At 42.1% G+C, this 53,755-nt stretch overlaps 1 protein-coding gene across 1 annotated transcript; it reads left to right on the top strand.

Moving 5' to 3' along the window:
• Nucleotides 1-23,335: 23,335 nt before the first annotated feature.
• On the top strand, nucleotides 23,336-36,037 carry valopa (vertebrate ancient long opsin a). Its single transcript, XM_030070641.1, has 5 exons — nucleotides 23,336-23,699; nucleotides 26,665-26,875; nucleotides 29,148-29,265; nucleotides 30,050-30,283; nucleotides 35,636-36,037. The coding sequence occupies exons 1-5, from the start codon at nucleotides 23,336-23,338 to the stop codon at nucleotides 35,870-35,872; spliced, it is 1,164 nt and encodes a 387-aa protein (XP_029926501.1). The 3' UTR covers nucleotides 35,873-36,037.
• The last annotated feature ends 17,718 nt before the right edge of the window (nucleotides 36,038-53,755 follow it).

Raw genomic sequence — 53,755 nt, 5'->3', positions numbered from 1 at the left:
TCCAGGCGCTCCTGTGGGCCGCTCTGCAGCTCATTGGCTCGCTAACAGAGATGAAGTGGTGGGGACAGTTGAGGAGAGAGAGAGAGAAATAGGTCCTCGTTTGTGTGGATGCTGCCTTTTCCACACCGTGAAGGAGACGGAGGAGGAAGGGGAGTGGCCACAGGTTGCTTCACATCACCACTGCAGCTGATTACGTCCATCACATCAGGCTTCACATGAATACAAACTCTTCCATCTGTGTCTGGTTCCTCTCTGGCTAAAGGTCGCGGTGCTTTGTAAACCAGAGAAACAACAACATAACAATCCATATCATGCTGCTATTGATTATTGCTTTGCTCGGCAGAAGCGATGAAGCTTTCACACGCTAATGTCATGGCTGAAGCCGATCTGAGAGAGGTCGGTGCAGTTACAGGAGGAAAGCTGACAGATGATGGCGACCCGTCACATGTTTTTTTTTTTTCTTTTGACGTCCACGCTGCCTTTCAGCCAATACTTAATTGTAGGATTTGACCATAAATGCAGCTTCAGACTATCATTACACCATGACCGTGTCTTTTTGTTTGTGACAAGTTAATATGCAGCCAAACAGAGGAGGGAACAAATGAAGCTATTGACCCACAGATGCTGACTGCAGGACCATTCACACCGATTAATAGCCTCAGCTCTGCTCCAGTCGTAATTCAAGGGAGTAAATCAGCTTTAAAGTCAAAACCACAGTGTGATCTGCCTCTTTTCAGCCCCTGGTGCTTCAGCGAAACTATTAGATTTCATTTAGTTTTGCACAAAATGTCCTAAATTTCCAATATCTGCCTGTACGCAGACTGACCAGACCTGACGTGCACCGGCAACGAAACTTCAAATCCCTGGTTGACCGTACCTATGAGCATGTTGCGACTCATTTTGCATGCAGAATACATTTATCCTATTATAATATTACAGGGAAACAAAGGGGAAAAAGAAAAGAGAAGAGAAGAAAAACAGCCGATCTGACAACACACTGTCACACCTCAAAGTTCTGTTGATCCTTTTATTTTGCTCACTGAGTAATGCTTAACCTCCACTTCCCCGGAAAGGCAGGAATCAGATTCATATATTGATTTATGCCAGTCGCTATTCAAGTTCAAGGGCTTTGCAGGCAAGTAAACAGCCAGCTGAAACACCAGCCAATATCGCAGATTACTCTATTTTGATGCACTTTGATGCAGTGGGCAGACGAAGATTATAAATCATATCTCCTGACAGAAAGAAGTGGCTGTGGAAACCTGTGGCTTCAGTTTTGGAGTTTGAGCTTCTACTGAGATCCTAAAATGTTTTATATCTGCATATTTCATCTGTTTCTGTGATATGTAGGCAGCCAAGGTGGCGTCAATGTACAAATCTATGTCTTTTCCATGACATTAAAAGAGACCGAAACAAAAACTTGCAAATACAGCTGTGCAACCATGAGGACAAACAAACCCTCCTCCTCATCCACAGGGATTAGGATGGTCAAACAGCAAAAAAATAATAATACAACAAAAAGAAACATAAGTGCACAATGCATAAACGTAAGAAAGAAGGGAAAAAGAGTTTCTCCAAAGTCTAGTTTCCACTGCAGTTTGATAGAAAAACATCATCCATTGCTTTAAACGTGGGAAAGAAATTGCCAATTACATTCTGGTTTGGTCCTGTCAAATGACCCATTTGTGAAAATTCCCTGATATTCCCTGACTTCCCCGGAGAAATGTATCAATTTCCTGGACTGAAATCACGCCTGTGACCGCGGCTACAGAGGAAGAAATCCCATCCTCACTTTCTGTTTCTCGTGGCTGAGTCGACATCTTGAGAATGCAAATCAGAGGCGCTGACCTCATTTGAATTTAAAACATCCATCCATGTGCTCCAGCATGTCTCTCCACCAAGGCCTGAGAGAGAGACAGAGGGAGAGAGAGCTTAACTTGAGTGAATGGGTCTTTGAATGAGATGATGATGATGACGATGATGGTGATGATGATGGTGATGATGGTGGTGTTGAAGTGCTTCACCTCTCTGGGTCGCCACAGCTCTGCACTCTCAGTCAGAGCTCAGCTTTGGATCAATACGAGTGAATTACCTGTGCGCATACATGGACTCCTGAGTAAATCACACTGGTGTTGAGCGCATCACTGCCCCGGCCTCGGCCACAGGGATGTATCAGTTAAGTGAGAGAGAATTTATTGATTTTCATGTGGCGATCTGCAGTATTGTCACTGCATGCTGCCCGCGGAGCTGCTTTGTTTGGTGGGAAAAAAAAAAAAAAATCTGTGCTCTGGTTTTTAGCCACTCGGTCAGTCTCCTTTCTGCATGGAGCTGGAAATAAAAGCAGGATTCGGTCAGTGGGAGCGCATAAATCTGGTGTTTGTGCGTCCGTGTGCAGACTCACATCATTGTGTTAGTGTTTAATATTCATCTGATGCCACAAGTGCACTCAGAGAAAGTGCTTAAAGGGGACCGAGCGTGCATGACCCCCGATGTAGTCGCTCTGTAAATCCCCTTCCCAACGTATCAAGCCGAGTTCCAGGGTGGAAATTTATTCTGACACAGTGTTTAGAAGTTAAAACACTCCTGCCTCTTTTAAATAAAAAATGAAAGATTTTACACATCTGCATTTAAGCAACTGTTGTAACTATGAACATGTCCAAGTAACTTCGCACCTAAAATTTAGTCTTTATGTGAATAATCCATACCCCTTATCGCCCAAAATAATCAATAATAACAACAAATTTCTATAGCACCTCTCAAAATCAGAGTTACAAGGTGCATCACAAAATACAGTAATATACACTATAGATGCAAATGATAAAAGACATAAAAAAAATTAAAAGATCACATGCAATGCAATAAAAAGGGATTTCAAAAAGTGGTCAAACACACACACACACACACACACACACACACACACATAAAAAAAATTAATGAAAAATATAAAAGAACAACATTAAAACATTTGGATATGCAGTATGAAAAATATTACACAAATGCCAGTCTGCACAGGTGGGTTTTTAAAAGCTGAGAGGTCACATATGGTGACCCCTCAACAGTTTATATCCACTTTTATTGATAAATAATTTTTATTTTATTTTCATTCTCATACTTGATTTGTCTTTCCCCTCTGCTGAATCCTGCGACTTTTTTTTTTTTTTTTTTAATTTACTTTTAATTTTCCCATTGACTTCATCAAGATTTTGTAAAACTTTTTCAAATGATGAAACTGTCAGAGATACAATATGAGCAAGTTGGAAAATGATTATGACACAAATGAGCTCACTTGGCTTGTGCATGCATTAAAAGTTTTTGGGGTGCAGTGGATTTGCCAAGACAATCAGTGTTTGGATCTTTTGGGTGTTGAATATCAATTTAATACGGTCCGCTCCCTCTTAGATAACTAAGCTCTGTTGCCTCTGTGTCGTGTGCAGGAGTATGAGAAACCATGTTGACACGTCTCTGAAAAAACGCTAAGAAAGACTCCTGCACATCTATAACACTTGGAGAAAAAAACGATTAAGATTCTGAATTTGTTTTGGGGGGAAAGATGTGGAAAAAAGTGCTGGAAATGAGAGAGGTGTGCGTCAAACTACATGCACACCATCGATTGTTCGGCTCCATTGTTCAGGAATGATTAACACGCTCCTCTGCCAGACTCATCTGATGCCTGCTGATGCTCGCTTCCTGCTCAGCCGGGCGCTCACACCACCACCGCCACCGCCACCGCCACTCCATGACGCTTTAAAATTACAGTTGCAGTCCTCATCTGGGCCTCCATGGCTGATACACAGGGACGGCCCTTGCAAAGTAATCATGGCAAAGACTCCGGGAAGGTGTGTGACGTTAGCAACAGCTCATCTTTAACGGTGTGTGTTTGCTTCCTGCTGCACCGCCGACTTCACATCCGCAAAGCCACTTTCACGATTTCTGCAAGTACTAATCCTGCTGCACCCTTTACTGCTAGTACGAGCTAGTGGTAACAAATTAAAGGAATACGCCAACATTTTGGGCGAAATCCGCTTTTTCCCATCTCACTCAGACTGAGACATGATGCTCGATACCATTTTGACCTCAGTGCATCCCGTGGTGCAGTTCTTCTGGTTAGCATTTTATGTTAGCTTAGCATAAACACTTGACGTCTATAGGAGTCGTTAGCCTGGCTTTGTCAACGTGAAAAAATAAACTTTACCGCACCTCTGCAGCTGTTTAATTTACACAGTGCATCATGTGGATTTGAAATACACGCCTTGGGATTTAAAATAAATAAATAAATAAATAAATAAATAAATAAAATGATAATTGACTCAAGAGAAATTCGATGGTGGGACTGTAGGAGGATCCAACACAAATTAACTCCTAAAATGACTCTTTTTGGTAAATATAGATCCAAGATGCATATTTCAAATCCACATGATACACTGTGTAAATCAGACAGCTTTGGAGTTGCTGTAAGGTTTATTTTTTCTCCTTGACAGAACTATGCTAACAATTCCCATAGATTACAAGTCATTATACTAAGTTAAAAAAAAATGCCAAACAACAAGAACCAGAGGTGAAAATGGTGTTGAACATCTTGTCTCAGTCTGAGGAAGTCAGAAAACGGCTATTTTGCCAAAAACATTGACGTATTCCTGTAAAGCAAATCCACCTGTAACTATGTCCTGTGGAGCTGCATTGCATCCAGAATGACGCATCCTCAGGTATATAGGAGGAATATAAGAGCAAACACACAGGCATTCAGCACATCACGGCTCCTTGACAGGTCTTTCACAGTACAGAAAAAAAAAAAAAATGAGGTAATGTCTGTGACTCGGCCAGATCCAGACGAAGGAACATTTAAAAGGCTGCCGCTTGCGAGCAACATCAAGACATGCCCTTTTAAACCTCAGATAAAACACAGCAGCGCTTGATGGAAATTGCTGAAAATAGCCATATGGAAAAATAACAGAGCCTCATGTTGCTTCAGATTATCAGGGCAATAAAGTGGAATTTAGATTAAGCCTTTAGAAGTCAAACGGTGTAGACATAGGTCGGCCGTATATGAGAGACTGAGCACATAACATGACTCACTGTTATGTTTTTGCTCCTCCTCAGGCCAAGAGCTGTTATACAACAAAGCATAAAGTGACGATAAAGGAAGGCGATGGTGGAGTAAGACGACACCAGAGATGTGCATCTGATGGGAAAATGATGAATCACATCTCCAGATTACACAAGTGCTTCTCAAGTTAGTGTTATTACAGCAAGTGTAATAAGTTTTAGTCCTTAACCCTCCTGTTATGTTCACATTTTTGAACATCTTTCATGTTTGGGGTCACTTTGACCCCAGCAGTTTAAACCTCCACAAAATTATTATAACTAAAATTGTTATCAAAGTTTATGTGTCAAGTACTTTATGTTTCTTTGTTGATTACCTAAATAGCCCTTTAAATAAAACATAACTCACCCCCACCCCCAATTATACATCCAGTATTCCTATTACACGACTATGGAAAAATATGCAAACCACCATAAAATCTCACTGATCGATCTAAAATTGGAAAGAAATATTAATTTTTTGGTGTTTTAATGGCTTTATATTATTTCTAAGTACAGATTTTTGTTATTTATAACCGATGCGTTACAAAGTGTGTACAGGACATTTAAAACATATCATTATGTGAATTTCATCTTTACCCGGTATTACCCATTAAATTAGGAAAACTCATTAAACATGAAGCAAAAAAAATGATGTTAATCATTTATTTAGAGACGTTAAACATTGGCTGGGGTTAAATTGACCCCAAACATAATAGGAGGGTTAAGTACAGATTCAATGTGTCCTGGTTCCCACGTTATGACCTGATCCGTCCAAACACCTTCAGAGGAGACCAGGGACACACCTGGCCGCGGAGCATTCGCAGTGTGAACGCTGATGCAGCCTGATGCAGACGTGACAACATCAGACGACTGCCCGGGCGATTTGTGGAAGGGAAGGAGCGTTTGATAGACAGAACAGCTGACAGTGAGATACACATTTGAATGGAGTTTTTTCGAGGTGAGATGGTGGCATCTTTGTTGGGTAAACACACACACACACACACACAAAAAATAGAGCAGTTTGGGACAGCAGCTTTGCGAGGAGGAGGAAGGAGTGGGAAGACGTTGGAGTTAGGAACAGAATAATCAAAATAAGACAAGAAAGGAAAGGCGCGATTTGATCAGAAATTCGATCACAAATCCGACCACAAGTCATCGGAGACACGTTTGAGATGCGTGATGATGCCACGTTTTAAACAGCGATCTATCTCAGCTGTGCCACTGATTTTGGACCTCATAATTAATTTGGACCCTGGAAAAAATTAAGAAATGGATTAAGAAAATGGATTAAGAAATGCTTAGGTGCTGAACCATGTTTTCTGCTAATTAACAAAAGCAGTTTGCTCGACAGTATACCTTAAGTTGGGTTTTGAAATTCAGGGGTTTATCAGAGGTCAACAGCTGTAAAAAATGAAGGGGGATTTGTGCATGGATTAAGAAGTTTTGAGCTGCATTGTCTCTTTTTTTTCTACTGACTTTTATGTGTGGAAATGCACCTTAAAATTAAGGACATGGTAGGGTTTTGCACTTGCCCTTGATATGATGAGATGCACAAAATAGTAAATGAAACTCATGGACAAAAACCTCCCTTTCTCACCCCTCCCTGCCTCTGTGAGTGAATTTCCTCACCAGATGACCTCTCAATTTACCTGGGAAAAAAAATGTTGTTGTGTAATCTTAAACAAACATGGAGAGATACTACAAACCGGGGTTGTCACTATGAGTTATTACATCGTGGCTTGTATTGCTGGTGAGATTTGCATGTGGACGCAGTGGAGGAGAACAAATTACAGCCCGCGGCAGAAAACTCAGAGTCATAAAGATTTTCGATGTAGGACCCCTATTAATCCCTGCAGTTTCCTCTAGCCTGCAGCCCCCTTGAGGTTTTCATTATAAATATAGCCATCTGGGGATATAGTGAGATGCTGCCTGTTATCTTCGCTTTCCTATGAAACAATGTCAGGATTTAGATTGAATTTCCTCGTGCAGGTGACCCTCTGTTGGGACCTATAAATGTATTTTACAGGCTCCCCAGCAAGTGTTTTCCTCAGGGAACGGTGCTCATGGCCCATTTGGTGTTTCACTCCAGAGGAGCTGTCACCATGAGAGGAATGTCACTCCCACTCCTCTGCCCTCATGAATTCACATGAGGCTCTACATGCCTGACTCTGTTTAAGGGAAAGTTCCTGCATTCGTCAGACAGGCACCAATCTGACTCCCTCCAGGTCTTAGCTCAGTTTTCAGTTCAGTTTTTTTTTTTGGACTATTTCAACAAAATTAACAAGGCAGCAGTAAATGTCGCTCCATGAGAATGATGCAGTCCTCATTGTTGCTAATCAGTGAGATATGTTATGTGATTATTAAATCAAAAAATAGCAAGACGTCCATGTGGAAAATGTTCCTCCGAAATTGTCTTAGGGAGAATGAACTTTGCAAGGAAGTGAGAAGAGAAAAGCATCACGCTATCAAGGACTGCGTGCTTCATATTGTACATGCACTCAATTAAAACGTGAGCTGTTTATCTTGCGAGATGCTTCTACTTGTTCGTTACTGTGGTTTTGTTGGCCAAGAGACTGTCCAGGGCATCTTTGGCCGATACGAAAGATGCACTTCTCTGTATCAGTCGGGAATCTCTACTCCAGTTATGCAAAAATCACCTGTGGTGTTCCTCAAAGCTCTTTTCTGGGCCTTTTGCTGTTCTCCACCTACATGTTACCACTGGGTCAAGGTTTCTGCAACTCGAATAGCCCTTTCCTTTTTTATCTGGATGATATTCAAATCTATTTATCCATGAATCCATCAGACTTTACCTCAGTTACTTCACTCACAGCCTGTCTTGTTGACATAAGGTCCTGGATGTTCAGTAACTTCTTATCGCTGAGCAAAGACAAAACTGAAGAGTTGGTGTTTGGTCTTAAAGCACAGTGGGATTGCATAAGCCAGACTTAAGTTTCTTAAGGTTTGCAGCACAATCATGAGACTAGAAACCGGGGAGTAATCTATGTTTCAGACCTGAGCTTTTCTGAACATTTTAGCAATATCAAATCAGATATTGAATCAACGATTACTGTAACTCATTATTTGCAAAGTTGGTCCAGACACCCACCCACCGCCTCCAACTTGTACAAAATGCCGCAGCTATGGGATCCTTACAAGAAATTGAAATTGGGCACATTTTCCTGTTTCACGCCTCGTTGCACTGGTTACCCGTATTGATTTTAAAATGATGTTGCTCATTTTTAAATCACGGAGTGGCTGTGCCCCCTCTCACTCCTTACACCCCTGCTTGTACTGTCAGATCTGCAGAGCAGCTGCTGCTCTCGGGCCCCGGGGCAGGACTGGAGATGGAGGGTAGTAGGACATTTGCCGTAAGGGCTCCACAACTGCTGAATAACCTCCCATTGAGAATCAGACAAGCTACCTCACTGTCCTCCTCCAAAACTCTTATAAAAACATTTTTTTCTCAATAAAATCGCTTTGAATTAGAGTTTTTCTTCCTGTTGCATGCCTTCATTCATTTATTTATTCATAAAATGTTCATGTTATTGTCTTTTATCTGTTTCTATACCTTGATTGCATTGTGTAAGTTCCTCTTCTTATCATTAATGTTATTATCCGTAGTAATAGTATAGGGAAGAAGAATTAAGCCCTCTTTCTGTTGGGAACATTACCAAGATGAGAGCAGCTCCTGGCATTTTTTTTTTTTTTTTTTAGAGGATATCCACTTCACTGGCTCATTAGCCTTCAAGTTGTTCTCTTCAGCTCCCAACTCGGGCACTCATCCATCCGGCCAATCTGCCAGGCTTCTCAGCGGTGACATATATGTGTTTCCTCACAGTGTTTGGGAGGAAGAAAAACACAGGTTACCTATTTCCTCTAAAAAGTACCTGCTGCGTCCCGCTGAGCCAGTAGGTGAGATTGTTTTCCGAACCGGGCCGAGTTCAGTGGGGAATTTTGGTTGAAGATAATCTAGATAATCTGGTGAACGGCATAGGGCAGACAGATCTCTACTGAATCTATTAATGAAGCTTTGACCTTCACAACTTGTGTCACTTCTGGGAAAGATTAGTTAAAAATCCTGCAAACGCTAAATGACAGGAGTAATGACTTCAGAGCAAGGCTGGCTGCCAGATAACAAATTGCTCCATCATTTATTTTTTTTATTTAAAAGCAACGGAAATGTGACAGATCTTTTCATTTTACATTCAGAACATCCATCCGGCTCAGTGTGACCTCATCTCGACCAAGACGTGCTGCGACCCTCCTTGAACAAAGTGGGTCACGTTGCGTAAGGTGGAGGAAGGATCTGAGGAGCATCGTGTCCCTCTGGTCCCCATGTGGCGACAGTGTGGTGACTGGGGAGGGAGGCTGTGTTTCTGAGGTGACACGTGGTTTTTCCAACAGAGACACATCAACATCTCCCTGGACTTCTCGAGTCCCCGGGCGAACAGCTGAGACTGGCCTTGTTTTCGGAGCTGCGTCTGGCCTGCCTTGCCCCTTCCTCTGCCCTTTTGACACGACTCATGTTTCGAACTCAGATTTGCAATACGCCTCATTCAAGGGACGGAGGGACCTGTGACCTTGGAATCACAAGGTTGTGTCTCAAGAAAATGGAAGGAAATATTAAAGAGTCGACCTGGTCTTTGTCAGAACTGTGCCTGTGTAACTGCAACAAACAGTAAGAGGCCATCACATGACCCAAAGAAACACCATGGCAAGTAAACAAATCATGAAATCATGAAAAAACAAAACAGAACAGTTATCCCTCTTTTAGATCCCACCTTGCCCTGCTATTGAACACATGTGGAGGGTCACCTGCTTCAGAGAGAAGCAGGAAACAGATTTTCAGTGATTTTCAGGGTTTCAGTGGAGACTTTTTGTGTCCCACGATGGTCTAAAGTTTGCTTCAGAAGCTCTTCAATGGTGACAAAAATAAATTCGGGGGGAAACACTGATTCCTAGTATCTTTTTTTTTTTTTTTTTTTTTTTACATGGAAGTAGTATGATTAAAAGATGCTGAGTATCAGCATAAACTGATCTGCTATTGGATCAAAATCAGCATTTAAGTATTAAAAAGTATTAAAAAGTTGCAGGATTTTCATGAAACCATCTCACACACACGTTATGTATATATAAATATATATATATATATATATATATATATATATATATATATGACAGACGTAATGACTTAAATATATATGACAGACGTAATGACCTAAAAAGGGACCTAAAAATATCAGTCCAAGCAAAAATAAACAACATATAATATAATATATAATATACCATATGCTTACACTGGGAATATGACATTCATATCCATCTTCTTGCACATAAACATGAGCAAGCGCTCACACACACACACACACACACACACACATACACACGTCCACACACACACACACACACACACACACACACACACACACACACACACGTACACACATGCCCACACACACACACACACACACACACATACACACACACGTAGCAAGAGGGGGCGGATAAATCTGGGTGACTTTCTTAGAAGTGTCTCTGGGCAGAGGGCTGGCATCAGGGGGCATCCAGCCTGGGTTTCCAGCGGCGCTGAAGGTCCTATCAGACAGCCAGCTGCTCCATCACACTCCTCACCCAAGGCCACGCTCATTTAGCAACACTGAGCTACCAAACACCGCCACATGGGGAGCTAACGCTGACACACTTTACCTGCCCGGCTCTCCACTGGGCACGATGTTCAACCACACCTGGCAAAGACACTTTAGACATCAGTGAAGATTTACTGAGTTTTGATTTTCCCTTAAATTCCCCCTTAAAAAGCTTCAAAGTTAAATCAATATTTTATACACATTTTGATTTAATGCTGCAGGACATATTTGGTATCTTTAGAAACCTTGGGATCTCCACTATGATTTAAAATAAAGTTCTTTGGATTTGAATAAAAATCAGCTGTGCAGCCTGTATTTGGGATGACAGATTCACAGATAGGACAACCGTGATTCAACAGATTAACAATTTTGCAATGCTGAAGTGTGTAACATACCTCTGTTGTCTGTTGTATTATTTAACATTTTTATTTATCTTTGTGCACAAAAATGCCAAAAAACAGGGAAAATGAGGCAGAAAAGATGAGTGAGTAACTTTTTCCTCACAATAGGAAGGGATCCGACATTTACAGGCGTGCCGCGGCAGAGTTGTTTTGAAAGGTCAAGCCACTGCACCACCAGTGAAGGGCCGGCCGTGTGACTGTCATATTACACCAGATGAACACTATAATGTGCTGGACTCTGATTCGGCATGGTTGTGAAAGGTTACTAAAAAATGAACAGTTGCACACCAGTGCCATTTCTCCGCGTGATCATAAAGGTTACTACAGCTTCGTGGGACTGTTGCGCATTATTACCACGTGTAGGAACGTCTGCTTTGTGTACAGTTACAAAACAGCAATTAGCATTTATATGGGTTTCAAGGGCGGCGGCGGCGGCGGAGTGCGATCAAGATAACCGAGGGAGGGGTAAAGGCTGAGGTCTGATTACTACTGACGTGCGAGTTAATGAGAGCGTTCATTTACGCTCCATTTTCCCTGTTGTTGCCCCCTCCCCCCTTTGACCAATTAACATATGTGAACGTGCCATCGAAGAGTCGTGAACGAAAATGAGACACTTTGAACTTTCACAGCTTTCCGTTTCTTATTCATGAGAGAACTTTAGTTGCTGAGGTGATGATTTACACTCCCACGGTCGGCAAGGTACCGTCGCGCTTCCTGCCCTTGTTCCCACCAGCCCGTGGCCTTGCTTCCATCTTCCCTGGCTTGACCAGTAAACTAATGGGGGATAAATGCCAGTCCATTTCCCTCACCTGCGTCTCCCCGAGAGGCGCCGACAATTATCGCTCGTCTCATGACAGGGGGTTGTCTGGGCCTCTCATGTGGCAAGATAAGAGAGTGTGCAAATAAACCGGCTGCCCAGGGAGAGAGAAATGTTTAATGCCAATCGGAGGAGCTGGCATATGAAAAAAGGTCCCGGGATGAGCGTCATCAAAACAAGTCGCCAAAAACCTCATTCGCTCCCTTCCCCTTTGCCAGAACAGACGCACACAGTCAGGTCCCCGAGCTGTTTGATCTCTAAAAGGTCCGCCGAGTGGGAGGAAATTAGCTGAGGTTGAAGGTGCAGAAATGATATTGACACTCTGCCATAGGTCATCTCTGCCTCACATACCTGAGGGCAGCAACGTCAATAGGTGCTCATTCAAAGGGAGGGAAATCAGACGGCTTTGGCTCGGTACAAAGCAGATTTCATTTGAACTGCTCCCCCCTGATTGATTTGCAAAGGCTAAGCGAAGTCAAAGTTCCCTCTAAGTCTGGTGAAACCGTCGGCGTCGAGAGTAAATGTTGAGGCAAATGCGTGCCCTTTGGCAAATTGTTAAAAAATCACAGGAGTTTTTGGAGGAATTCGTTTTGAGGGAGTGGTGTTCGTCAGGGTTCACTCCTCTCTCTGTGTGTGTGTGTGTGTGTGTTAAAGATTTGAACTGTAAAGCCCTGTGGGGTTAAATAAAGCTGCGGTTTATTATAAATCTTTTCTTCCTGTGTCCATCACTCTTTCTCTCACATACACACACACACAGCTCACATACATGTATAAGAATGCATATATCCACACTCATCGAGATGGAAGTATCTCTATGACGGTATTTACACACACTCACACACAAATACACACTCTGAGGAAGATAAAAGCAGGAAACTTGCTTGTGAATATTTCGGGTTGTGTGATAAGTTAGGTTATAATAAATCAAGAAGTATTCATATTACTATTGTCCTTCTAAACACTTTTCTTCCTTTTGTTCCTTTTGCTGTTTCATCATGTATCATTAATCTTGTGGTAACAGCAATTTGATGTGGTGCCGGTATCTTCTGGTCATCCTTTTCTTTTTGGCAAAAATGATCACTTTTCAAAATTCGAGGGCGCTGAGTAGAAACGTAGCAGAGCGTTATCGTCTGTGTGTTTTTTCACACTCGCTGACACTTTCCCAGCTCTTTGTCTGCCTCTCCAAACGTTTTGACCTGAACTACATTCTTCTTGAAAACAAACAGGAATAATCTGACTCCTGGATATTTCCTCCAGTTTCCGTTTGAGAGGTAAAATGTATCTCAGAAGTGACACTTCCTTCCCTCTGCGCCTGAGCTGATCTCCGCTGGAGAGTCGTGCACCGCTGTTTCAGCTCAGGCTGATTATAGAGTGGATATTGGGCCGGTAGCACATCGTGGTGCGGTCTCAAAAGACACATTCCGCTCACAGCAGCTGACTATCAGATTGATCGTCACTCATTTCAGATCAGTAAGATGTAATCTAAAAATCAATATCAAGGTGACTTGTAATTTCGCAAACCTTTTCTGACCGGCCCAGCCTTTCATCGCAGGCATGTAATTTATTTTTTATTGTTGCATCAAACATCTTTCAAAGCAAACACATATTTCTCAAGGTCAAACTTACACATAAACACAGGGACGTCGGAGTAAATTTTGTGGTATCTGCTGTGTGCGTCTCATTCCCCCGCCACATCTCAGTCTAAAGGAAAAAGGTTTCCCAGGAGGGGCTGCTTAAGGGACTTGTGCGTGTAACAAACGTGTTTTGTTATGTCCTGGGGGGGTGAAGCAATTCTCCGGTGAGCCCTGCAGATCATCTGCTGGAGGCTCAAGAGTAATCAACACAAGACCCTGCCCTACAGTAAGTCATTACTCAAACCCCAGGCTCGGAGCTGCGTGCATAGAAGAGCACAGCGCTGCAGAGAGGGACCAGGGTCATCTCACAGAGCCTGGTGGGAACGATCGATCCGCCTGATTCTGATTTCACATTGAGTGAATCAGCATGACCTCCACTTGACAGGCGCGGGCCACAGATCAGGGAACAGTGCAAGGATAAGATTTCTCTGCTTCTAAAGAAACAGGAAAGGCAAAAGGTTGACACATCGTAATCACGTGTACAACTTTAAAAAGCTGTATATCTTCATCGCAATATTGGATAGAGCTATGGATGGGATCTGCACATTGTTTTGAAGGCCCAAGTTAAGGCAGGGGTTTGGTTAGGTTCAGGTTAGGGTAAACGGGGGCGGATGCCTTTCTTGGCAGGCCTGCAAAACTCAGCATAACACCGGCAGTCACTGAACCCCGACAACTCCAGAGTGTGAATTTTTAGAACAATGGGCATTTCTTTTGGGATAACAGAGGGTCAGACTAATGGACTTTTTTAAGACAATTTGCGTTTTGGAATAATAGACCGTCTGATGGATTGGGCTCTTTCCCTCCGTCCGTCACACCTGATTTCTGAGCCCCTGCTGGCCTGTTTTGGATGAAACTTGGGTGAATTATGGATTCTGACACTGAGGTTTGGCATCTTGATCGTGCACCTAATTGATCCACCACAGCGCCACCACCAGGCCAACATGACCCTAAGCCTCATGTTCAATATCTCAAACACTGCTGGGGAATATTTTTATTTATTTATTTATTTATTCTTTATTTCATTCATTCATAAAAGAAAAGAACAATTTAATATAAATACAAACGTTCCCAGATCTTGAATGAAAGGGAGCAGAAAGAAGAATAATCTTATTTAATCTGCCCCTTTATCCGAAGAAATCCATTTACAAAAAACATAATTTAAAAAACAACAACAAAATAAACTAGAAATAACATAAAATAGCTGCCAGCCAACCCTGACAGTCAGATTCCTTTTTAGTTCCCAAGTTACAATTCAGTTAATACCATTCAAACAACAACAACAACAAAAAAGATATTTATACCTTTTATGACAATGGGTATGGGTATGACAATCAAACATAATTAACATATTTCATTATATTTCCCTAACAAACTGGCTTTAATTGTTCTTTTAAATGCAATGTTTGATTTGGATTCTTTAGTTTCTGTGTTCAGATTGTTCCACAAACTGATTCCTTTCACAGAAACACAACATTCCATCACTTCAGCATCACAAACAGGCCAAAAAGTCCCCCGGCTTCAAGCAGCATAATAATTTGTTGTGATTACTGTTGATTTGTTTGTAATATGATTATGTAATCACTGTAACTCACCTTATGAAGCTCTGCAGTGATTATCTCCTTGCGCTTCCTTGTAAGTCACAAGCACAGTTTCCCGCTCCCTCTAAGCTCCACCAGCTCATTCCTGTCTTCAACCAATCACAACCTGACACGCCGGCCTTTAGCCAATCACGTGTAAGCTGTTAAAGTTCAAAGGTGTTCTCTCTTTCCTCTGTCTTACAGCTGTCAGCATGGTGGCTGTTCGTGCCCCACCTCCACCCCGTCACCACCTCACCTGTGCACGCCTGGGTCAGAAGTCTCCCTCAGATGAAGACGTTAATTCATGGGATCGCCTCACACCGCTGTCTACTTCCTGCCGAGGTCTTAGCGCCAACATCTGTTTCCTCTTGCTCACAATAAGTTTAATCTTAATTCAAACTCCTCATTCTCTTTTATTCCTGTTGTAAGTCTCTCTTGATTGTACTCCCATTGCCAGAAACTCTAAAACCTCCTGCTTTGTGCCATAAAGTAATCAGATAGATTTCCCATTGCATCTGACCCAGTGGAATACAATGAAAAACGCCGTGTTTAGACAGTCAGTCTTCTTGGCAGCGGTCTCATTTGCTTATAGGTATTACACCGATATCTCACAATTTATGTGGCCATGAGACATGTAGCACCTTTAAAATAGATATTTGAGTCATAGGCCTTTTCCACTGGCACACATACCACTCTGTTAAGACAGACGCATCCAGCGGATATATGTGCACAAACGCCTGCTGTGGACGCTACTGGGATTTTATTGCCACTCAACCCAGAGGGGAGGCTGAAATCAAGTTTGTTTGACAGATTTATTTTCAATAAATAAATAGCATCCTTTGAAATCATAGTGTACAAAAATGTTCTTTTTATTTTCTTATTTTTATTATATATTTTTTACTATATTATACAAAAAGATAGGCCTGTGAGAGAACTCCTAATACATTAATGTGCCCTTTTTAATGATAATAGTAATAATAATAATAATAATAATAATAACAATAATAATAATAATCAAAGTCATTACAGTGCTTACAGTGCATAAAAACATTTAAACTAATACAACATTTAAACTAAGATAGAAACACAGTACATAGGCTTAGTAGGCTTTTAATTTTTCAAAATACAAAAAAGGAGGACAATCACATGTGAGCCAAGGTTACTAAAGTTAACTAAGATTAAAGTTAAAACTGTGAGGAGTCACTGAAAAGTCACTGAAATAAAACTTAAAAAAATATACAGAAAATGTCTTTAGTTTTAGTCTTTGTCAAATGGGTCAAATTTGTCAAAACACATCCTTTATTTAAAAAAAAAAAAAAACTAAAGCAAATAATTAAAAAAAAAAACAACTAAAAATCTAAAAAAAATTTAAACAATGAAAACTGGAACAAGCAAACCCTTCCAATACCTCAAATCATGATTTATGTTATTTTATTTTATTTTTAATTTTATTTATTTTCATGTATGCGTATGCAGTACAAACGCTCTCCCACTCTACACTCATGATGTTAAATATCTTCTGAGATACAATTTCACAGCAGAATCACCAGTCTTACTAGCTTTTTTTTTTTTTTTTTTCATATTTCAGAAGACCTTCCAGCTGATCACCAGGGTCCAGCCCACATACAAACTCCCACCTGAATGAGCCCCCTGTTCAAGTTCAAATCCAGATTAATTTAGAGCCAAATAATCACTGCTGACAGTCTCAAAGGGCTTTATGTGCCCACATTACAACAAACACGATGACATCCGTGATTTAATCCTCACAGCAGGCAAGAGAAAACTCAAGAAAAGGCTGTCTGAACAAGGTTATGCTGTTGTGGGCATACAAAAAAACCTGTCATTGCTGTAGGGCATCACCGAGGTGAGTCTGAATTGGGAAATGAAATAAACATGGCTCTGAAACTCGGTTTGCTTGTTGTCTGGTAGCAGCAGAGGAGCCTCATGACCCAGCCATGGGATCAGCTTGGGGGTCCCCTGTGTCATCTGGGTGGGAGAAAGACGGAGAGACGAGAGAGCATGGAGGGAAATGAAGTGCATGGAAGCTGCTGGTGTTTCTAAATGAACCACAGCGAAGCTCAATTTGTGCCAAATTTATGCTGTTCTGCTATCTTTTCTTGGCCTTCCTGGTTGTCTTGCTGTTTGCCACTTGTCAGTCACAGTTAGTTGCTCTTGCTGATGTCTGCTGTCATTTCTGGTTCTCTGTGTCCTCTGTTTCTGGTTGTCTCCTTGACTTGTCTGTTTTTTGTCTGTTTTTTTTTTTTTTTCTCAATGCACACTATTGCAATTGATTGGAGTTTTTGTTATTGAAAAAGTTACTCTATATTGTTTTTCATGGCTTGCCTTTCTGGTTCTATTATATGGACTTCAAAACCTTAAACAACAGCGGCTATTGACAGCCGGAAACACACAGTGACAAATCCATGGATGCGAACAGTCCACCTTAAATGAGAAATTAAAGTGAACTGAAGAGTAAATTGAAACATTGACTTGTGAAAAGTTATGCACTTTAATAACAACCATTGAAAAGCAATGGCAAATGACAAAACAACATGCGACAGCAAGAATATAGGAATGTAAGCAAAGACCAAAGATAACAATACAATAGAATACACCACTACAACACAAAACCAAAAAATAACAACAGTGCAATATATTTACCATAAAAATGGCACAAATGGATTGTAAAGCATCTCTTCGACATTTTAAATTGTCTATCTAATAAATGTCTGGTTAATAAATTAGTCTTTTTCCCCGAGTGCAGGTCTCCAACCACACCTGCAGGTTCACTGGGTCTGTGCTCACCACCGGCCACTCAGAGGAAAATATGTGAACAGATGTTTACACCAGTTCCCATCATTTCCACACTGAAATGCAATAGTGGAGAAAGGACCACAATTTTGTGCATCCAGCACTAAGCCCTCTGTGAAACAATCAGACCAGTCTCTAAATTTCGATTGACTACACTTTAAAAGCATCGGTCTAAATGAACTGCATGCTCCAGTTGTTACAGCGCTAGCAGACCACTGTGATCCATGGTGACTTGTTAAATGCTGCCTGTTTGATGATTAAGCCAAAGACCTAATGAAGAATTAAGCTGTAAGATGTAAGCTCAGCCACTATTTATGAACCATTAATGCAAAATTTACATAAATTCCACATATACCAGCATTTCACCTCTTCTGCAAAGTCAAGGGTGAATGGTGGCGTATTTAAACAAAATTGTTGGATAAAAATATCTCGGGGAAAGTTAAGTTGGACTGATACTGATTGTCATTGCTCTTTTGACTCTTCCTGGATAAAGTACAAGGTTGAACCTGGCCAACGGTACACCTGCCAAAACAAAAGCAGTCATACAGAGGTCTGGAAAGACAGCACAGGCAATAAATCCTCATTTACCTGCTGGTCACCGAGGTGTGACAAGCCGGCTTTCACCAGAGGGAACTAGATCAAAAACAGGGCAGAGAGCAGGAGGGCGACTTACATTCATCTCTGAGGAAAAGTTCCTTGCAGGTGAGGACTAGACTTTCTTCTTTTGGCTCTAAGTTAACATGAAAGTGGAGCAGAGCATACTTCAAAAACAACAGGGACCAAAAATTAAGAACAGTTTATATATAAGCCACATACCTGTTTGGAATAACTTTACACAACAAATTTCCAATCCTCAAGCACTCTGATTTTACTGACCAATATTCTGATTTCACTTTTATGCCTTTACACCATTTTTACAAAAAGCAACTGGGTTTTATAACCAGGACTAAAGCAGGTGACAGTGTTTGCATCAGCAGAGGCCCTGTACACACATCTCCCCTCTGTGTAAAGTGGTGTCACAATCTTCCAACCCAGCTGAAACACATTTGTCCCTATGTCCCTTCCAGGCGTTCTCTCATTACAGCTACACCATGAACGTGATGATGATGATGATGATGATATAAGTTTATTTAAGTGAGTTATACATTATACAATAATGAGTACTAAAAGAACATCCAAGTGCAAATCTACAGAGATTATTGTATGCTGTATTAAGGGGTCGAAGGTTAGTTTTAGATGCATTTTGATAACCAACATCAGCATAGTCAGAAAATGGTGTGGAAACAAGAAAACATGTGATTTATTCATAATTTAGCAGATTGCAAAGGTTAAAGTTACACTGAGGATATGATTGCCTATGCAGAGCATGCCCTCTATCATTGTGGCACAAATTACACCTCTGCTGATCAGAGCCAAAGAGGATACTTACCTGAGACTGTTACCTGGTAAACCCGTTTACACTGAGCTTAATTTGTGGCTGGTTTCAGGTCGGTGTAACAGCTGTGTCAGAGACACCAGGCTAACTTCAGCCATGAAACTTTTATTCTCAACTTAGCTCAACCTTTGAACCGGTAATGGTGTCACAGAGTCACTGCCACTGGAATTCTTCACCCTGGAGAGCCGACTTTCACCAAAGGACTCTTCTTTTTCCACAGGCAATGTGGATTTGTCCCTTCCAAGAGCACTAAAGTGTTTGCTTCTCTTTCTGTAGCCCAGGGGTAAGAGATTCAGGCTTAGGACCAGAAAGCCGCCGATTTGGATTCCTGGGAAAACCTGAGCAGGGAACTTAATGACAGACACTCTCCCCTTCCTCAGCAACGATATTTATGCCCCTCAGCAAGGCACTCGGCCGCCAGTTGTTCCAGTGGAGCGGCTCAGGGGCCGATGGTAGAGGACCGAGGTTGTGCAGCTCTGCAGATTGCGGCTGAAAAACAGCATATGTGCTCAGTCAAGCATCCTCGGATTAATTTAGGTTTAAAAACAAGCACGCTGAGTAATCTGTATAATTTGCTCATGTGTTCACTAGACCAATGCACTATTGGTCACTCACTATACTTCCCCGTACTGCTGCAGCCATATGCTACGCTGTTCAAATCCAGAAATAAATGTTGAACATGGAGAGTGATCAGCACTGTATGTCTGTGAACGTCTCGCTGCACTTCACATGAAGTGTTTTGCAAAGTGATCAGCAAGTTCCTTAAAGCTCTGTGTGATTTGTCAATATGTTTCAATACTGTTGACACCATAATACCTCAAAATCTATTTTACTTGACAATTTAAGTGATTCATATGATCACTAAAGCTCGGTGTGATTCACATTAGGCATCAGGGGAGTGAAAGGTGTCGTCCTGATGTGCATCGTGAACTCAGCGCATTGTTTGCCAAAATTTTGTAACTTTTTTTTTACTGTCTGAACTGTCAAGTAAATGCACACAAAAAATGTTGGGAGTATCTGTATATATAGTTACCAATGTATGCCACATATTTTATTACTAGTACATCTATATGTACCCAAATATATTAAACACATGGATGCACTTTATTGCAAATTATCCTTTAATCCTTCAATATGCTAACAGAACATTCAGTTGGGTCCAAAAGCCTGTTACTGCTTTTGTTTCATCATTTATCAAAAAAACAAAACAAATTTCTATTCAAATATTTCTCAAACAAGATTGCATATTTTCATTAGGTCAAAGCTGTTTATTAGTATTTACAGATAGTCAAACCTTCAGTATTTTGCATGTATTAATAACAGCTTGCACTCTGTCTGGCTTTGATTCTCTCTGCTTTTATAAAATTGGAGAATCCACATTATGCCAGTACTCTTTCACTACACCTCATGAAATATTATGGTATGTTTTGTCTTTCCCTTTTGTTCCGTGTTTCAAGGTGTTCAGCGGGGCGAAAGTCTGGTGGCTGTGGAAAGAAAGCCATGCAAGGCAGCATTTTTTGCTCTTTCTTGGATGTCAAATAGCCCAGAGATATACTCTATATGAACAAAAGCATTGGACCACCTTCATGTTACACCTATAGGAGCTTTTATGACATTCCATTCTAAATCCATAGGCATTAATATGGAGTTGCTCCCCCTTTGCAGCTGTAACAGCTTCCACTCTTCTGAGAGGGCCTTCTACAAGATTTTGGAGGGTGTCTGTGGGAATTTTTGCCTGTTCATTCAGAAGAGCATATGCAAGGTCAGAGGTCTTGTCTCACAACTTATATTGCATGCTTGGCCATGGAAACCTATACCATGAAGCTCCCGGTGCTCAGTGTTGATGTTGATTCCAGAGGAGGTTTGGAGCTCTGGAGTTACTGAGTCAGCAGAGCGTCGGCCACTGTTACGCACTATGCACCTCAGCGCTTGGTGACCTGGCTTTGTAACTGGTGCTGTCACCTGGTGGCTGAGTTGCTGTGGTTCCTAAACGCTGAGTGAGCTCTTTAGAATGAGCCATTCTTTCACAAATGTTTGTAAAGGCGGACTGCATGGCTAGCTGCTGGATTTTATACACCTGTGGCAATGGGACTGAATGAAACACCTGAATTCAATGATTAAAAGGTGTGGCCAATACTTTTGCCATATAGTGTAGCTTTGATGCATATTTAGGGTTATTGTCTTGCTGGAAAATAAATCTTCTTCCACTTTTTTATTTTACTTAACATGAGGCCAGCAAGGATGGCATGCCTCTGCAGTGTGGAACTTTTCTTTGGTCAATATGTAGTTGATCCTGTGTAAGTTACTCATCCTCACATCTGGATCGTTTCACCACTATGCACAGTATGACTGTATAGGTTTTATGCACTGTTGTAGTAACCTCTCAGGTCTCTTCAGATAAGCTCTCAAGCTTAGACTCATCTGGACACAAGGCTCTTCATTGTCAGCAGTTGCCGAATGTCTTTTGACTATCTTAATGGAGTAGGGCGTTCTTTGCTCAGCTGGCTGTGGATTTTCAGTGCTGTTCTGTCTCATAAAGATGTTAGTGAACTGCTTCAGTAAGCTCTTTAACATTAAGAACAACTTGGGGGGGAAAAAATCAATAAAAGTTGTTTTTCTAAATTAAAGCGCTAGAAATAGTGAAAATAACTCTCAGAGGACCATATTAAATGAGTCAGTATCTGGTACTAGTTGATAAAAGACCAAATACATTCACACTGTGTACGAGAGGCACATATGTGTTTGAATGAAAGTGAAGAATTGGACTCAGGCTTTTGATCCCAATGTGGAGAAAACACTGTTGAAGAAACAAAGACTTTTATAAAATATTTTTCAACACATCTTTTGATGCTGTTGGTGATGACACATTGCAGTATGATTTGACAACAGCCCATTAACACCTGATTTTTGACACATGCTTTTTTTTAGATTTTATGAGTGGGGGAAAATAAGGCATGGAAATGGACAAGGCATTGTTTATTCAGAGAAAGGATTTTTTTTTTGTCAGCCCTCCCTGAAGGTTTACACTGATGCATTGGTTTCTGTATATTGCTGTGACTCTTCCTATGAAGAAAACATAAGGTGGTGGTGGTGGTGGTGTGTTAAGAGCTTATTGTCACAGGAATACCTCTGATATCATTAACACCCATTATCTTGCATTGAGTTGACCTGTTGTTACCACATTTGGCTGCAGCAGGGATTGCTATTTTTTTTTTTTTTTTTTTTTTTAATTCTGGCCATGTCTACCCAGATGTAGACCCTCTTCCACAACACAAAAAGTTGTACTAAAAAACATAGAACCAGGCAGCGCTCAGCTTAAATGAATCAGTCTAAGCACAGGCTGTTGTATCCAACTGGAGTGCGCGTCCGGGCTGGAGAGCTCGCTGTTCATCAGCATCTGCAGCGCAAAGCAAGCAGCTAATTGGGAGGACGCGCCTGGCGTCTCCTGGAGGGCAGGAGTGATGCCGGAGCCGCGGCGACTTCACTCCTACCTATATAAGGGCTTACAAAATGCCACTGATCAGTCATGTAAGTGGTTGCTGCCATCGCTTTCCAAGACATCCCATCTGCCCGCACCTTGCAGGGTGCGTTTGGTTTGCTCTGTTAGACGCAGACGCACTGTTTCCAGCGGCTGGACTCGAGAATAAAGGCGGATTTTCCGTGCGCTTTGCTCCACCATGCGCTCTAATCGACACGGATTCCAAGAGATGAACTTGCTCGAACAAGTCCCAAGTCCCACGCGTAAAGGATGCCGCAGAGCGCAGCCGGTGTGTTAAACCCAGACTTTTTCCTGCAAGTGAGCGCGGCACCCGGGGCAGGGACTAATCCAAAAATGAAGTTGTGAATATGAGAAAGTGGGAGCAAACTGTGATTTCTCTCGGTTAGGGTGACCCCCCCGCCAAAAAAACCCAGAGCGCACTTTGGACATGGACAATGGATGCTGTGAGCCTCTCAGTGAACGGTGTGTCCTACACCGAGGCGGCAGAGCTCTCCAAGCCAGACGACCCGTTTAACGGACCCCTCAAGTCCATCGCGCCCTGGAACTTCACCGTCCTGGCCGTGCTGATGTTTGTGGTCACCTCGCTGTCTCTGAGCGAAAATTTCCTCGTCATGTTTGTCACTTTCAAGTTCAAACAACTCAGACAACCCCTGAATTATATCATAGTGAACCTGGCCATCGCCGACTTTCTCGTCTCCCTCACCGGTGGACTTATAAGTTTCATGACAAACGCCAGGGGTTACTTCTTCCTCGGGACGTGGGCTTGCGTCGTGGAGGGGTTTGCTGTTACTTTTTTCGGTAGGTCAGCTCCCTCTCTCTCCTTCTCTCTGCCTCTCTTTTACTCTGATGATTGTTGAGGTGCAGCTTCCGTAACTGCAGGTGTCAGTGTTGGCGTTTTTTTTTTTTTTTTTTTTTTTTTTTTAGTTAAGAAAATACAGCAGGTACATCCTCAGGCTTCCATCACCACTGACTTTTAGGCTATATCTAGGCTACTAGGGCGCCTGGGAGGGAGATGGAAAACAAGAAAAACAATCAGTTTCAACAATCCCAGGAGATAAATGCACACCTCAGACCTTCCCACACAAGTTCAGAGAGTCAGAGTGGAATTTACACTTTAGAAGATTCTTTGAGCATCATGATCTTGAATAGATTGTCACTTATATAAAAAAAAGTGACACCATAAGAAATAAAAACAGCATTGTGTAGTATCAGGGAACTATAAAGTCACTGTTGAGAGCCACAGAGGCTTGCAAGTCCCTCTATGAATATTACAGTGATTTGTGGTTAGATGCATGCACCAAGTTTTTGCATATCTACTGCAAACAAATTGTATAAATACTGGAAATGAGCTTTGATAATCTTGCAGCCTGCATCTACTGTACCCTCATCATTGTAATGTAACTTTGTAGATGATTTCTGAAATCTGGGATCACTAAATTAACAGCACAGCTTGCCAGAACAAACAAGAACATATGTGTGTGCAAAGCAAACATCCAAAAAAAAAAAAAAAAAAAGCAAAAAGTTTTTAAAAAATGAAACTAGTCGGCATCATAAATTCCATCTGGTTCATCACAGCCAAATGAAAAATCATCATAGTATTCCTTTAATATTTCTATATGGATGTTATAGTGTGTGCTTGCCAGTCACCAGTGAGGTTATTTTCCTGTTGTAGCAGGTCCTGTGTAATATCCTATTACTCACTGCTGTCAGGGTGATCGTGCAGCACCTTTGAGGCAAAATTCAACGCGTGCTAACTGGAGGTATTAGGAAGAAATGGGACAAGAGCCCCCCTCTCGCACACTGAGGTGCATGACCTGCTCTACATGGGTTATTCCATCAGCACCATGACTGCTAATAACATTTAACTAATTCAGTGGGTTTCCGCAGGATTGTGCTCTCCACTTAAAGCAGGGGAAACTCCACGCAAGACATTTAGACGCAGTAGTTCTCAAAGTGGGTCCTTGAGAGGTTTCCTCTCCCCGAGGATCACAATGACAGCACGTGGAAGAGTGACGGTTACATCACAGGTTTCACTCTGCACGATTATCCTCTCTCACCCACAACAGATACGCTTACATACTCCTTCAAGTCAGATGTAGACACAAAAATCCTGACAGATACAGCAACTTGGGAATCACCTGGTTGAGGGTGTTTGGTAACCTAGAAAAGTCTGCAGTGTTTGAAAAAAAGAAGATATATATCCCTCATTAGGTAGAGCACAACTTTGATATCAAAAAAACGGGTACTGAGTTGGGATTTGCTAACAAGGTTTGCGCAGTCACATCTTAATGGGACAACAACAAGTAGAGTCACAGGATGAATCTGTCAAATCCGAGCTCTCACTCAAAAGAATGCAACATTTTAGAGTGAAGGGACGGCCAAGGAAATGTGATGTCATATGATTTATGATAACCACATGCCTCTGGAGAATGAGACTGAATTGCTTTGGGTGATAAAATTCAACTTATGGCGCCTAAATGAGACATTTAGGTGCCATAAGTTGCCATGGTTCATAAACCCACAGGAAAGCCACTTTACACAGTGATTTAATAAAAGAAACACAAATTAAAAAAGCCCCAAGGATTATAAGAAGTGCAGTTGTGGTACTTCTTAGTTCTTTTTGGGGTTAGATTTTGTCCCATCAATATGTAATAAATGGATTAATTACTCGGATGTGGTGCGGTGTGATGAAGTGAATTACTCTCCTTTGTGTCAATCAGCACCAGCTTGATATATTGTAGTGGAATGAAGACAAGAAGATCTAGGTCAAAGGGCAGCCACCGCACGTTTAGGCATATTGATCTGTGAAAGCAGCTATTCCAATCTTGGTTTTGTTGTGTGACAGCGGACTTGTATTGGTATGACCTGGATAAGTGTGAGTGTGTGTGTGTGAGTGTGTATCTGAATGAAAAACTGATGAAGCTGGGCTATCTCTCCCCCCAGATGGTGCAGGGTGGCTGCTCCACTTTATACTCAACTCAGGGTGGAAATACACTCGTTTTTGAATCGGCATTCATCTGTGTGCTGCATGTTTTACAGCTGACACTCAGTGGAAACAGATTACAGGCAAAAACCGAGGCACTTCTGATGAATGCTCTATCCGAACTTCATGTCTGAGTTGACCCTAAAAAGATACAAAAAGGAAATTATGGGTCATCTAATTTGTGAAGCTTTGCAGACACTCTGGTTTTAATATATTTGACAAAACTGAATGAACTTTAGTCTTCTCCAGTGGGCTGACACCAGGAGTAGTGTGTATGTAATTAACCAGAGTGAGTCATTACTCAAATTAATCTAAATTCATTAATTCAATTATGCTGTTCTACTCCATTAGGAGGCAGCCTAATGGACCTATCATATTTCTGATAGTAGTACAGCCACATATACCTCAGGACTGAATATATGTGTGTACTTTAGGAAACAGTAAGAGATGGCTCCGCTCTGAGACATCTTTGTCCCAGCTGACCGACTTCCCAAATCACAGATTCACAGAAATCAGTGTTTTCACACTCTGATGAACACGGGGGAAAAAGATTTACTCACATGTGCTTAAGGCAAACACTGTGACACCTCTGAAAATGTTTTCCCTGGGTGATGTTACCGTGCCAGATAACAAATGAAACAACACAGCGCTGTGTATTCGGCAGAGCGACTAACATTTGATGGCCTGGATTTGGTGAGGTGTGTTTTTCCACGGATGTTGCCCCGGTGAGCTACATTTTATGCAGCAGCAGCGTTTATGAGCAGATGTTGTTTGCCTCAGGGATCGTGGCCCTGTGGTCGCTGGCCGTTCTGTCCTTCGAGCGCTTCTTTGTGATCTGCCGGCCGCTGGGGAACATCCGGCTGCGAGGGAAGCATGCGGTGCTGGGGCTGCTGTTCGTCTGGACCTTCTCCTTCATTTGGACCTTCCCTCCCGTGCTGGGCTGGAACCGCTACACTGTGAGCAAGATCGGGACCACCTGTGAGCCTGACTGGTGAGAAAGGTTCATTTTAATATCTCCTCATCAACTAAAGGGGTGTATAAATGCAGGTGTAAACGACTGCTACTCCATCCTTCAGGTGACACTGGGAAATGAACGAATGAGGCAAATGGCCAGAAGGGTTTACAGAGGACTAGTCAATTATTTTAGCTTGCAGAACACAATGAGGCAGCAATACAGATGACTGCACATTGTTTAGTCTTCACAAATAGTTGTAATGACTCAAAGCTGCAGCTTAGGTGCTGAATCGAGCATTACTCACAGTGCTCCACAGCACACACACACACACACACGCACACACACACAAATAAAGATCATAGACATTCTACACCCAACCTATTGGCCTGGATCGACACCGCAGTTTGAGCCATATTAGCGCGCTCTGTGTGAATGTATGTCATGGAAAAAGTCAAGAGACAGGTCGGCTCTGACCTTGGCCCTCAGGGTGCCATCTGGGTAATGCTATTTAGCAGCTCTGATCAAAGCCGTGCAGATAGGGGGCTGAGTGGTTGCCTCGAGCCCTGTAAGGGAGCCATTGCTCAGATGAAACACAGGGGAGCAAATGGTTCAGACAACACAATTAAGAGAGCGCCCTCATGGAGACAGGTAGTGAAAAGATGACCTAATCCACCTTTGGGTGCACGCAGCTTGGGCTCTGTCAAAAACCATTTGGTTAAATGTGACTTCTCAGCAGGCCTGGAAACAGCACAGGTGTGTGAATCCTGCAGGCTTACCACATGAATAGGCATGATGCATTTTAACAGCCTCAGTTATTTTCATCCTTTAATCAGCAGATGCATCGGGACATTCACTGTAAGGTGGCTCCTGAGTGTTGAAGAGGGCGAGTGCAGAGTTGCAGCATCGTCAAGGGAAAAGCTTAAAAAGTTGGTGTCAACAGTGTGTTTGTAGATGGGTGTATCTCAGGTGAAGGGTTTGCATGTTTCTTCTTAATTCTAATCTACTGACTGCAGCATTGTGTGACACCTTCATTCCAAAGGTGTGCACACACTCCTGGAGGTTGCTGGTTCAAATCCCTGGACCTCTAGGAAAATTTGGGTGATGATAGTACATTAAATGAGCGCCTTTTTCCATCCTGCCAGGAACAACTTGAACATGATCCTTGAAGAAATACACATACAAGCTCTTTGGGAGATTCACCTGCTCAGTTTTACCTGTAAAGTCACAAAAACATTGGCACCAAAATCATCCACGAGTCTAAATTTACAGGCAAATTAAAACCACAAACAGCATTTTATCACTAAAAGGTGGAAAATACCAGTTCCCTAAAAATTCGACAGTGAGATTATTAAAATGCATGCATGCAAACACACACACACATACAAGCACATCCACACAGATATACACACACCAGTCTGTCTGCCAGGTAGTAGTTTCCAGAAATGAATCCGGAGCTCGTTTCATTTGATCCGAGTGAGTATTCGCACAGAAACGCCAAAATTAGACTAAACCAGTGGCCTCGAGGGCCCTAATTGTGTCACAGAGATTTGTCTCAGCTGTGGATTTTCCACTTTAATTGCAGCACAAATGAGGTGCAAAACTGCCTTCTTTCTCTGCAGCCAGATAAAAGCCGCGAATGTCAACATGACATTTCAAATACAGCTCATAATGGCGACATTATGGGGACTGTTAACTGTTTGCTTCACAGAGGGACACTGTTCTGGACTCACGTAGCTCTGGAGGACACATCAGTCCATGTTTCTGTAGGCTTGGATTGTCACAAGAGGGTTTTGAAGCAGTCTTGGTCTCGGCTGCATGTTCATGAATGTAATAATTATATCAATTAATGAAAAAAATAAGGATAATTCAACCGTATGGCCTCCATAGCCGTCCAGTGAAATACAAAGACATGGCAGGCTCTGGGTTTAGTGTTGACTCTTGACTTGACTTGACAACCTTTGTCTAGTTTTCTGATGGCTATAGTCCCAAATCTAATTTTATAGTGTCTTTCTACTTAAGACTTGAGAAGTGTACCAACACCATTTGTATCACACTTCTATCTTCTGTTTGATTCATATTTATATTCACATAGCAGCTCTATCATAGATAAATACTCAGAGGAGATGCAGTTATTTGTTGTGGCTGCTGTCTGGGCTCTGGGGCTTTGACCTGTTCACTCACACTGGTTGCTAGTAATATGTGCAAATTAAGAATTCAAGCTTTTGCTCTGAAATTTGTTGTTGTGGATGAAAACCTGAGCTAAGTGCCTCAGATGTGAATACCAGTTTTGTTTTCCTCCTCCGAACAGGTATTCGACCAACATTACGGATCACAGCTACATCATCACTTTCTTCAGCACCTGTTTCATTCTGCCTCTGGGCGTCATCATCTTCTGCTATGGCAAGCTCCTACGGAAGCTCAGGAAGGTCAGTCTGAGTTTCTGCAGGATACTTTAAAGCCAAAACTGAAGGCAGCAGATGTGCATGAAACCCTGCTTCATTGATTATGACTCAAAAATAACTTTGCTGACCTCAAACCTCAGACTCTACAGCAGAATTAAATTTCAGAATATACATAAGGATTAGACCAATATATCAGTTTGCTGATTAATCAGGTTGATATTGGGCTTTTATTAAATTCTGTATTTGCCACTTCTGTCCACATAAGATTCCTCTCTCACCATAAAAATACTACAACCTGTAATACAATTGAATTTTATTTGTACACTCTATGTTTTGTAGTTGTTTACTCATATTTTTTTTTAATTTTTTTTTCGGTGAAGCAAAGGTGCACCATGTACAATTGCCGGGGGTGCAGGTCCTTTAGAGTAAACACTCTGCAGTTTTGCATGGCGCATATTTAATTCTTCACTTAAAAACAAAATGTGTCTCTGTCTGAAGGAGCTGCTGACTGTGAAAGAATTTCATTACTTCAAGTTTCACAGATTTTTAGTATTTTATGATAGTCTAAATGCTGTTTAAGAGATTTTTTCTATGCTGACAAGAATACAGAAAGCAGGCAAAGTACAACAGCTGCATTGTTTGATTGTCAAACTGAAAGATACTGAATATAGGCATGCAATATAAGGTGTTTGTAATTTCAGTATATAAAAAAATGTATTGGTGTCATCATTGGAAAAATGAACACACCCTAATTCAAATTTGAATTACACGTGAACCTAGTAAAATATGTGGTTGTCTGCTTCTCCAGGTGTCTCACGGTCGTTTGGCCAATGCCAGGAAGCCGGAGCGGCAGGTGACCCGCATGGTGGTGGTGATGATCGTGGCCTTCATGGTGGGCTGGACGCCGTACGCGGCCTTCTCCATCGTGGTCACGGCTTGTCCAACCATCTACCTGGACCCCAGGCTGGCCGCCATCCCCGCCTTCTTTTCCAAGACCGCCACCGTCTACAACCCAATCATCTACGTCTTCATGAACAAACAGGTATCTGACATTTTTCATTTCCCCAAGAGGAATGACCGCGATTGCATTTCAAATACCATGCGGGGCACCACTTGATTTAAATTTAACATCAGCTGATGTGATCAAATAAACTAGCTTCCCCCCTCTGCATTCCGTCACCCTTCCAGCCAAAATCAATATCTCATGTCCCGTATTACATGATAGAAATGTGAGACATGCTACACTACATTTATTTTTTATATAGATATTATTGACCTGCAGTGAGCATGGATCCACAACTACTCATGCAATGCATTTTCAGACATGAGGGAATAAATTGCTCTAGCTATTAGACAGAAATGCAGTTTGAGGCAATGCACAGAACCAAACCAGAGCTAGTTATAGCAGCGCACGCGATTGGTGGATACTTTATTTCACTATTCTAACAGACTTGAGACACATCAGTCCTTGTATGCAGCAGATTAAAGCTGCTGCAGAAAGCTGAGTTAATAGCTTTTTTTTTTCCTGTTGTTGTTGGGTGTTAGCCCGTCTTTCAATAATGCATGGTGCATGAATAAATTAAATATGAAATCCAGAGAGTGCAATTGTCCAGGAATGTTACAAAATACATTAACCCCCCATGGTATGCCACTGAGGCGGGCAATTGTATAAGGTTACTGCTGACATTTTTATGTGCCATCTAGCATGTTCACTTTTTATCGTTCTGTGAAGCTGCGTTCCTCGGTGAAAGTGAGATAGCCACTCTTTCACACACGGGATAATCGTGGCTCGTCCACACCATACATTGTTACATTTTTAAAACCAATCCATGAAACAAACTACAGTCTTAATGAGTTAAAAAAACAGCAAGTAGGGAGCAGGAATATTTCACAGCTATTGCTTTGGCTTAGTATTATTTGATTCAGACAGTGAACAACTCTGCCTTCTGCCATATCGCATACATTTTCCTGTTCCCACTGCAGTGTGCCCTGAATAAACATGCTGCGATGGGAATAATATGAATTTTAGCCTCATATAACATGTAAGGAAGTTTACCGCATTATGATTATGCTGTCCCTATTTGTCATAAACTGTGTGGTTTGGATGATAAAAGTTTAAGGATTCAAGCTGGAAGAAGCCCTCTTATGAACTGGAATAACAAAGACTCTTTTGTGGCAGTGACCCAGACACTAAAAAGATGTTTTTTTTGTAAAGGAAGACATGATGAATGTGTTTGAACTAGTGACCCAGACAGTGTCGCAGGTTGAACCCCTGTGGCAGACAGTGAGTGTAACCCTGTGACCGACCCTGTGGGGCCCCATGGACACAAATGTCCTGCACTCCGACTTCACAGGTGAAGTGTGAACAAATATGAGTCTCTCAGAGTGAAATTCAAAGAAGCACATTATTAAAGCTACAGCAGACAAGGTCGCAAAGTGGGGCCGCGATAGAGCAGAGTGTCCACACCATTTGAGACACTGCAGATTCAACCGATTTCCCCCAAATGAAATTCTGCTCTGTTCTCTGTCTGTGCTGAACGGTTATGGCCAGTTATGGCAAAGATTAGCAGATGTGAGGCTGGCCTGTCGTGGCCCTCAGAGGCGTCTGTTTTCAGATGTGGGGAAAGAAGTCAAACTTGTGATGTGGATGCCTGTGCTTGGCGTGGTGAGAGTCCCGGGGCGAAAGAGATCCCCACTCCTGCTCGCTGGGGAACTGCAGGCAGGCTGCGTGCCCATCTGATCGTCCCACTTCTGAGCTGTGCTTGCTGTGTACACTGGGCAGCTGATGTCCCATCTAAGAGATCAGGCAGCATGGAGTTGTAAAATAAGTTGGTGTGTGTCATCTAGCTGATTTAACAAGGAGCCAAAACACCTGCAGAAGCCGACTGAGCTCCAGTGCTTACTCATGATATCTCTCCCTCTCTCGCTGCATCTCTTCTGGGCGAGTTACACAACAAGGAGAACCAGATTCTCGCGGGGCGTTTCCATGATGCATGACTCCAACACTGGGATTAGCAGTTTGACAGAGACACCAGCTCAGGGGAAATCTAGGTCATAGAGTCTTCGGTGAAAGAAAATTTGAGGAACATCCATTTGTTAGTGCTTCTGCTGGTATTCTCTGAAGCATAACTTGGGTGGGTTTTGATCTAATAATGTCAGAACCATCACTCAAGATGAAACAGAAGTCTACAATTAAAGCATGGAAAAAATAGTTTGCATAATTCAGAGAAGACAGATTTAAGCTATTGATCAATTGATGGAAATCTTTCAAATTGTCTGATGCAAAACTGTAGATACCAATAAAGAAGTACTTTATTTAGCAAAAGTGCAACCACACAGTTACAAAAAGGGTTGCAGTCACCTTTAGAGGACAAAACAGGACATCCTTTAGCCAATAAAACTATCACCATCTGTGGAGTGCTGCATTTTTACATTCTGCAGTACTCAAATCTATGAATAAATGAATAAATAAACATCAAAAACTTAACAAAACTCCTTGAAGAAGCCGTGACAATGTGTGGTTAGTAAAAAAAAAAAAAGGTACTCACTTTCACGCCCCTTCAATGCATAATTACTAATTCACATGCATTTGTTCACTTTTTATATTTTGTCTTACTGATGATAAATAAGGGGCAGCAATGCTTAAGCCAAAACTCTATTTTAACTCGATTTGCTCGGATGGTTTAAACAACAGACGGCTTTTATCATGAAGGACAAAAACTTTCTGATCCTGATCATTATTTCAGTATTAATCTGCATCACAGGTTCAACTTTAACCTTTCAACTTCACATCAGGTGGTGAGAGCCAAAGAAAATCTGGCACTAACAAGCCCCCGAACCTGGATGAAGCCGTTTTCGCTGAAGCCGACTCTTTCATCCTGTCACACATGCTCGCTGCCTCCTAGAAATGCCTTTCTTCACATCCACCCATTCAGTCACCTGCTGCATTTTTCCAGATGATCTGGAGATTCAAACTGGAGGCTAATGGAGGGCTACAAACATCTTCAGGTGTCATGAGACTGAACCGACAGGATAGACATTTCAGCGTATTATTAGTGATTGAGAGCCTCATTGTGAGGGGCTTTTAGAGAGGAACATTTACAGTGTCGTCCTGCGTGAAACCCTCATTTCACTAAAGCAGCAGCCGCTCTCAGACTAGGTGATGGCAGAGGAAGTGCGTGAAGCGTAAGAGCACACATAGGCTTGAGGTATTGTGCCCTCAATTCCTGTGTCCTTGGGTATTTGCTATAAGATGAAAAAGGAGGTATTCATGTGGAGGAACATACGCACACGGTGTTCCTTTGCATAATGATGGGGCTGTAATGGTAGTCAGAAAGTAAAGCAGTATTGCTGCGATATTCCATTAGTGACAGCTGAACAGTCGAAACAATTACATTCGATGTGGGCTGAGCCAAACAATATACCTCTAATACTCCTCTGCTTCCATCCCAAATGAGTCAAACAGAGATGACTATCCCACCCACAAAGGCACCCGGCACTTTAAATAACCACAAAACAGGACCAGTACTACCTCAACACTTAATCACTGTGGTATGAAAGCTGCTGTTTTGTTTTTGTGCTTTCGTTGCATTTCTTTTTTTCACTTTTCTTTTAGTATTGCTTTTAAAACATTTTTTTTTTTTGCACTATTTACTTTATATTTAATCTTTTGCACTGTTTGCACCGTGGGTAAGGTCAGAGTGAAACGCTTTTTTTGTTTTTTTTGCGATTCTCTGTATGTCTGGCACATAACTGCAGAACTGACAATTGACATCTTGGATCTTGAATCTTGAATTGCATGTATCCCTGTAGCTTTGGTAAAGAGACTCCACAAAATGTGTCAGACCCTGGAAAGATGTGCAAGAAAAGCTTTATTTATTTATTTTTAAATTAATTTTTTTATTGAAGAATTCATCTTAGATTAGACACCACAAACCTGCTCATGGCAACAACACTTGTTAGTCATATGCCTTATCCTGTGCCTGCTATTACCAAGGTACTGCGGTAATATAATAAATGTTCTTATATTGCAGGGGGTTGTGTGAAATCAATATTATCACCCATTTAAAGGGAATCTCTTGACAGCAAATTTTGAGAGCCATTAGGTGAATGGCTTTTAAAAGGCAGATAGAAATATGCCTGTCTTGGATCTTGAGAGTTATTGTGCTTGTGGCTATTCATTTTGCCATAAAGTTGACACTTTAATGACCTTGCGGTGTATGTTCTGGTTGAGGGTGTTTAAAGAGCCTCTGTGTTTAGCAAAGAGGGTTAGAGGGAGGCAACCGAGCATTCTCCAAACATGTTAGGGGTTTCTACAGAATATCCAGGGCTCCAGGGTGCACATAATGCTTAGCAACACCCAGATTACCACTGTGACCTTTCCTTCTTTTCATGGCGTTAAAAAGTAACAGAGGTGTTATTGCCAGTCTTTGGAAATAAAAGCTGGTTTGCGGGAGGCAGCTGGGAGGCTTGCTTGTTAAATTGGACAGGTTGGCGAGGGCCCCGGCGCTTGGTGTCTACCCGAGGCAGCACAGTGGCAGCTCCAGCACTGAAAAAAGATCCACTGGTGTGTTTTTTTTTTTTAACCTTCACATAACATGGAAACCAGTGGTGATTGTAGCAGGAAAGGTCTCTCACTATGACCAGCTGCAAACAGGTGGTGAAAAAAGTACGACTTTGCATCTCAAATGGATTTGTAAAGAAACGATTCCTAATGAGGATGCGTGCAATATGGTGATTGATGCGTTTGAACACTGAACATTATATTATCTAAGCACTGATTTGATGTGCATATCCTGCACACATCTTTATAAAGTATAGGTCCAGTTATTCTAAACTTAAAGGGTTAAGTGCCTTCCTCCAGTAGGCCCTAAAACATCCAGAATGTACTCCTTTCTTTGCTCATTCACTGCAAAAACTCAAAATCTTACCAAGATTATTTGTCTTATTTCAAGTCAAAAATGTCTTATTACTAGTCAAAATATCTCATTACACTTAAAATAAGACATGATCACCTCAGAAGTAACTTGTTTTTTGACAATTGTCTCTTGTTTCAAGTGAAAATTTGCTTGTTTCATTGGCAAAATTTGTTTCTTGTTTCTAGCTAATTTTCACTTATTTCAAGTGAATTTTCACTTTTTCCACTGGCAAATTTTGCCAATGAAACAAGCAAATTTTCACTTGTTTCAAGTGAATTTTCACTTGAAACAAGTGAAAATTGTCTAAAAACAATTTACTTCTGAGGTGATCATGTCTTATTTTAAGTGTAATGAGATATTTGACTAGAAATAAGACATTTTTGACTTGAAATAAGACAAATAATCCTGGTAAGATTTTGCATTTTTGCAGTGTTGTTCTTTATTCCCTGTTCTAATACGTCTTGATGTCTGTCCAGTTCAGGAAGTGCCTAATCCATCTCTTCACCGGCATGGGGACCATACCAGAGAGCAACCTGAACCAGACCTCAGACCGGCCTGTGATGACCGCCGAGAGTCAAACAGGAGAAATGTCAGCCATCGCCGCCCGCATCCCCGTGGGTGCCACCGTGTCGCCCAAGCTGGAGGATCCGCCCAGCGACTGCGGCCCTTTTGCGCAGCTCCCCATCCCGGAGAACAAAGTGTGTCCTATGTAACCTGTTAGGCCATCGCTGTCACCGCTCTCCCACCCTGTCCTGTCCTCGTCTGTCCCCCAGAGTCTACGCCAGCTTCTGGTAGTCTAGCTACAGTGTGTTTCAAAGGTGTCTGGGCCTCGACACGATTTTTTTAGGTTTTGGCTCTGTATGCTTTGGAGATGACATGGAGATGACAGTCCAAGCAAAGTACAGAGGGTCAGACCTGATCGGAGCCATTCACATCGATATCAAATAGGGCACGTTTGCTGTGTTTCACTTCCAAAAGTCACACAATACGACCTAAAAACACCAGAAACAAATGAAAAAGTGTGGTCCAGGGTGTTTTTGAGAGTTTAAACTAAGCACAACAGAGGGCGAGAAGGAATTGAACGGACTGAAAAGCTCAGAGCTTAAGCAAGCGGACCGTTGGAAGAACGCCCTGAAGGTAAATTTGATGATGGAGCCTCTGTTTGGGTTTGATTTTCTTCAGTCTGAAAAAGTTTAATACTAAGCAGGATGGGTGTTTTTACAATGTTTTGGGTGCTTAAGAAACTGGTTTGTTCAATTTTAAGCACCAAAGTTTGTTGGTGGACCGGGGTTTTGAATATGAAAAAATACCACCCATCTGGGAAAACGGGCAAAGCTGAGCAAATGCACGGTGGAGTGAAGTGACAAGTGCAGGATGTTTAACGTAACTGCAAAGCTGTGGTTTGAAAATGCTGGGCAAGAAAAAAAAAGAAAAGAGACACTGGTTTCTTTCCATGTTTGACTGTTAAAACAATGTGCTCAAGTGAATTTAAGTTGAGGCGTGGAGGAATATGTAGTCCTGTTATCGTTTGACCGACTGTGATGTTAGCTAAATATGTTGCAGTGGTGTATAATATATCATCTTTGAGTTCATCTGAATATGGTCAATTATCTTATTTCCAGCACATGCACTGCTCTGTGCGCACATGAGAGCCACGTGAGAGGAGGCAGGCAGCAGAGTCAAGGCAACCAGATGATGGTGGAAATTAATAAAGCTGGTTTTGCAGAAGCAGATGTTGATCCCATCGTAACACCAGAGTGATGCCCTCTCCTAACCAGTACCCTTGTTCAGTTGTATGAAAGACTCAGTGTGGTCCAGTAATTTAGGACTACAATGTCATAGCTATGTGGCTATCTGAAATGAATCAACACCCCTCCAGCCAATCAGAATCAAGTATACATCCAGACCGTTGTATAATACAGGTTAATGGATGATATTTAGAAAGTGCTGAGGAAAGTGGCAGAGAATGCCGATCACAGAAAGGCACATGGCACCTTCAAACAGAGAAAAAAATATGAAATAAGTGGATTGTAATTGCTCAGAGGTAATACTGACAAGTCTATCGAGGACAGCAGAGTGCATTGTAGGCTCAAAGTGTGATGGAGCTCCTCCTTCAAATTAATAGTGACATAAAAAATGTATTCAAATAGAAGTATGTTTCAAGCTTTTGAATGTTACCAACCTTAGATTCAAGGTAATGACGATATTGTGATATTCGCAGTGTTTCAATGAAAAGCTCTTTTTGCTGATAATAAGGCAAAATTGTCAGAATACCTTAGAAGTGGGAGCATTTTTCATATGGCCTTACTTGTTCAAGAGAGAATAATGGAAAAAAAAAAGATAGATATATTTCGGCTATAGAAATAACTGGGTCCCTAGAACCATCTTCAATAGTCATGCCAAGTAAAAATGCACAAAATTGCACAGACACACTCACAAAAACATTCCCAGACTCCCTAATCTCAATGTCCATATGATTTTAAAGATAAAATTAACAAAATAAACACCCTTGATAATGACAGTGACCATCAGGATACACGTGTTTTAGGTTTGTGTGCTGAGGATGTTTGTTTAATCTTGAGTCAGGTTTAAATTCTGCCAGTGGGACATGACCCCGACCCCCCTCGAGGTGTTGGTACCCTCTTGTCGGTTCTGGCCACGCCTAACCAGAAATATTGACTGTAAATACTTGTTCTCTTGACCATCACCACACACACACACACACACACACCTGTGATGGCACTTGGACTTTGTTGTGTCTTGGTATGCGCACTAAAAAGAGAGAGCACATGCAGAGGGTAGCCAGTGTTTTTCAAAAATCACCCAGCCTTTCATCTCCCCCTCGCCTTCCCCTTTGAAGCCCCCCGATGAAACCCTGACTGCGGAGAAAATGTTGTTTTTCTATGCCGTTTCACTACTTTGCTTTGGCCGCTCACTCGTCTCTCCGCTGCTCCAGAGGAAGGAGCCGTCCTCTGAATCTCTTTCACTTCATCTCAAGCTGACCACACCGGGGTCAAAGCTTTCATCTGCAGCCAAAAAAGGTCAACGGGACTTGGAAATGCCTTTCTTCTGCTGCCTCCGGTGGAACATAGAATGACGATACATTTATGAAACTCAAGTAAAGGATCGTCTCGGAGCACAAGCACACAAGCACATACATGATTGCACACACACACACACACACACACACACACACACACACAAACACCCAGCGACAGGCAGAAGTAGTGCAGTTCATTGCCTGTGTTGTGCGATACCCTCTCTATAGGCACTGTGAATGACATTCAGTGATTCAATAAATAAATACGATAGCACAACAACAGGTTTACTAACTAGCCTTGTTCAAAAGCAATGAGAATTCATGCCACAAGCACAGGTCAACAGCAATATCAAAGCAAAACACTGTCACACAGCTGGGACTCTACAGCAGATGTAGCGATGGATTTTGAAATGTCTTCTACTTGACTTTGTGGTGCGTGTTGTTCACTATTACTGTATATCTGTGTGCACAAAACACTGTTGTATTCGCTATGCTGCACGGTGATCGACTATGTTAAAGAGTAACAGCATGGTGTCTGTTTGCAATGTAGTCAGTGTGAGTGTTCATTTCACATGCAGCTTTTTGACCCACCTGGGACAGTAGGAGTCAATACAGACGCTACCTGGAGCATTTATGAACGCCAATTCATCATCATTATCAAACCTCCATCTCACATCAGTGTTTCGACTAATGCTGGTGTTTGAAGGAACATCAAAGTTTGCCTCTTTGGCTTTACAGAGGAGCATAATTTCAGTTTCTAATTGGACTTTCACCCGTTCACTATCAGCCAGTATGAAAAGCTCCAAAAAGTGCCATAACACAAAGGAGCACACAGTGTAAAAATGCAACGTAGAGACCAACAGAGACGGTCCACGTTCATGGTAAAAGTCTTGTCTGTTTACAGTGATTATGCTATCGTCTCATATTTCAGACAGTAATGATTTATTCGTGTTAAAATGTGATAAGTACCTGCTGTCAAACCATTTCCAGCTGAGGAAGTTCAAGTTTTGGGTTCCTGTCACCTCACAAACCTGTAAAATGCAGACATGTCGGATGCGGTTGCAAATGGGAAAATAAATATTAAAGTGTTTTTCCATTTTCAGACTACAACCACGATGAACAAGCACCGACAGTTGGGTTTTTGTGCTGGATTGAGCAACAGCATGGTAGAAAATCCTGATGTTGAAACCATAAAGATGTGTTTTCACGGCTCTGTATGCACTCTGAGCTGCACAGGAGGGTCAAAGCACACGTCACGTCAACAATGTCCTGAATGAGCTTTTAAGTATCAATACACAACGTGTTCATCAGTCCAAACTATTCAAGCCACACTCACTCATCTCCCCTCACACACACCAACTCACACACAGCACACGTATATAGTAAGTTTATGCTTTTTGGGGACACAGTACATTAGGTTTAGTGGGTGTGTGGGTGGGGGGTGGAAGTGGTGACTTTGCCTTGAAGATTTGACAGGATATAAATCAAGCGAGACCTGCCAGTGTTACATTTTGTGGCAAGGTTTACAGATTGCACTGCATGCTGATGAGGGAGGGAAACAATCCAACGTGTATAGACAGGTGGGGTTCCTATTTCTCACTTTCCATGACCCTGAATCTGAAGCCGCTCCCACGTTTTGTTGTGGTGTATCTACAAAGGCATGTCAAGACTTGTTCTGCTGTATGTTTCTTGTGTCAAGAGTTTTTTTTGTCATAGTTTTATTCACAAGAGTTCACAGGTCATAGATGCACGCTGGTTATGACACTGTCCGCATTAAAGTATATTTTTTTGAAAAGCAATTATCTGCTCCCTTGTATTATTACATGGATACACAAAAGCACAATACATGGTAACTATCACTGATAATGGGAACCATGTAAACGTCCTTCAAGCTTTTTTTCCAGTCTTGTTCGCTCCAAATATGACACAGAGAACAATGAAGAGATAGGGAAAAGTGGCTTCTGAACCTCCACCGGGGTCTTCTGTCTTCATTCTTACATGTATCAATATTATTGTGCTCCCAGATAGCCAATCTCAAGGCCCCATCCCGCTCCATACACCGAGCCAATCAATATTTGCACCTCTTTGTGTTGATTTATGTTCAAACACATGAATGTCTCAAAGCCAATAGCTGACCCTGTACCGCAGCAGCAGCCGGGGAGCTGCAGCAATGCTCCACAAGCCATTACAATGACATTACCTGGAAATGTCTATTACACCATGTCACATGCGTTAACACAGCGACCAAATTGGAGTGAACTAAAGGGGCTTTACACTCACCGGGGACATGTGCAGGACGAATTCAATTCAAAGAAAAGTCGGTGTCCCTCCCATCGTTCGCCTACTGTATGAAATATGATGAGAACATCGCCGAGTAACTGCTGGAAAGAGTGTGTAATGGAAGGATAATGCCCGAACTGAGCGACTACTGGAGGACTGCATGTCAGCTATACACACTGTCTCTCCTGTTGTACCAAACACCTGCTTGGGATTTTGGAAGTGCATGCATTACTTCAGCTTTACTTACTACCCATCAGCAAATGGAGTAAACCAAATTAGAGATGGGAGATTTGACTCTTGACATGAGTTTCTGTGAGTCGCTTACTAAAGAGAGTCGGGGTTTCGAGTCGAGTCACTGAGTCGCTCAATGCCCCGGCTGAGCCATCTACTTCCAGTTTAGCCCCCCTTCGCTCAGTTGAACGGGATAAATTGATTTAATCATGTGGCTCCTCTAGACTTTCTAACTTGAATGGCTGCTGGCTGTGGCTTGGAGCTCAGGTGAGCGGGTGATTCGTGCAGCTTGAGTTCGGCTCAGGGCAAAGGGCGGCCTTCAGGCTGGGAGAGCGAGTACTGAGTGAGTGAGTGAGTGAGTGAGCGATTCATTCAGCGTGGGACCTTCAGCTTGGGGCTGGAAGACCGAGTACTAAGTGAGTGAATGAGTGATTCGTGCCGCCTGAGACCTTCAGCCCAAGCACTGAGTTGTGCAGAGTTGTGAGTGTTTTTTTTTGTTGTTGTTGTTGTTTCACAGGGCTAGGTTATTACATTAATTAATTTGGTAGTTGATATATTTATTTTTAAGCCACTTTGTCAGGAGATCAAACTCTTCTCTTGAGTTCAGGTCCAGCTCCTTAACTACTGCAAAGAATGATGATCTCCATGTCCAGTAACTGGTAGCAGGGAGCGAGTCAGTAAATGGATTAATGGAGAGGAGGAGTCGACATTCCCAACTCAGTAAAATGAGTCTCGAGCTCTAAATGATTCATCTGTGACTCGCATTTGTGACCTCTGTAATGCTTTTGGTCTATGTGGCCAGAGTGAAGCATCTCCGTATTACGTCTGAATGAAAAGAGTCTTGAGTTTCAAACGACTGACCAATCGCTTGAAACTCAAGACTCTGAGTGACTCATGACTTGCACATCACCACTCCACATCTGTAAAGTGTAATCTCCATAGTGAATCTCAGCTTAATGTGGAATAATATTGACAAAGTGTTTGCATGCGATACAGGGAGGAAGGCGCTGACTTTCAAACAATTTGTGGCACCATTAAGTGAACCTATAGATCACTGCAGAAGCTACTTACAAATATATCTAAGTTTATTGCTGTGCAGTTGATTTCAATATACAGCCAAAAGCTAGAGCAAGAGAACTGAAAGAGAGAGAAGAACGAGTGCAGTCAAACGAGTTTTAAACCCTTATATATTGAAGTTGATCGAGAAATCTTATTAAGAGCAAAAGCCAGATGGACTAGTTACAGGGGGCGATTGCACATCAATGACACAGATATTCAGTGCACTGCTCAAGGGCACTCTGGCTGTGGCTGGTCAGCACCTCTCCTGCTCTCAAGCTGTTTCTCCTGCAGCCACAGGAAGATTTCAGTGTGTGACTCTGAAGTGTTAGTGACACCAGCGACCACACATCCGTCATGGAGAAGAAATGGCAAATATCTGCAGAGGCTGTCCAGGAAAGACGGCTGAGCTGAAAGCGTCACTCCAGGAGAACCACAAGGTCTGTGTGACTCACTGGACGGTGAAGAGAGACACAAAAGGAAAGTGTACACAGATTGGGGGAGGCTGTGGTCCTAGCTCTAAGCGAATAGATTTTTAATCGAATTGCATCCAGTCATTTTTTTTTTTTTTTTTTTCAGTTTTATGTTGATGACTGGAGGATGGATGGCATTAATGCAAACTGTCCCTGACAAAGAAACCAATAAAATAAATAGATATTACATAGATAATATACCCACCATTACTGCCACAGTGCTCTTGATCAACAAACTGGGCCATTACTGCTTTAGGAGCGATGTAGTGCAGGTGACCCCGTCCTCTCACAAATATGTTTGTGTTCATACAGCAGATATATGAAGAAAAGACTCATTTCAGAGGCCTTGTGTACAAAAGACAATAACACACTCGTCCTCCAGCCGCCACAGGCTAGCTCTAGCTATCAGGCCACAACGATGTGTTAAACTGGGAATGGCCTTTACATTTTACTGCAATTCTGATGACTGCTTTAGTCTTTTGTTTCCTTTTGAAGTGGTGCAGGTCGTCTTCCTTATTGATCTTATGTTAAACTACATTTGACAAATCCCATTAACATTCATACACGCCCATGAGGTAACTTTGGTTGTTGCCACGTGTTTCAAGCAGAACTGGGTACAACTAGTTGTCCCGGTTAAGAATCGCAGGGATGATGAGTTGGACTGGATTGAGCTCTAAAATGAGGAGGGACAATTGCAGCTTTAGCTCTCTCAGTCCCAGTTTCCAGTCACCACACCTGTGAGGCTGCCATCTCCTCACTACCATGACAAAGTGTCACCAATGAAAAAAATGAGTCAATCTCCAAGGCTCCCCAAGAGGAAATCAGCTTAAATTGATGCTTACCTCTCGCAAATGACAAGGCAGTTTTCAAATCCTGACCTCTGGCTGGAAAAAATACACTCTGGTCAAACTTGATAAAGTCCCTGTGCTGGAGCTCACTGTCGTCGCCCTCAGCGCTTCACTGACCGAGCGCTCACTGGACTCAACTAAACAACTGATAGTGACACTATAGTTTGGTAAACAGCACTGATGTTGGACAAGGGCTTTTTTAAATTTTTTATTTTCATTTATGTTTCATACTGATCTACACAAACTAATTGTGGCCACCTCTAATGTCAATTGTAATTGAATCATCTAATTAAATCCAGTCAAATCAAATCACATCAAATCAGATTATGCTTTGATTTAAAAGCCATTTCCACAGAGTCCACCATGCAGTAAAATATTGCCCCAAACTATTCTCAGTTCAAAAAACTGTCTGACTCTCATTAAAGTTGGATTTATCTTTATCTTTAAATTCAATTTTAGAATGAAAACCTCTGATTGAATTGTACCATTGTGACTCAAATTAGCTTCCACCGATACAGAGAAGCACTTCAATTTACCCCTAAATGGATTTTAACAAATCCCTTTGGAGATGTCTGTTATCTTAGTCAAAAACCTGAAAGCTGGGAATTAAAGGACATTTAAATCATTTGTCATGAAAGCAACTTCCACCGTTTGCCTTATTTCTACAGACTCTTGCTTTACCTCAGTGGTTTTCATAAAGTGAGGTACAGGTACGTGCCCCCAGGACCCGAGGAGACAAACTGTAACTGGTTCTGCACAGTTAGTTAGTGTCAGTGATAATTCCTAAGATGGCAAACTCACTTGATACTGATTTAGCTTCTCTCACTGTGATTTGATCGGACCTAAATGTGATTCCAGTTAAGCAAAAATGATGACACCGCTGTAATGCAGACACATGGTCTATACGGGAAGATGAACATGGGTGGGTACCGCAGCAACACTATCAATATCTTCTGTGTTTCTTCGGTCTTATGGATAGTCAATGATGCAGCGAAAACAAAAGAGCCACCTTTTCTTCTCCCCACCGCCTAATAATTCACCCAGAGAACTTATTGACCTTCTCATAAATCACCGCCAGCGCTCATACTCTCATTTAGTCAAAGCACTGACAGGCGCCGTCAATCACTTTGTGAATTAGCAAGAAGTGGGCAGAGTGAAGGTGAGAGCTGCGGACAGCGCTCAGGAGGACTGACTGGATAACGGCTCGGGCATGAACATCCGTCACCTCTCGCTGAAGATGCTGAGTAGACTTTGCGGTGGCTTAGCTAAACAGGGAAACCTCGTGATCAGTAGGGATGGGCGATACCACGCTTTTAGGATTCGATACGATCGATACCAATACTGATACCGATACTCATAATTCCTTATTGGCAATTTTTTAAAATTCAAAATATCATTACATTTAAGACAAATTACAAGACAAATGCAGACCATTTATACCATATTTATTATGGTCAATACATAATAAAACTAAAATTAAAATAAATAACATAAATATGAATGAAATAAATTAAATATGAACAAAAATTTGCACATTTTCACTGTTACTGTTGTTTTCCTGCACTTTTCTTGTTAAAAAATGAATAAAAGACCGATCTGCCATTATTTTCTGTGTGTTCCTCCGGCTCCCGCATTGGAGCCACTCTTGCTGGCTGTGCTGTCGGGCCGTCACGTGACACAGGCCAGCTCAATATGCCGCCAGGCTCAGGGGTGTCTCGGCACATAGTAAGTGAAGGAAGCTATCTAAAACAGCTGAAAGTTATGCATGCACCCCCAATTCTTATTTGTTAGTATCGATATTTGTTTAAGGAAATTGATGCCAAATGAGTAGCATGTGTGTATCGATATATCGATACCACAGAATCGATACGCCCATCCCTAGTGATCAGCAGCAGGCTTCTGGCCACAGTGCGGGGAACGCCCAGGGTGTGACGGTGCTGCAGGTTCCTGAGAAGAACGGACCTCCTGGCATACAAGGAGTTCCCCATATATCCAATGTTCTCAGGGTCACGACCTGTACGCCAACCTCCATCACCTGTGAGCAACACGGATCAACTTTTTCGACTTTTTTGACCAAAATATACACTCAAGCACGCAAGCACAAAAACATCTAGAAGTACCCAACAAAACAGGAATACATCCATGTGTGATTGGTTTCCAACTTTCCTGTCATCCTTTGGTAACTCCCTTGATGAAGGCCATGTGCCAAAAGAATAAATAAGAATAAGAATGAGAATAAAAGGATCTCTGCAGAACTGCAAGTGTGACTGATTTTCATTGATTCTCAGCTCTTGTTCCTGGCACATTTGTGAATCCCATCTTTAAACTCTGCTTGTCACACCAGGCTCACAACCCTTAGTTGCAACCCTGAAGAGAAGACTTTAAGAAAAAAAAGAAAGAAAAAAAAGAAACAGCTCCACATCAAGGTACAGTGGCTGCTGGAAGAGAAAAGAAATAGTGGAGCTAATTAGTGTTTTTCTGCCTCACTAATCCTGTCTTTTCACGGTGGATTGATAGCAGTCGTGGAGCTTGTGGGTGTCATTACGCTCTCGCAGGAGGCACAAGGATCTGGCTGAACAGCTGAACTCTGCTGCAGTGAGCGGCGGGTGATTTGAGTAAGCCTGCCAGCTCTCGGGTGATGTAGGCTGCCTCTCGTTACTTCAGACTCACTCTTCTGACTGCGATGACAGAGGACATATTGCACTGCCTATTTCAGAGCAGGTGCTGCGTGTCTGGAAAGTGGAGAAGGCACTGAACAAAAAAAAAAAAAACTCTTGAGCTTTCTCTCTCATTTCCCTCTGCAGTGGCTCTGCAAGGCGCCAAATGAAGCTGATCAGAGCAGAATCTTCAAAAGCCATTTTGCAGTGATCAATATTAAAGTCATACCCGCTGGCTGTATGGCTGCCTTTCTGAGGTACGGTGCCATGGCAGATGGGTGTCACCACCGAGCTTGGCACAACAGATCCTTCACCGCCAGCCAAATGAAGCTGTATCTTGCCGACAACAGAGAGCCGGTCGTGCATCGGGGAGGGCATCACTCACACAGCTGCTGGGCTGAGGACGTGGCGAGAGGCAGTGGCGAAAACGAAGGGTGATGGATTCATCCAGCACCGATGATGCAAAGCGAGCCACTCGATGTAAGCGCTGCAATTATGTGGTTAGCCTTGACTGTAAGTGCAGTGGAAAAATGCAAGACTTGTAGGATTTAAAAAGATGACTGACAGTTGCGTGTGTTTCAGAGAAAGCTTGAGCATGCGAGAGAGAGAGTGAGAGAGAGAGAGAGAGAGGGAAGGTTGTCTCATTTTTGAAATTGAGTTCTAAGTGCGTTCGATTGATTAAAGGGGTCGGCATGGTGGTTGAGAGGTACAAAAAGGCAGAACTGAGCATTTTTTGCTAAGTGACACACATCCTACCTTCAAGACAGAAAGTCGGGACTACGACCTGTGGCAATTACTGCAAAGTGCCGTCTCTTTTACATTTCTGCATGTGTGTTTTTGTCGAGTTTCTCCACGGCAACAAGTCTCTCCACAGCCAAGAGCAGGCGCGGCATCTTGATGTGAAACGCCTCACTCTTGCACACTGTGAAACTTGAAGCGTTGTGTTGTTGTGTTGCGTTGTGTTGTTGTGTTATGGTGTTATGGTGAAAATGTAAAATCTCCTACATCTGCAGTTTGAATTGTAATGTGAAAAGTTCTTTATTTGTTTGCATAGACTGCTGCAATATAGTGATGTAGCTGTATAAAGGTGAAATATAGAGCTATTTTTTTTGTCACAGGGTTTTTGAGAAGAAACAGTAATAGCCTTGGTTGAAAATTAAGTTACAAGCGGCAGGAGGCAAACTGAACAGGAATACGGACCTCCAATTAGTGCAACTTCCAGGTAGGCATGTTTCTTATCAATCAATTATGCTACATTCATGCCGCATGTTCATTCATGTGCAACAGACATCATTTAAATTAAGAAGAGGCACACATCTACCAGCACATACCTGACGCCTGCAGCAATGTGCAGACTGCAGGAGGACTGACAAGCATTAAGTTGGAATTCTGCACTACACTGTATGAGAGTAAAGTTACTGAATATTTTTTATCCTATCTATTTTCGGTGTTGCACTTTTTAGACGGTCCCTGTGCACTCACACCTGAGAGGTCACTGTTAATTTTCCAGTTCGGAGGACGGCTCATTTTGGTGAAAATTAGGTTGTTGCTTGTTCTAGCTTGTTCTCTATCTTGCTACGGCACAAAAGACGCATCGTTTATAATGATTTGCTCATGAGTTATTGATTCAGGAGGCTTCAGCCTGTGAATATATTTACAACTTTACCGAAATGAGCAGGGGTAGAGCGTGCAGGAGGACACATCCGCTCGCTGTGCCTGCTCCGGCCCGGTGCCTCATCTGTTCACACGGGGGATCAGCCACAGGGTTTGTGCTCTTAGTACAAGAAACGACTAATGGAGACATTTGTGTTCACACATACAGCTCCTCCGGTTAACGCTGGTATAACTTGTGGTGTCCAGAGCATAAACACAATCTAAGACAAGAAACGGAGACAGTGTCTTTGACAGAAAAAGAGGTGAAACTGTCGTCTGGACCTAAAAAACCTACAAAAGTATTGATGTTTGTGTATTTTGTGGAGAAACATTTGAATTATGTAATAAAAGAAACAGAAACTGAAACAGAAAGTGAAGCGAGCAGCCTGCAGCTACCCCGGAAGCCCTGAAAAACTGTCTGTGATCCCCAGAGGCTTTTTGTCTGAGACTTGCCAGATATCTTGGCTTCCTGAATGGATGGAAGCGCTCGAAAACCCATGTCGGTTCTTCCGACCTGAATTTACAGCATATATTATATCTAAATCATTGTGAATGAATGAGTGAGTTTCCCCTGCAGCTCATAGAGTGGCTTTGCATTGAAAAATGACATCAAATCAACTTGACAGCCAGAGAGCTGAGATCACCTTGGTATAAACTGATAATTAATGAAGTCTATATGCCGTGGCCACGAATGCACAGTGGGACTGTCCTCAGTCTACTGTGCCTCTGAAACAGAAGCACAGTAGACCTCTGAAACACTGACTGGTTTGCTTTGGGTCTGAGTTTCTAGTGTTTGGGACTTTTGGTTTGGACTCTCTTTGGTTTTCCTCGTGTTTTGGTTGAGTTTCCTTTGCCCTGCGGTGTCACTCCCATCCACAGGTGTCACTTCACCTGTGGATTTTCCTTTTTTGTGTATTGAAGTCCTGTCTTCATGTGGTGTTTTGCCATGCGTGCTTCCAGTTTTCGGTGTGATTATTCCTTCTGCTACTTGAGTTCCTCGTTTTATTTCTTAGTTTCTGTCAATAAATTATTTTTCTTCACTGCAACCTGCTCTTGCATTTGGGTCCTACCAACCTCCACACACGTGACACTGGGTCTGACATCTTACTCCTTTGATGTTTTTATTTCTACTTTGATCATCAGCTACAGCCAGCCAGCTCTTACACCTCAAAAAAAAAAAAAAAAAAAAAAAAGACCACTGCTCTTTTCTAAGTGTGGCTATCTGCTAGCTGCACAAACAGCTCAATAAATGCAGAACAGCTGAACAAGAACAAAAGTATAGTATAGCTCTGGGGATTTTGCTCAAACCATTTTAGGCAAACACAAATCTATTATTCCAGCAGTTGCATTACCATTACAGTCTAAACTGCCTGCACTCAGAAGCTGCCCAACAAAGGAAAAGTACAACAAAAGCAAGAAAAAAGTGAAACTCTAGTGTTGTTGATGATCATGATGTTTGTGATGATGATCAAAACTCACTCTTCTTTTATGCTTTTATGCAGAAGTTGCTGTTAATATGTTTCTGCATGCCTGCATTATTGTGTGCATAAGTACATAATTACTAAAACAGCAAGATCCATAGGCTGGACTCAGCAGAGGGCACTTTGTTTAGACGATGCTGAGGATTATCTTCCCACTGAAATAACTTGCTGACATGGAGTAGAGCTGGCTTTTAGTCTTGAAACTTGTTGACTGATTGATCAGATTACATAGATTTAAATGTGAACAATCTGAAATATACTATCAATAAAAGCAACAGTAGCTTCAAAAACACAAGTTTGACTCTCAGGGTTATGAATATTTAAAGTTAAAAACTGGATAAAAATGAATAATTTTAAGTTCAGTTTCCAGCTGAAACGTACGACTGCATGGGAGGAAACAAAGAGCAGAAAACAAAAGGAAGGCACGGGAACCCCTGACTACAAATTATGTAATTCTGGTGAGTCAGAGACGGAGGCAACACAACTGTATGAAGCAGCGCTGTGAATGGAAGCGTCTCTCTCCAGCAATTTGGCAGAGCTGGTACTCTGTACGGGCCGGGGTAATTGCTGGTGTATAAATATTCCACAACATCATTCTTTTTTCACAAGATGAAAAAGGACATTAGGGCTTTCTATTTCCACTTCACTTTTAAACCCATCATTAATGGATAAGGTGTCATCATTTTGTCAAGCCTTCAGTGTTAATATTTTATCCCGGGAAAAAAGGCAAAGATGGAGGATTGTGAGTCTTGATGAAATGGTCCTGGTTGGTTGAGCTAAAAAGAAGAAGAAGAAAAAAAAAAAAAAGATTCCATGTTGTTGGCGCCTTTGGGTAATTCAGATGGAGACTAAAAATAAACCCAAATGTCAGTGATGAATTTTGACCAGAATAAGTTATGAACTTAAACACCTGCTAAATTGGGCTCTAAAATAATTAGTCTTGAAGGATTTTTATGAGTATCCTCCATGACTGCAGGGAGAGGGACTCTGCTTTGGTAAAGTATTCTACCGGGTTATTTGCACCAATCTCTGGATTTCCCATCAATGATTCAACAAGAAACACATTAAGCTATGAACGCAATGCACCACTGCCATCTCCACGTACCTTTCCTTAAGATGCATGAGGTTTTGGGAAGAAACTGTAACTGTGATCCTTGTATTACATAATTAGATTATTAACCAGCTCCTGTGCTCTGCTGTAAAAACCACAGCTCAGATTTCAAAGAGTGAACAAGGTGCTAATAGTTTTTGCACATATGCAATTTTTAGGGGATCAAAGTTACATCAAAAATAACTCGATGAATCTTAAAGTTATAGCCATGGCATCACCCAATGAAATCTGTATTGCTGATGTAATGTTATTGTTCATTGTCGCTAATATTGCTGTTATATTTAAATTTGATCACTTATTAAATGTAAACCACCAAATGCATGCTTTTCAACAAGCAGGAAATGTTGAGATTTACTATTTAGTGGATGCTTTTTCCTTATAAAAACTAAGAGAGGCAACAAGGATTCACTTATAAAATGCAGTTTATTGTGCGGTTGGCAACATTAAAGTACCACTAGAGAAGGAGCCCAACCCAGATGCTCAGGAACAAAGGAATCAATCAGAAACCCAGCAAGTGCTACAGACCATTAGCGCCGGCATGGCTGCTTGACTCCCTGACTGACACAAGCTGCTGCGGAGAGGCGTGGAGCGCCATCTCTGACAGACAGCCATTAGCCAGTCGTAGCATAACGCATTTAGAGGGCCGGACCAGAACCGAGACAGATGGCGAGCGTGGCTGATGGCTCCGCCGGTTTGGAGCCGTGAACTGGGAACGCGGCGTGAGACGGGCGGCGGTGGTGGTGGTCAGCCGGCGAGCCGCAGCGCTGCCGCGTCACACTGCGCTCACTCCTCATCGTCAGACTGAGGCTTGTAATGAGTGAGACCCTGACAGCATCCTAATGACTCAACACACGGCCGGGCCCAAGGCCACAAGCAGCTATCTCATCTGCAGTCATACTGGAGACTGACTTAAAGGCATGATAGGATCCTCCAGCTAATGTCACTTCATTCATTACGGGATCCTTTGGAAGTGAATCTAATTAAAGATAGAGCACTGGGTAAAGTCTGAAGGAAATGTTCTGTGTGTGTGAAGGAAGAGGCCACCCCGATCTATTTTTTTTTTTTTTTTTTTTTTTTTTTAAAGAAGATGGATGTACACAGATCCATATGATATCTCTTGCACTGTATGTAGATATTTTGGATGTATAATTATGTATTGGTCCACTCCTGTCCGAACACATTCAACTAGGTTGCAATAAAACGCAGTCTCTCTTGCATGTATCAGTCTGCAAAGTCTTTTTCCTGTTAAAGTTCGACATGTGTAATTATGACACAACATAAAATAATTACTTGAACCTTCCACAAGCTCAAACCGCTCATCGTCAGCTCTCCGACAGGTACAGGGAACCTCAGGTGAGGAGAAGTGAGAACAAGATCACTGTACTTCAATCTGCCTCCCTTCAACTACAGGCTGAAGACCTGCTGGATGAATGATATTGCGACTTAAATTGTGCATTTTGGTCCTCTCTCTCTTTCTGTTGCTTCACACTTGGCACGTGCACACACACACGTTTACACACACTTTGTATGTAAGTTTGTGGGACATTACATAGACTTACATTCATTTTCTGGAGACTTACACCAACCCCAACCATATAACGACCACATATCCAAATCCTAACCTTAACCTAATCCTAACCCTAACCCACTGACTCCAAAAAGCAGCTTTTCCAAATGGGGACACGGCTTTCATCCCCAATTGGACAAGCCGTCCTTTCTTATTACTGTTTTTTTCCTCCACCAACACTAATTGTGTATTTCATGTTGCAGAGCACTTGTTTCCCTGTGAAAAATGAAATATACTAACAACCAACAAAATTAAAAAACAAACAAACAAACAAACAAAAAACCCCCACATTCTTGTAGATTATGTGTCACTGTCTGGTTTGTTTGTGGCGTTATTAGATTACCAAATGACATGTAATAATACTAATGATATTTCTTCATTAATTCTTGATGAAATAAAATATGAATGAAACCTTGGACTTAGAGGAGCCTTGTCTGCGCTGACAAAAGCCTGTGGCGGTGCTTCACCTTGTGCTCTCTGGCTCACCTCTAAGATTGTGAGTGATGTGATTTGCATAAGAGACCTTGGCTCTAAACTGGGGAGAGCTGCACTCATGACTTTTTTGAGCACGGCAGTAATTAGTGTGTCTCTTCCTAAATATTGTCGTGAAAACTGACACTAATTCCTAGGGTGAGCAGTTTTGTATAAAGTTTGGCTGGCACAATGCCAAATTGTTCCATTACGCTTTTTTTTTTTTTTTTTTTTTTTAGTGAAATACACCTTTAATAATAGATAATTTACTGTGCTATAGGCATGCATATGTTAAAATACATCTGTATTTAACAGCCATGACATTTTAAACCAATGGAGAGTTGACCTCAATTATATATTTTCTTCATGCTGTCTGCCCCCTCTAACCTAAGATTTCAAACTGTGTGTGTGAGTCTCAGCCTGAGTGTGTGTGTGTGTGTGTGAGTCTCACCCTGAGTGTGTGTGTGGCAGACGTGCAGCCAGCCAGTGTGTAACCTGCTGCTCCATCTGGGTCAGGAGTCCCAGTGCGGCGCTGGTCACTGTGTCATCCCTGATGCCTGGATGAAACACACACACACACACACACACACACACACACACACACACACACACACACACACACACGTTTACCCAGGTTACTTTTGGGACTTACATTCATTTCCTGGACTTACCCTAACCCTAACCTTAACCACCCCAAAATCTGCCTCCCAGTTAAGTAATGTTTATTCTGGTGTGTGTCCCAGAAAGTAGGAAAATCAGACACACACACACACACGCACGCACACACACAGGGTCGATTTACATGCTAACCACATAGATTTCTGCTCAAACTAATCTGTATTTCATCTTAATCTCAGTGTCTGATCGGTCTCTTTTGCTCTCTACTGCAATTAATTATCCTGATCATCCATGGTGTGTTTTCATTACATCAAATAAATTGGGTTCATATGTTTCTACACAGAGCAGCCTGTTCACCAGGAGGTCAATACTGCCAATGACTTATTAAACTCCTCCTCGTGGTCGGGTCTTTAGAGCAATGTTTTCCACGTCGTCTTTTCAGAAACTAATGTCATGGGTGTCACATAAAAAGACGGAACAATAGCTTTGCCTCTTCTGGATAGACGACAATTTAGGCCAGGTCAAAAATCCAAATATAAACCCGATTGGTTTAGTTTTCTTTCGTCTGTCCAATGTGACTGAGACTTCCCTCGGGCGGTTCAGCCAGCAGAGCTATCAGGTGATGAGGGGATCACTGAGAGGACAAGTACAGCAATGAAGGGACAAAGGAACAAAATGTTGTGCATCACACCCTCTTACTGTGTCTACCTCTCCTTCTCCACCACCACCACCAACCCCCCTCCCACCAAGACAAACAACCAAATACATTATCATAATTTGATTTGGCAGAATGGGGCTCTATGGGCATCCGGTACGAGAAATAAATTCGAGAAGAAATCATGACCTCATTATGGTGTGTGGTGTTTTGTAAGCAACTGCATCCCGCATCACATGCTTTCCCTCGCAAGGACCCCATAAATATCTGAGTAAAAATTGATATCGGAGCTTGCTCTCTCACAGAATGCGCATATTTGCAGATAGGCTCAAGGTCTATATTTAGATGAGGGTTCGGGGTGCCGGAGGGCTGTGTAAGTAGGTTTCTCTGTCTCCATCTCTTGGGTTCACTCCTCATTTCAAGGTATACATTTCTCAAGTCTCCGAGCGCATAGT

The sequence above is a fragment of the Myripristis murdjan genome, chromosome 15, assembly GCF_902150065.1.
Source record: "Myripristis murdjan chromosome 15, fMyrMur1.1, whole genome shotgun sequence".
Lineage (NCBI taxonomy): Eukaryota > Metazoa > Chordata > Actinopteri > Holocentriformes > Holocentridae > Myripristis > Myripristis murdjan.
This window is presented reverse-complemented; position numbering and strand designations above follow the sequence as displayed.

Excerpts from the sequence above, each read along its gene's own strand:
- valopa (XM_030070641.1), top strand. The coding sequence starts at position 23,336 with ATGGATGCTGTGAGCCTCTCAGTGAACGGTGTGTCCTACACCGAGGCG. Across the intron at positions 29,266-30,049 it reads TCCTACGGAAGCTCAGGAAG|GTGTCTCACGGTCGTTTGGC; the intron begins GTCAGTCTGAGT and ends CTGCTTCTCCAG. Across the intron at positions 30,284-35,635 it reads ACGTCTTCATGAACAAACAG|TTCAGGAAGTGCCTAATCCA; the intron begins GTATCTGACATT and ends ATGTCTGTCCAG.